This window comes from Monodelphis domestica, chromosome 1 (genome assembly GCF_027887165.1).
Source record: "Monodelphis domestica isolate mMonDom1 chromosome 1, mMonDom1.pri, whole genome shotgun sequence".
Taxonomy (NCBI): domain Eukaryota; kingdom Metazoa; phylum Chordata; class Mammalia; order Didelphimorphia; family Didelphidae; genus Monodelphis; species Monodelphis domestica.
Window position 1 is genome coordinate 106,110,710 of NC_077227.1, and position 67,796 is coordinate 106,178,505.

Below are 67,796 nucleotides of genomic sequence, written 5' to 3' on the forward strand. Positions count from 1 at the left end.
GGTCAGATCTCTTAATGTTCATTGTATAGAAGTTACAGTCCAAAGGGCAAGAGAATTCCTGAGTGGCCACATTCCTTTGCAAGGCATATGTCAGGTTAATCTCCACTTTTTTGATCTCATCATTGTCAATTCAACCAGTGTTAAAACCTATGCAATGTTAAGAATTCAGTGATCACTTCCCAATCAACATTCCTAAAACCTCCAATAAATACTGGGAGGAAAGTGCGAATCTCTCTTACTTCCCTGGATCTTCGGAGTGGTCTGTCCTATCTTTTCCTCCTGAACTCTGTTTCCTCGCAATGTTGTTGCCCCCATGCTTCCTATTAATCCTCTGGCACTCTTGTCCATAGGAGGCATTAAGGAGTTCTTACTCCCCACCTTTTTTTATTATTCCTCATATTTCCCATTAATTCTCTGGCACCCTTGTCAGTGGGAAATATTCACGGAGGTCGTGACTCCCCACATGTTTTAACTTGTTGTCTCTGAGTTTTTCTTATTCACCTATTTCCTTCAGTCTCCCTTCTCCTCAGGTTATCACCCACAGATAAAAAATATATAGGGACCACAGGCTGGTCCTTATACAACATATGGTAGGATTCTGGATTCTAATCCACTCTCTTATTTACATTTTATGGGTGAAGTCATCCCATTCACGTTCAAAATTAAGATTGTCACTTGTAGTTTTATATACTAGCATTTAATTCCTAGCATTTTTAGATCCTCTCCTAGTTCTGTCCTTTCTTCTTTTGCTATATCCTTTTAAACTTGTGGTTTACTTTTAATCAATCCCCCTAATCCCCTCCTTTGATATGCTTCCCTTTCTGGTCCCTATCTTTTTGTTCCCTTCTTGTTTTTTTTAGGGTCTGTTAAGTTCCCTCCCCCCTCTCCTTCCCTCCCTTTTTGTACTCCCCCCTACCCCCCTTAGTTTTCCCTTCTCACTTACCCTGTAGGATAAGATAGAATTTGAGATCCCAATGGATCTAGATGCTCTTCTCTCTCAGAATTGATTTCACTGAGGGTAAGGTTAAAGTATTACCTATTAGCACTCCCTTCCTCTCCTTCTTATAAGAGTATTCTTCCCTTCCCCTTCCCATACATATCTTTGTGTGACAAAGATTATCCTATTTATTTTATTTCCTTTAAGTATCTCTTGGTGCTATCTTCGATTCTCCCCCACCCTTTTTCTTTTTTTTGCACATCATCTTATAGCCCTTAATGCCAACAATCAATCTTATGATTCTTCTAATTAATATAATAATGAATACAATTTTTGAGTTACAAATAACATTTTCCCCATATGTTAATATATATATACACGTATATGTATATATAATTTGATCTAATTGTAGGCCTTAAAGAAGAGAGTTTGAATCCAAAAAAGAAAACATTTTTCCCCCTTTCCCTCTCATTCTTATTTACCTTTTCATGTTTCTCTTGATCTTTGTGCTTGGACACCAAAGTTTCCACTTAGTTCTGGTCTTTTCTTTACAAATACGGGGAAATCTTCTATTTTGTTGAATGCCCATACTTTCCCCTGGAAGTATATAGTCAGTTTTGATGGATAGGTGATTCTTGGTTGAAGATCCAGTTCTCTTGCTTTTCTGAATATCATGTTCCAGGCCTTGCGATCCTTTAGTATAAAAACTGCCAGGTCTTGTGTGATCCTGATTGGTGCTCCTTGGTATCTGAATTGTCTCCTTTTGGCTTTTGTAGAATTTTCTCCTTAGATTGAAAACTCTGGAATTTGACAATTCTATTTCTGGGAGTTGTTTTTTTTTTTTTTTGGATTTAGTGTAGAGGGTGCTATATGAACTCTTTCAATGTCTATTTTGCCCCCTTGTTCAAGGACTTCAGGGCAGTTTTCTTGGATGATTTCTTGTAGTGTGGTGTTAAGATTTCTGTTCATTTCTAGTTTTTCAGGTAGACCAATGATTCTCAAATTGTCTCTCCTTCCTCTGTTTTCCTGATCTGTCACCTTGTCAGTGAGATATTTTGTTATCTTCTATTTTATCAGTCTTTTGACTTTGCTTTATTAATTTTTGCTGTTTTGCAAGATCATTAGTTTCCAGTTGCTCAATTCTGGTCCTTAAGGCCTGGCTTTCTTCTTTAATCTTTTGATTTTCTGCTATAATTCTTTCGATTTTCTCTTTGAAGCATTTCCCACTTTTCTTGCCAGAAGTCTTCCATCTTTTTGAAAAGCTCCAATTTAAATTCTTACATAGCCTGTGGACAATTTCCATTTTCTAGAAGGTTTTGTCTTTGTTTGAATTTCCTCCTGTATTTTCTCTGTAGCCTGGGTTTTTCCTCTGCAAAAATTTTCGAGTGCCACTGCCTTTTTTTTTTCTTGGAGGGTTTTTGTTGGTCCTGTGCACAATTTGACATCACTGTGGAGGTTTTTCCTTCCCTTTGTAGTCAGAAATCTGAATGAGATGGGCAGGTTCTCCAAGTATGGAAGTAAGGAGCAAGGATTTTGCCTGAGGCAAGTTCTCGAATCTCTGCAGCCTCTACTGTTCGTGGCTCTTCTCTGTGCTACATTCTCAGGAGCACCCATGGTCTGTGCTCCCCCGCCTGCCGGGGTTTTAGGTGTAGCTTCTGTAAGGTGTAGGTCTTTGGTGGTCTTAGTCAGCTCCCAAGGACCTAGAGGTGGCATTTGCTTGCTCTAGAGGTGCTCCTCGCTCACTCGCATGCGCTGGCTCTGACTCTGGCTCCATAGGTGGGGTGGGGAGGCTAGATCAGCTCGAGTTTGTGTGAGAACTTTTTTACTCCCTTATAGTGTGGAAATGCCCAAATCTCATGTACCTTCAATGCTGCGCCCTACTGTAGAGTCCCTTCGTTTTTATGAAAATGGTTTATTTGGTCTTTTGAGGTAGTATATATCGGTGGGTGCTGAGGAGAGGAAGCATCCCACATCTAGACTGCCGCCATGCTTACCTAGAAGTCTTGTTTGCAATGTTTTTATGCTCCAAAATATGGTCAATCTTTGTGAATGTACCATGTGCTGCTGAAAATAAGGTGTATTCCTTTTTGTCCCTATTTATTTTTCTCCACATATCTACTAACTCTAATTATTCTAAGATTTCATTCACTTCTCTTACTTCTTTATTATTTAGTTTTTGGTTCAATTTATCTAGTTCTGATAGAGGAAAGTTTTCTTCTGCTTTATGGGTGAGTTCATCCCATTCACAGTTATGATTACTACCTCTGTATTCCCCAGCATTTTGATTTTCTCTCCTTGTCCTGCCTTTCCTCCTTTGCGGGGAGCCAACAAACCCCCTACTGTTAAGAAACAGTTAAGAGCAATTTTGGGAGCAACAGGGTTTTGTAGACAATGGATTCCTTGCTATGGGGAAATTACTAAACCCCTTATAGCACTAACAAGGGATTTGGTCCCTGAACCCCTCAAATTAGAACCAGAACACCTGTCAGCTCTATCAGATCTAAAAAAGGCTATCCTGTCTGCCCCTGCTCTAGGCATCCCAGGTTACAACAAGCCATTTACTTTGTATGTACTGTGATAATTAAAATGTTTTGGGAGAAAGGGAAATATATAACAATTATGACCGCTGAAATATGTTTTCTACTGTGTCTTGGGTTTATATAAATATAAGATGGTCGCCAGGGAATATATTCCCAATTTATGAATATGCCCAAGCCAACTGGGTTTTATAGAGAAATTTAATTTATAATACACTGATTAATCAATAGAAAAAGAGAAAGTAAGAAAGGAATAAGAATGAATAAATCAGTCAGTTGGTTTTATCACTCACCAAAATCTCTCTACCTAAGGCTTCTCATGCCAACCTCAGGCTCCACCTTCAAGAGAGCCTCCTTTCAAGAAATGTTTCCAGAGAATTCTCCTCCTTCAGAGCCAGCCTTCTCTCCTGGTCCTCCCACAGGGCAACCTCCTCAGTCCTCCTTCAGAGCCACCTCGCTCAGAGCAAAACCTCCTCCAACCACCCCTCAGTCCTCAGACCCCTCTATCTTTAAGGAAACCATCTCAGTTCCCTCCCCTCAGTTCTCACATCTACCAATCACTGTCCATGTCTTCCCTGTGCCAATGGTGGCTCTAGCTTAACCCAGGACCGCCCAGAGGTCTGCCCCTTTGCACATGTATGTTGAAGGTCATATTCTCAAATAATTAAATTTTGATCTATGCTGCAGCCCTTCCTAAATCCTGTTAGGACTGAGTAGGTTGGAGATTGTATTTTCCAAGACCTGGTTCTGTCATTCCAAGTATATCTATTGTATTAATTCTAAAATCAATCATGACTCAAAGAACTTCCTGTTCTATGCTTAAGCATAGGTCAAAGCCCTTTCCATTGTTCAGCAAAAGGTTTCTGTCCTAAAGTAATCTTAAGTAGGGAGGAGAAGGACCCTCCCATGCCAACGGGGTTCACATTCCAATAGACTATCAGTAAGAAATTTTTCAAGTATGAAATTTCCCAATGGTGAAATTTCCAACATTTATAAGTCTAAGAAATTTTAAGGTTTACAGTACATGAGCGAAGAGGGGTAGCTTCAGGTGTTTTAACTCAGACTTTGGGACCTTCTCAGTGCCCAATTGCCTATTATTCTGCCCAACTGGACCCAGTAGCATCAGGAGCCACCATCATGTCTTAGAGGAGTAGCTGCTAAAGCCTTACTAGTGACAAAAACTGTTGATCTAGTATTGGGATGCCCATTGACAATTATGTGCCCACATGAGGTAGAAGCATTGTTGTTAAGACATAGAACACAGGCATTTTCTGATCAGTGAATTACAAGGTATGAAATAACCTTGTTAAACAATGAAAACATTACCTTGAAGTGGTGTTCAACTCTTAACCCTGCACCTTGCTTCCAGATTTACCAACTTCAGGAGAACCATTACATAGTTGTGAAACACTAGTGTCCATGGCAGAAAAGCCTCGAGATGATCTCTTGGAAACTCCCTTAAACAACTCAGATCTGGCCTTATTTACTGATGGTTCTTCTTTTATGAGAGATGGCATACATTACACTGGAGCTGCTGTAGTCACAGAATTTGCCACTGAGTGGTCAGCTTCGCTGCCCTCTAATATTAGCGCTCAAGGAGCAGAACTCATAGCTCTGAAACATGCCTGTATAATTGCCAAGGGAAAAAAGGCAACAATTTATACAGATTCTAGATATGCTTTTGGCATTTGTCACTCAGTCGGGATGCTATGGCTCCAGAGAGGATTTTTAACCTCAGCTGGAAAATCCATAGCTAATGCAGAAATTATTAATGAAGTTCTTTCATCTCTCCAGCTTCCTGAAGCCCTAGCTGTAGTTCATTGCTCTGCCCATACAGGTGGCTTTGACCCTGTCTCTAGAGGAAATGACTGAGCAGATGCCGCTGCAAAGCTAGCAGCCATATAATGACCTGGATTAATTTTAACATTAACAACCACTGATGATTTAAATTTATCACTTACCTATTATGAAAAGGAAGTGGAAAAATGGAAACAAAAATTTAAAGCAAAACAGATTAGTGGAGTGTGGGTATCGTCTGAAGGGAAACCCCTGCTCCCTAGAAGTTTCTATCATCAAATTTTCCAATCTGTTCATAAAAATGGTCACTTTGGTACCCCGGGCATTGTGGACTCTGTTTAGAGAGTATGGATAGCCCCTGGTATAACTACCATAGCCCCTAAAGTGTGTTCAGCCTGCTCTACCTGCCAGGCATATAACCAACACACCTTTCGTGGCAAAGCTTTCGGTGGGCATCCTCTGGCTTACACACCTTTTGAGCACCTACAGATAGATTTCATAACAATGCCAAAGGCCGGATATTATAAATTTTGTCTAGTCATAGTAGATCAACTGACCAGATGGCCGGAAGAATTTCCTGCGACCCTAGCCACGGCGGCTTTTGTTGCTAAGGTGCTTTTAAAAGAAATTATGCCTTGTTTTGGCCTGCCAGCACGTATTGATTCCGATAGAGGAAGTCATTTTACTGATTCTGTCTTAAACCAAATATATTCTTGCATGGGGATAAATCCCAAATTCCATGTTCCATATCATCCCCAGAGCTCAGGCCAAGTTGAAAGGATGAATAAAGAACTTAAAACTATGATTGGCAAATTATGCACCGAGACCCATTTAAAATGGCCTGAAATTCTCCCTCTGGCCCTATTTTACCTTAGAAGCAGGCCTAAAGGAGACTTACATATTTCACCATTTGAGATGCTTTTTGGACATCCGCCTATACAGGCTAAGCCTTTCTCCCCGGCATATACATCACTATTAGGGGGAGATACTACTATTGCTTCCTATATATAGGAATTACAGCATAAACTGTGTGAACTTCATGAATCTGGAGCAGCAGTACAAGCCGGACCACTAGACTTTTCACTTCACGACCTGAACCCAGGAGACAAGGTGTATATTAAAAATGTCCAGCATACTGGAGCAACTCAGCCTTCGTGGGAAGGACCATTCCAAATATTGTTAACTACTCCAACATCTATAAAGGTTGGAGAAAAGAACTCTTGGATTCATTGCTCACATGTAAAGAGAGCATTTTCTGCTGAGACTGATTGACTGTATCCTATCACATGCATTGAAGATAATAATCCATTGACAAGTGGATGCTGTTTTTTCAAAAACACATTGAATTCCTGATTTTTTCTCTTTCCCTTTTTTTATTATTGCTTTTCTTTTGAATATTTGAATTTTTTCCCCTTTCTTCATTTCTTGTACAAAAGGTACATACAATTAATTTTTTTCTCTCTCTCTGCAGTAATATAAGTTTAAATATATATACACCCAAACAGCTTTAGACTGTGGGAACCTGCCATTTATTGATAAAATGTTATGGGACTATGATTAATGTTTGTGTCTGATTCCAGGAAATGGGATAAAAACAAGGAGCACAGACTTTACCTGAATAGTGTCAAAAGAGCACACAGGAAATACTAATGTGGACTTGAGGTTGTGATGCTTGACATACGTTAAGTCGTAGGACTTCCTTGTATCTACACTCTTTATGAAGTACTCATACAAGTACAAAAATTTGACTATCATGCTGGCTCCCTATATCCTTGAGAATGAAAAAAGTCAGACCAGGGAATGACTCTTCCCTATCAAAATAAAATTCTAGTTCCTTTCCTTCTTATGACAACTTCCTGTAAACTTGGCTGCAAATGGGTGAGTGAAATATTACTGCATTCTGTCCTACAGACTTGTGGGATAGAAATTACTGTAAATTGGACCTTTACAAGGGCCCATTATGAAGTTATTCTTGTTTACTCAACATTTTATACATAGATTTTGGTATTTTGATTCTGATTTTGAATTTTTTTCTTCCCTTTCTCCCAAAAGTTTAACTTTCTTCCATATTTTCCCCTTTATATATTTTTGTTTTTTTGTTTGTTTTGTTTTTATTGTTTTTGAATTCTTTTAATAATTGACTCATATACCCCCATAACTCAACAATGCATCCTGAGCTGAATTGGATTTTTTTAACACCCATTTCAGGGGGGATTGTATTTTAATAAAATTCCAAGATTTTGAGAAGTTTTTTTTTTTGTTTGAGAAATATCTTCAAGGAAGAAGCTTGCTAACTCCTAAAATCCAGAGAATGAACTGTTGCAGAAAGATGCCAGAAAAACTACATTACATCAAGATCAAGAATGAACCTTGGGGTGTGGTTGCTTGAACTGAAGGTTGATTGAATTTATTTTGAATGTACACTCTTCTGCCAAAGGGGACTGCCCCCTAATTGGCTTTTGTCAATGTGCCCAGCAAAACATTGGTTTTGCTGTCTTTCTCTATCTCTCCTATTTTTTCCTTCTCTCTAACTATTGTAATTTCATAGCTAGTATGTTTACAAGACCCATTGGAGAGGTTAGACTTCCTTGGGCCTCAGGGGGGATTGTGAATTTCAAAACTACTCAACCCTGTTCAAACCATTCTTTAGAGGATGGGATTTGGCTATTTCCTGATCAATAATAATAACAATCAATAACAATACTTGGAATGACAGAATCAGGCCTTGGAAACTAAAATCTCCACCCTACTCAAGGTAACAGGATTTAGGAAGGGCTGCAGCAAAGCTCAAGATTTAATTATTTGAGAATATGACCTTCAACATACATGTGCAAAGGGGACAGTCCTCTGGGTGGTCCTGAGTTAAGCTACAGCCACCATTGGCACAGGGGAGACACAGGAAGTGAGGTAGAGGACAGCTGAGGAGTCTGGGGACTTCCTGGGTTGAGGAAAGGAGGTTGTTGGCGCCTGGGTGCTTGGAGTGGAGGCGCTGAGACTGTTTCTCCATTTTGGTCACATGAATGATAGGGACTGATCTCTTTTCTTTGCCTCAGCGATCCAAGGCCTTGGGCCTTTGGCCCAGCTTAAGCAGAGGGTGTATTTAAGCCCTATTACCTTCTCTCCCCTTTCTCTCTCTCTCTCTCTCTCTCTCTCTCTCTCTCTCTCTCTCTCTCTCTCTCTCTCTCTCTCTCTCTCTCTCTCTCCCTCCCTCTAATACCTTTCTTCCTCCTGTTAGTAATTAAAAACTCCATAAAAAGTTGACTGCTGACTTGAGTTTTCATTTAGGAATTACATAGCTGAATTCCTTGGTGACCTTAAATTAATATATGTAAGTCTTTTAATGTGATTTCCATGTCACAAAACCTATATAATAACCAAACCACAGTACTATGGAAGAGCACTGTGTGTGATGCCTGTGTACATGGGTTTGAATACATAGTGTCTCTCATCTACAAAATTCAACCAGATAGTCAAACTTAGATGGAGAAAAATCCTAGGGCCCTCAGTGTCCACTGGATGGCTCTCCTTACTCTTTATTTCCTTCTACCACAGTGTTCTGTTTTAAATCAGTCCTCCTAGTCCCCACCCATATTTTACTTTCCTTTCTCCTATTCCTTCTTATTCCTCTCTTATTTTTCTTTTCGGGTCTTTTTAAGCTATCCCCTACATTCCCCCCTCCCCTTATATTAATTCCCTCCCCCCTTTCCCTTCCACCCCCCTCCCTTTTTTTTCCCCCTTTTATTTTTAGGGTCTATTAAATTCCCATCCCCATCTCTTTCCTTCCCCCCTTTTTAATTCCCCACCCCACTTCCCCCCTTAATTTTCCCCTCTCAATTTCCCTATAGAGTAAGATAGAATTTGATACCCCACTGGATCTAGATGCTCTTCCCTCTAAGAATTGATTCCACTGAGATTAAGGTTTGAGTATTACCTTTTAGCACTCTCTTCCTCTCCTTCTTATAGTTGTATTCTTCCCCTCCCACTCCCATGGGCCTTTTGTGTAATATAGATTGTCCTAATTTTCTTGTTGCCATCTTCTCTCCCCCCACTTTTTCTTTTTTTTTTAATATATGATTTTAAACCACTTAGTACCCCAATCTCTACCTATGGATAATTCTTCTAACTACTATAATAGTGAATACAATTTTTGACAGTTACAAATAACATTTTTCCATACTGGAATATAAACAATTTGGCCTTATTGAGGCCCTTAATGAAAAAATAATAAGAACCCTCTATTTCTTATTTACTGTTTCATGTTTCTCTTGGTTTTTGTATTTCGATGTCAAATTTTTTGTTTAGTTCTGATCTTTTCTTAAGAAATATTTGGAAGTCTTCTATTTTGTTGAATGCCCATACCTTCCCCTGGAAGTATATAGTCAATTTTTATGGGTAGGTGATCCTTGGTTTTAGACCCAATTCTCTTGCCTTTCCAAGGTTTTTTTAGTGTAGAGACTGACGGATCCTGTGTAATCCTGATTAGTGTTCCTTGATATCTGAATTGTGTCTTTCTGGCTTCTTGTAATATTTTCTCCGTAGCTTGGAAGCTCTTGAATTTGGAAATTACATTCCTAGGGGTTGTCTTTTGAGGATTTAATGTAGTGGGTGATCTATGAACTCTTTCAATGTTTATTTTGTCCTCTTGTTGCAGAACCTCAGGGCAGTTTTCTTGGATAATTTCTTGTAGCATGGTATCAAGGTTTGGTTTATTTCCAGGTTTTCAGGTAGGCCTATGATTCTCAAATTGTCTCTCCAAGATCTGTTTTCCAGGTCAACTACCCTCTCAATGAGATATTTTGTGTTGGATTCTAATCTGTCATTCTTTTGACTTTGCTTTATTAATTCTTGGTGTCTTGTGAGATCATTGGCTTCTACTTGCCCAATTCTAGTTTTCAATGACTGGTTTTCAGCTAAGATCTTTTGATTTTCCTTTTCGGTTTGATCTATCCTACTTTTCATTACTTCCAGCAGGTCATTTCTGATCTTCAATTTGCTTATTATTTCATTTGATTTCTGGGATTCAATTTCCAAGTGGGAGATTCTGTCTTCGGTTCTCTGTGTTTTGCTGTGAGCCACCCCCTTTCCCCAAGCTCTGGCACCCTATCTCCATGTTTCCTCAGTCTCCTGGGGTCCCTAGTCTAGCTGTTCTATTGGGCAGTTCCAGTCCCTTAGAACTTAATGATGGCCTGGAAAGAGTTCTCGGTGTGGAGTATAGGCAAGTCTCTGTATTGAGCACTGGAGAAGTTTTAGTATGAGGGCTTTTTTCAGTTCTCTGTGGTGTTCTGCTGTTGCCCCCTTTCCCCAAGCTCTGTAGCCCATCTCAATGTTTCCTCAGCTTCCCAGTATTCCTGGGCTAGTTTCTCTTAGGGGCAAGTCTGTGTTGATCTCAGCCAGCCTCCTTCTAGAACTTCTGTTTGTCCCATGCTTGCTTGAACTTTGGAAAGTTAGGTGAAGTGGTGGAGGGGCAATGAGCTTGCCCCTTGGTGGAAGAAATTTCACCCCCCTTTGCTGTGGAAATGCCGTAACTTTGCCTACCTTCTGTGCTGTGCTCTACTGTGGAACTCCTTTGCTTGTTTGATTTTGGTTTTGTCATTTTGAGGCACTCTTTCTTGATTGGTGGAGAGGAGAAAAAGAGCTCTGCTTCTACTCTAGAGCCATCTTGACCTGGAAGCAGGCTTGTTTTAATGCTATCAATTCTACACCTTGTGCACTTAGATTTGATGGAGGTGATATTGACTATAAAGTTTCAAATTCTGTTATCAGAGATGCTCCAGTATAAATGAAGAACCATCTGTAAACAAAATAAGACCTGTACGTTATAAAGGAGTATCTAGAAGATTTTCATGCAGTTTTTCTGCCATTGATAATACTGATTCGCAATTATGAATTGGTTCACTGGTGGTTATTACATTAGGAGACAATGTAGCCAGGTTGAGTGTTGTGAAGCATTTCAAAGTGATATTTTCATTGTTTCATTGCCTAGTACTTTGTTTCATATTGTATAAGCCTTTGGTCTGAGAATGCCTGTGTTCTATGTCTTAGTAGTAAAGCTTCAACCTCATGCGATTAAATTATCGTTAGTGGGCATCCCAACATTAAATCTGTGGTTTTTGTTACTAACAGAGCTTTAGCAGCAACTCCTCTCAGACATGGGGGTATGCCAAAGCTTTTGGGTCTAACTGAGCTGAATAATATGCAACTGGAAGCTGGACTGGTCCTAAAACTTGTGTTAATATGCCAGAAGCTACTCCTTTTCTTTCATGAACATGCAGAGTGATGTTTCTTATAATCCAGGATGCCTAAGGCTGGTGGTGATAAAATTGCTTGTTTTAATTTAGTAAGTGCTGCTGTTTTCAGGGGTTCTGTGATTATATCCTTTGTCAGGACTATAAGGGGTTTGGTGATTTTCCTATAGCAAGGAATCCATTGTCTAAAAAATCCAGTACTTCCCAAAATTGCTCATCTTTTTGTTGTTGGGACACTCACCTTTTAGATATCTTCAATACATTTTGGAGAAATGAAATGCACACCTTTCGCTAAAACAAATCCTAAATACTCCACTGAACTTTTGATTTTGAGATTTTATGTCCTCTTTTATATAATTCCAACAGAAGACATTTACTGTCTTCTTGGAATGTTTGTGCATTTGGTGAGGCCAAGAGCAAATCCACAAAATGTATCAAACAGTTCTCCTTAAATTCCATATTTGCTAGATCTTGTGCCAAAATTTTGGAAAATAAGATTAAGCTTTCTACATAACTTTGAGCCAACTGGCACCATGTGTATTCAAACTCTTCCTAGGTGAATGCAAAGTTTTTTGGGAATCTTCATGGATGAGTATTGAAAAAAAAGGCAAAACACAGATATACTACTGTAAAACCATTAGCATTGCTGGGAATCAATGAAATAATAGTTATTGGACTGGGAGCAACAGGATATCTTTTGATTACATGAATATTAATAGCTCTCAAATCTGGAACAAACTGATATACCAGTTTTCCATTTTCATCTAATTTTGGTTTTTAATAGGCAAGATACACATATTCTATTCTGATTTGCAGGAATTATCTTCTGTTTGACTAAAGAATTTATCACTGGGGTAATTCCTTTGATGGCTTCTTTTGATAATAGATATTACAAAAAAGACAGAGGTGGACCACCTCTCATTCTAATCTGGACTGGAACAGCTGATTTTAGAAGGGCTACATCAGTAGCCCAGAGAGCTTTGGGTATATGTCAGAATTTAAAAATTCTGAGTTTTATCCCTTTCTTATCTGAATACTGGGAACAAATTTAAAGAATCTTCTGGTAATTCCAATGTAATATCACCATCTTGGGTACATACTATCATGGCTCTTAATTTGCACAACTGATATCTCCATAATAATTTCATAGGGGAGTTAGGCATTAGCAGAAATGAATGCTCCACAGAAAAAGGTCCCACAGTCACCATTTGTGGTAAAAGCTTTTGGACTTCTAATGGAGTTTCTGAAACCCTGACAACACTAATTGAGCCAATTAAATTACAATTAGGATTAGGTGTACTCGTTAAAACAGATCTTGATGCCCCAGTATGTAAAAGAGAATCATATAATGCATTTTCTACTTTGAGAGTTACATGTGGTTCAGTGTTAACTGGGGGAGAATAGACTGGTATTAGTGGTGAAATTACATCTGTATTTGGAAATTTAAATGTTTCAATATTTGATTCCAGCATCCTTTCTCCCCTGTTAAACCTTCATAATGGATTGTGTGCACCTTTCTGAGATTCCTCTAGTTGAGGATTTACATTTTGGTTACTGTTGCATGGATTGCCCCATTTTTGATATATTGTAACAATTCATTCATTCCATTTTGGTTACTATTTTGGTTACTTTCCCCATCGTTTCCACAATTGCTATTTCTGAAATTTCCTGTTATTGTTATTATATCTAAAATTGTTGTACTTAAAGTTGTCACCATTATTCATAAAATTACTCAATATTTGATTTCAGCATCTGCATTTGATCACTGGATATCCCATTTTCCTGCCCAAATAACATGTTGGTCTTTGGTTTGTGTATTGTCTTTGATTTGTATATTCTCGTATAGCAGCTAACCCTAAACCAGTCTCTCATTTTTCAAATTTATCAATTTTTCCTTTTAGTGTTTTTATCTCCTTTCTTAATGTCTCCACAATTTCATTATCATCATTGTCATTTTTCTTTTCATTATGTTCATTATAAACATATATAGCTACTCTCCACAATTCATCTAAGTCCATGTTCATCCAATTTGGATAATTTGTTTTGAAATAGTTCTTTACTATGTGGCAACAATTCTTTACAAATTGTTGTCTCAGGTGTCTGACATCTCCCATGTCTAAATCTATGTATCAGTCTGTCCATAAATTTCGATGGATTCTCTATTTCCTGCTTCAACTTTTCAAATTCATTTGAAGTTCTGGTCTATCTGAACACCCTCTCTCTGCTGTAACAATTGCCTCTCTAGACTTGCATAATCTTTCGTAGTCATGAGGATAGTTCAAGTTCCAAAGAGGGTGAGTCTGAGGCCAGTGAATAGTGCCCCAAGCCTCATTAGTAATACAAATGATTTTCTCTTTTAGTTAATAATTTGTCCAATAAATATTCAGAATCAATCCAGGTTGGATTAAACTGCTTACAGATGGTTTTTTATCTTTTTATCACTCGTATGGGCTCCTCCTCAAAGGAAGGGGTACGTTGCTTAAATCCCTCCAAATGGTCTGTGGTGACTAATAGGTACTAATTCATTTTCAGGATTAAAAGTTGGCACTTCTTGTAGAGGGAATACATTGTTTTTTTTTTCCCTGTGTTTTCAGTTTAGTTGTCTTGGTGGAATCAGTAGTAGCAGTGGTTGTCTTGTTAGTAGTGGTAGAAGCAGTGGGAGAGTTAGGTTTGATAAATTTGGTTATAATCTCATTTTGTTTTGAGATAGTTTCAGTTAATTGTTCAATAAAGTCCTTGAGAAACACCAGTCTAGCTTTGGTTTAGTTATCCTTAAGTTAATGTCTTTTCTTAGTTAGAATTTGACCAACTATTAGGTATAGTTAGTGCCCCTGAAGCAACCCAGTCAAAATAAAAAATCCCAAGAATGGAAGTAGTTTTAAGATATCCAGAACTGTGAGTTGTAGTATCTCACTAAAGATTTTTGGTAATGGTAGCTGTTGGAGGTATGATGGAACTTCATTTTGCACTATCTGAACCATTGTTTTGAGCACTGTATAGAGGGAATTATCCCCTTTCCCTCCTGGATTACTGACCCAGTTCATCCCATTTTTTACATGCCAGCACTGCATCTATGAATGTAAATAAGTGTGGGTGGAACTCACCAGGGTCACTACTTCCCAGGTAGGCGAGATAGATTGGAGATCCTGCAGGAAGCGGCTACACATGGTCAGACTTAGAGTAAGAGACTTTAAATTTATGCTTATCTAACTTTTCTATTTCAAGTGATTATTAATAAACTTTATGGAAAATAATAACTTAAAGATATTAATTTTAATCTAACAGTGCCATGGTTACAGTTTCTGCTTTTCAAGAAGACTGTAGGTTATTTAAAATCCTTGTGGCTTGCCAAGCTGTTACAGTGTAAATATTATTGGTGGGGTTTGATGAAATTTGTGGACATCAGTTTGGTATACCAGCAACTCTGTCCAAAATTAAATTCTCTAACTTATCTAACTAATTGATGAATTTTTAAAATTTTATTTGGTCAATTTCAAACATTATTCTTTGGTTAAAAAATCATATTCGATTCCTCCCTCCCCTCACCCTTCCTGGAGCTGACACGCAATTCCATTGGGTATTACATGTGTCCTTGATCAGAACCTATTTCCATACTGGCCAAAGGCAACTCCAATTTTAAATGTGAATTTTTTGCAAAATCTTACAAAGGAGGAGAATGAATGGACATGAGCAATAGCTGTAATAAAGCTGAGAAAAGCAGGGAAGGGGAAAATCAGTTCAAAGAAAGCTTAGAAAGAGATTTAATAAGGAAGGTTTTATATATATGGCTAAATGTAAAATATGCATACGTATTGTCTAATAAGACAGCTCTATTGTGGCATGATGGATATGATCTATATGATTTGACCTGTATCTTTGAAGAATCAACAAGCCAACAAACATTTTTTAAAATAAATGTATTTGATTTAGAATATTTTCCCATGGTTACATGATGTATGTTCTGTCCTTCCCCTTTTGCCTCTCCCCTCTCAGAGTATTATTGCTCAAAACCTATTTCTGTATTATTCATATTTATAATAGTGATCTTTTAAAATCAAAGCCCCCAATCATATCCCGATAAAACCATGTGATAAGTCATGTGTTTTTCTTCTGTGTTTCTACTCCCCCGGTTCTTTCTCTTGATGTGCATAGCTTCTCATAAGTCCCCCAGGATTGTGTAAAGATTAAAAATGAGGGGAGACGGGGAGACTGAGGCAGGTAGAAATTAGTTTCTCTCTGCAAGGAGTATTATATTTTTAGAGGTTTATTAAAGGTTAAAGATTAAAGAATATACAAGTAAGAAACATGTGCCTAGGCCAGAGGCCTAGACAAAATAACCTCACATCACGCAAGAGACTGCCTGCTCCAAAACGGAAGTCCAAAAAGAGCCAAGAGAGAGAGAGAGCCTCAAAAGCCTTTGAATCAGCTTAAATACCTTCTCGATCTCGGCCCAGGTGAGATTACAAGGCATTCTGGGGAAGTGGAGAAAAGGCTCGTGGGGATTGTAGTCCTATATTCGAGTTTATTTTTTACATTCCCCGTGTGATCATTTTTGGAAAAATTAATTTTTCCCCAAAAGGATCATAAAAACATAATAAACTTAAAAGATTACAATAGTGTGAGGATAAGAGAAAAAAGAATAAAACCAATAATTGCTGAACACATTGACAAAAAGCTGTTAGAGGGCAGTCCCCTTTGGCATAAAAGTATACATACAAACAAATGTTCAATCAACCACACCCAAAGTTCAATTTTGTGCAACTTGTGGTCTGGAGGCTTCTTCATGGTGGCTTCTCCAACAGTTCAGTTCTAGATTCAGAGAGGTAGCATCTTGTTTACCTAAAATTCTTCTCAAAAGGAATTTAAACTTTGCAATTTAAATAATGATATTTTTTTACATTCCTCCATGTTGTGGGTGGTTGAAAGATTCAGAATCAGTTAGGGATGCATGGCTGAGGTATGAGGTATATGAATCAATTGGCAAGAGATATTAAAAAGACATCAGAAAATCCAAAAGAAAAGAAAAATTTCTGGATGAAAATATAGACTATCAAAATCTTATGTGTAAAAATTCCAAGTAGAAGAAAAATAAATCTATAACAGGTCCTTCAATCAGGGCCCAATCAAAATGATCTAAGTAATGATGCATTTACCCAGTCAGTGCCAGGACTACAGAAAGGTACCACACTATGAGAGGCAGAAAAGAAAGGGACCAGATTATAGAAGCCAAGGAGGAGCCAAGTTTGGGGATACTCGTCTGTGAGTATCTTCAGGGTGAGTGTGGATACAAGGAAAGCCTATGTCTTAACACATGTTAAACATAGTAACCTCGAGTCTTCACACTAGGTTCAAGACCTTTGTATTGGCCTAGAAGTGCATCAATCCATCCTAGATTGGCCTTTCTTTGGCCCTATGAAATGGCTCTTGTGTGTATCTCTTGTCCTGGAATCAGACAGAATCATTAAGCAAAGTCCCATAATTTATTTAAATAATTAGTGGCATCATTTTTATAGTCACAAGCCTTTTAGGGCATGTATTAGCAAATGTATCTTAAACTTAAAATCAAAAGGTTAAAGAAAATCTTAATACTGGTGACATGTGCTTCAAATATAAAAAGGAGAGAAAAATAATAAAAAAACTGAAAAAGTATATTGCACATGCAAGAAAAATACAATAATAAAAGAGCTTTAAATAATTCAAAAATATAGCTTATAACCATTGACACTCTGTGTCAGTTAAGAAAATATAAAATACAAGGCTTTCTCACCAAAAAATGAGATCCATTTCCTCTTTGTATCTGGCCATGATCACTGTGAGTAGAAAGCAAATGAATTGAACAAGGTTAACAATTTTTTCATCTTTAAAAATACAGTAGTACAAATATGTAGATATCAAAATCCCCAAAATTCTCAATAGCCCAATTAATTACAATAGCAAACAAACACACTTTCATATTTCACATAAGTTGATGTATGACATTTTTAAAACCTATGAATTGATGGACATTTGTCACAATTTTTACTAACATAGCAATCCTTCAACCTTGGTATTTAAACATATTTTTTAAAACAAAGTAAAACTTATCTTGAGTTTAGAACATAATCAAGAAATCTATATATCATTCTGGTGTAAGTAAAGTAGTGAGCTGAAGAGCATAAATAAAGGGGTGCTCCTTTTTCTTGGAGGCTTATAGGGATACAAATGCCCTGAGATTAACTGCCCAACTTCCATTCACATGTGGGAAGGTTGGGGTTTATAAAATACATTTCACTTCAGCTACTAGAATGGGCCTTACCTCGTGGTAGGGGCAGGCAAAAATAACCAGAGATTGTTAAAAAAAAAATTCCAAAAATCATATTTAAAAAACCCTTAAAATCAAATCATTTGAGGTATTTAGCACATTAAAATTCCAAAGGTTGTTAATACAATTATAACCAGTTCTGAAGTCCATCTATCCTCGGCAAAATAGAAAAAAGCTGTTTTTTCATATATGGGCTTATTCACAATAATATTTGTTCAACACAGTTATAGGGGAAAAACAACAGAATTTCAAAACTCAGTACATTCAAAATAAATTCAATCAACCTTCAGTTCACAGAATAATATTCAATCCAGTAATATATGAACTTAAAATCACAAAGTTATATCTTAAACAAAACAATGCAATAGAATACAGAGATTTTTTTATAAACCATTGGGGTCTGAAATGCCTTAGAATATAGCCTTTAGTCTCTTCAAAGTTCCTTGGGGTTTTTTTGTTTGTTTGCTTGTTTTTAATTATCCATTTAAATGTCTATTGTCCGAAGGTAGAGTAGTAAAGGCTAGGCTATGGGGTTCAAGGGATCCGTCCAGGGCCCCATAGCTGGGAAGCATCGGAGGCCAGATTTTAACTAGACCTCCCGTCTCTGGGCCTGGCTTCCAGGTCGCTGAGCCACCCATTTTCCTCCCCAAAGTTAAAGTTGAATCTTTGGGCTGAGTCTGCTCCCAGACAGGCGGGTAAAATCAATGAAATTGCCAGAAGAGTCCAAAATCCTTTTAAACCCATTGCTTTTTAGGTTTCTGTTTGAAAAGATCTGTTTCTTCTCTCTAGTCTTTTCTCTCTTTCCCCTCTCTGATACCCCTGTGGCCAATACCCCCATCCACTTGGAGGCTTAGCCTAAGGGAAAATTACCCCGTCTCCTTGCCCTCTCCTTTCTCCCCTCTGCTCATGTGGCCAATACTGTTACCAGCCTGTCACAATGAGTCCTGAGCGATCTGCTCCAAGGATCTGGGTGATGAGCGAACTGGGGTCATGCTGGTGGGTCTGGGGCACAGAAATAGGCAGGCAGCGGGCCGGTGAGAGGCCAGGAGCAGGAGCGGCTGCGGGGGTGGGCAAGGCCGGGACCAGGTACCAGGTGAGGACGATCAGGGCTGCAGGCTGCAGGCAGGAAGCAACGGGGCCAAGCCAGGTGGGGTGGGCAGCAAATGCAACAGGTCCGGAGCCTGTAGCAGCTTTGCAAGGGTAGAAAACCTTGGCCAGAGAGATATGGCTCAAAAAAAAAATTTCTAGGTACTAGATATTAAAGATTAAATCAGAAGATTCAGAGTTTTTTCTCCTTAAGCGGTTATGCCAACTGTAAAGATTAAAATTTAGGGGAGACGGGGAGACTGAGGCAGATAGAAATTAGTTTCTCTCTGCAAGGAGTATTATATTTTTTAGAGGTTTATTAAAGGTTAAAGATTAAAGAATATACAAATAAGAAACATGTGCCTAGGCCAGAGGCCTAGACAAAATAACCTCACATCACGCAAGAGACCGCCTGCTCCAAAACGGAAGTCCAAAAAGAGCCAAGAGAGAGAGAGAGCCTCAAAAGCCTTTGAATCAGCTTAAATACCTTCTTGATCTCAGCCCAGGTGAGATTACAAGGCATTCTGGGGAAGTGGAGCAAAGGTTCGTGGGGATTGTAGTCCTATATTCGAGTCTATTTTTTACAATTGTCCTGGATCATTGATGCTAAGAGTAGCAAAATCTATTACATTTGATTGTGCCACAATGTTTCAATCTCTGTATACAATGTTTTCCTGGTTCTACTCATTTCACTTTGCATCAGTTCATGGAGGTCTTTCCAGTTCACAAAGAAATCCTCCAGCTCATCATTTCTTACAGCACAATAGTATTCCATCACCATCATATATCACAATTTCCAACAAGCATTTTAAACATCATTATCCTGTCTTAGAAATGATAAGTTTTGGTTCTAAGTCAGAAGAATGTTTTGCCCAGAGTCACACAGCCAGGAAGTATCTGAGGCCACATTTGAACCCAGGACTTCATCTCTCCAGGCCTAGTGCTCTATCCACTGAGGCACCTAGTTGCCTGTCAGTAAGCATTTATAAAGTGCTTTCTATGTGCCAGGTAGGTTGTTAAGCACTGAGGATGCAAAGATGGCAAAAAACCCTCAACCAATCACTGCTCTCAAAGAGCTCACAGTCTAATGTGGGGAGACAACATGCAAACCGTTTAATTTCAGAGGATTATAGATGACTGGGAATTATTTCTTGTAGAAGGGGAGAACATTAGCTGCAACTGGATGGAGGTAAGACAAACCAGGAGGTAGAGATGAGAAAGGAGAGAGTTTCAGGCATGGGAAATATCTAGAGAAAATGCATATTTGAGAGGAGTGTTTTGTGAAAGGAATGGCAAGGAGGCCACTGATGCTGAATTGTATGGTACATGGAAGAAAGTAAGATATAAGAAATTGGAAAGGTAGGAAGGGTCTGAGAAATTAAAGCTAGGATTTTTTATTTTATCCTAAAGATTACAGGAAACCACTGAAGTTTATTAAGTGGGGTGGTGATATGGTTAGACTTGAAAATAAGTTTCATAGCTATATGGAGAATGAACCAGGGTAGGGAGAAACTACTGACAGGAGGACCAAAGAGCAGGCTGTTGCAATGGTTCAGGAATGAGGTGATTGAGGGTTTGTGTCAGTATGGTGGTAGTGTCAGGGGAGAGAAGGGGAAGTATGCAAGGGACATTGCAAAGGTAGAATTGGCAGAACTTGGCAACAGACTGGGTATGGTGTTGGGGAGAAGAGTTGAAGATGGCAACAAGGCTGTGAGGTTGTAACTAGGAATATGGTGATGTCTTGGACAGTCTTGAGGAAGTTAGGAAGAAGGAAGGGAGGGTTAGAGGTGAAAGATAACAAGTGCAACTTTAAACTTAAGTTTAAGATGTCTATGAGACATCTAGGTTACAATATCTGATAAGCAGTTAGATATGTGATACTGAGGTCAGGAGAGAGATTAGAGATGGACAAAGATCTGAAAATTATCAACATAGAAATTATACATTAAGTGAAACTTGATAACATCACCAAGCAAAATAGTATAGAGAGAAAAGAAAAAAAGGGCACAAGATAAGCATGAGCTAGCTGAGGGGAGGAGAAAAAGGATTCTGGGCCAGCTAAGGATAGACACTTTTTTCTTTAGTCTCCCATAGAGATTTTGCCTGGGAATAGATCTGCCACCACTCAAATATCTCTGAGGTAGGAGTAAAACATTTAAATAAAAGCCACTTTTCAGATCACTTTTTAAAAAAACTTTTACCTTCCATCTTAGAACGAATAAATACTGTGTATTGGTTCCAAGGCAAAGAAGGTTAAGTTCCTTCAAGGTTACATAGCTAGGAAGTATCTGTGGTCAGATGTGAACCCAGGACCTCCTGTCTCTAAGACCTTGCTTTCAATCCTCTGAGCCACCTACCTGACCCCTTTTCTGTTCACTTTTAAGGAGGGAGAGTCCTTAGCTTACATTCACCAGCTTAGCCCCTTTCCACCAAACACTGGTTACCTAAAAGACCATTAAAATCAGAAAATGGTAAGTAAAATTATTTATTGAAGTCCAACAGCAAACAGAAATTACAGAAGGCATAGAAATTAGATTATACCAAAGAATAATAGCTATATTTTTTATATGAATTTATGGTTTGTGAAGCACTTTACAAGTATCTCATTTTATCTTCATGGAAATGGGTGGGATAGATCCTATTTTTATTCCATTTTACAGATACAAAAATGGAAGCAGATAGAATTCAAGAGATTTGCTCTGAATCACACAACAACATGTTGTTGAATTAGATCTGAGCTCCAGCCTTTTTGATTTTAAGTCTAGTTTTCTAGGCTAGAGCTACGTAGCAAGAGTAAATGTGCTTTTTAATCTGAGTGAAATAAGATCTCAGCCCAATCAAGGAGACTGGAAACAATCTCATTCAGAAGAACATTATTCCTAGTATCTTTAGAATTTCAAATGGGCCCACAGCTATGATGTGGCCATCTTCCATGAATGTCTATCATTTCAAAGTCTTTCTTTTTACATCACATCTCTAGAGCTTCCTGAACCAACTCAAGTAAATCCCTTCTGGTAGGAATACATTATACTTAACATTCTCTGCTATTAGGAATCATATCTCTCTCAGTTTATGCATGCAGCATAGGGGGATTTAAGGACAAAAAAGGGGAGGACAATAAATGGAAGAAAAACAGAAAATATTGGTAAACAATATTATAATAAACTGTTTTGACCATCAAGGCCAATGGAATTACCAATGTGGCCTATATTGTCATAGTCTTAGATAAGCTTCTAAGACAGGCGGAAATGAAACCAAAGAGCAAAGATGAGGAAAGCAGGCAGAATGGACCAAGTATATATAAAGGAGATCCATGTTGGAGGCGATACATGAGAGGGATAAAGGATTGTTATAAAAAGACATATATTTTTTAAAAGATAAAGGAAATAAAAATGTGAAAAAGGAAAAGAGGGAAAGTGGGAAAACCCCTAAACCAGCATTGAAAAAGAGAAATATCTTCTGACTTCAACTTTGTATTCTGCCCAGCTTTAAATCATTAGGGTGATGAATGCAAAGAAAGAGATACTATCTTGCTGCTCCATTATAGAAATACTGATTTGGATTATAGAGGAAATGTTTGACAAAGAACAAAAGGACAGGGAAGGCAGTATAAAGAAAGAAGTCATAAACTATACTAGTTGTACAAGGACTCAAACTGGTTCATGCTTTTGAACACAAAAGGTGTCTTTTGCAGGGTTTGAAGCAATGTGACAAAAGAAGCAGGCAGTCTGGCTATCATTAACAGAATTATTCCAGTGCAGAGTTTAGATAAAAGCAGAGACAACATAAGGACTGAGCCAGGCCTGGCAGCCCACACTGTAATCACATGGTGATTACCTTGTTAGTCATATTTTGAGTGGTGCTCAAGGCCTATTCTCCTTGCAAGTTAAAAAAATTAAATAAAAAAAAACCTAATCACACAATGCCAAAACTTTAATTAACCAGAGAAAAACATTTGAGAATACGCAATTGTAGATTTTGGAAGATAGGGGAAAAAAAAAACAACCCAAACCCGTATTAGTCCAACCAAAGGAGATCTCTGAATGCCTATAATCTCTACCACTCACTTGAATCTTAACACTTATAAATAATCATATGAAGTTTCATGATTTAAGTAGGAGGTTTGTCAAGATGGACTGCCTTATCTAGATGGATATTGTATGTCCATATCTAGATACAAAGGAAATCATATCTAGATACAAAGGAAATCAAAAGTCATCCTCTAAAAAGGCTACAAAATACAATAGTATTATAAGCATGACAAAATACTGTATCTTATAGTAATCATATAGTAGATCATATAGCTTTTCATGTTAATATAACAAACATGACAAGGCACTATATCTTGATAGTAACATGAAAGGCTATATGATCTCACTAATGGAGGGCCCATCAGGAAACAGCATAGACATGGAAGCTATAAGTGTGTTGTAGTCAGCTTGAACTGGCATCTATGAACCATTTAAAAAAACAAAAAACAAACCCTTACCTTCTGCCTTCTGTATTGGTTCCAAGGCAGAAGAGTGGTAAGGACTAGGCAATGGGGGTTAAGTAACTTGTCCAGGGTCACACAGCTAAGACATGTCTGAAGGCAGATTTGAACCTAGGATCTCCTATCTCTAGGCTTGACTCTCATTAAGCTACCCAGCTGCCCCCTTCCAACCATTTTTCAGTGTGAGCATTTGCATCTTAGAAATTAGCAAATATTGCAAATCAGGTCACATGACATTGTTTCCTTAATTGTCTAGACTTAAGAAATTGATTGAGAAAATATTAATGTAGATTAAACTTAAGTCATATATACATTTTTTTGGAGAGCCAGCTGCTTATTTAACAGTACACTCCTGCATGGGAAGAATATTCAAATGTGGGTTGAAACTGCAGGGAGACAAAGAGGAATGAAGATGTAAAAAAAGGGTAGGTGGCAGTTTGTGTTCAGGGAAAGGATAGAAGCTGGGTGGAAAAGATGGTCTATGTAGGCTGTTCTGCCTATCTTTTGTTTGAAAAAAACCACTTATAAGAGTATTACTTTCGTTCATTCTTTAAAGTGGAAGAAAATAAACAAAATGCTGTTTGCACCCATCATGAAAAAAGCAGAAGCTCAGGGAAATTACATTATAGGTTTTCCATTGTATTTCCAGTTACAAGAATACAAAATGAAAAGCAGCTTCTGCTTTTTGAGCAAGGATGTTTCATTGAAACTTGACTCATCCTGGGCAGTTTATTCTGTTTTTTTCCCCCTTTTCCTTGTGAAGATGAAGGAGTTAGGTGAGTAATGCACTGCAGTCAGAGAAAAATAGATTCCTTTCCATTATGCTAAAGTCCAGCATTTCCAGCTGCTGTGGACATCACTTCTTAGTGAAAGCTAAAGAAAATTTGGTTTCATCTCTCCAAATCTATTTGTGCATTCTGAAAATGCAACAATTAGAATTGGAAAATGATAACAAATAGTTTCAAATCTTCCTACAGTGCTTGCAGGTTCTTGTTATCAGAGGGAATAGGCTTGGGTAGTCCAAGGATTAACAGTTCCCAAGGCACACACAGAAGAAAACAGTGATGAATTTCTGCTCAGCATCTACCTGCCTCTCTCAAGGGATAAAAAAATGCCTCCTTTTTCCAGGTTCAGTCTCTTTAGTTAAATCTGGGTGTTTGAACAATAAGCAAAGAGGTTCTAAAAAAATTTCCACCTATCTAGAACTTATCTGAAAGACAACAGAAATAACCAGTCTTTAATATAAATATCCTATTATTATTAAATGCCATGAGTAAATGTGGTTGTGGTAGATGGCAGTTGTCAGGGTTAGAACCTTTTAATAGGAAGGCAAAAACAATTTCAGTAAAGGCAAAGAAATAACTTTTTACAGCTTGTTTTTTTCCCCTTCTAGCAATTTCTCAGAGAACTCAGATCCATCAAAACATTTAGAAGAAACTTCCTATATATCACCTAAATTTTCACCTAACAGGTTAGGATCTTAATACCCTACCACCCAGTTGGAATCCTCCTGGGGGAGGGCAGGATATGTCAGTATCAATGGCATTTTCTTATTTAGTTAATTGAATTTAAAAAAAAAACACAAAAACTACCATAATGCTTAAATATCCAACAGCCTAATTACTAGCAGCTTTTTATTTGGACTATCATTAACTTCACAGCTGCTTTGCAAGTAATGCCACAGAAATGCCAGCAGTTAAGTTTTTCAAAAAGGGAAGTACCAAAAATGGACCAATTCTTAAGAATAAAAGCGGGCTTCAGAATAGCTCTTCCAATAGAAGAAATTGTATTTAGACTTTTAGAACTGGAAGATACCTTAAGAGTCAATCCAGACTAATCTCAATTTCTAGAGAAGAAAACTGAGACCCAGAGATAGGATGGTTTGCCTAGGATTATAGCTAATAAATGGGAAAGCTGAGACTAGAACCCAGGCCCCCTGATTTCCAGTCCTATTAATTTTCTTCTACATAATACTGTTCTTGATAGTCAGATAGCATGACTTATTACAATGAATCATGCTCCTCTCTCAGTGTCCTGTGTATCATCAAGAAATATTCCATTGTTCACACTTAAATACTGCAGTGTTTTGCTGGCAAGTCTCCTTTTCTTCCTTTCATAATTCTTGTGCCTTTCTCTGGAATATTTCAAGAATGTTCCAGAATGAAGTAAGATAAAATTGTTTATAATATCACCCTGCTTACCTTCTTGTTTAAATAGACAAGGACACATTGTGATTTGAAGAAGAGTCTACAATTTTCAGAATCTGTTTTCAGTTATTGCTCAAATCTCTCCACTTTCACTCTCTTGCTTCAATCACTTAGGTCTGCTCATATCCTAAGGTCAATTTGCACGAACTTTTCAGGATGTCCCAAAAGTCTTTGTGTAGTTTTAAGCTATTAAAGCTTTATTTATTATATCATATTACAATACACTACTTACTCTCAAAACTTTAATGGCTGCCAACTGTACTAAGAGTTTCTGAAACACCTTTATATAAGAATCCTTGCCTCACATACTGGCTATTTTAGTATTAAACACTTATCTTGATGCAAGACATAACATCTTTGTCTACCAGTTTCCATGAATCCCTGAACTCTATTGCTTAAACTGCTGGGCTTTACTTTTTGCCTGACTGGACTAGATGCATTTATCTTCTTTTTCCAGACTTAACTTCTTTCCTGGTAAATTTAGGATAGCTGCCAGGCCCCCTCCTACTTTACCAATTTCCTAGTTCTGGTCTCCTTGGTCTATTTCTGCCTAAGAAATCATATGCCACCTGTTATTTAGGTGATAACCAGGACTACCTTGGCAAAGTTTTGCCTTAATTTACTGTGATTTACTTTAGCATAAAACTGGCTAGCTGACTTCAGCTTCCTGAGTACAGGCTATTCTTTAATATTTACTAAAGAAAAAGATGTTACATTATATATTGTGAAAGAATTTATTTTAAAAAATCTAACATTTACTCCTGCACCTATACATAAGTATATACCTAAAATAGCTTTGGAAAATGTGGCCATTCCAATTGTAAAGATTGGATAGTGATATAATGGAAAAAGCAAGGGTTCTGGTATCAGAGAACTGGGTTCAAATCTTGCTTCTGATTTAATTAGGCTTACTGCCTGTATATGATTTTGAGCAAGTCACTGAAACTTTTAGGGCCTGTTTCCTTTGAGTTTGTAAATGAAGGGGTTGGACTCTGTCCACTTCTAACTCCAAGTCTATGGTCCTACAATTTCCATGAAAGCTTATTCTCAAATTCTTCAATCTACTGCTTCGTATACTTGTAAACATAAAGAAAAATGCTTCAGTTTTCTTTCTTCTATTGCTGGATAATTAATTCAACTTCTTTTCTACTTCAAAATCTAAACCACAAGAAACCCTGTGTCCAGTTGGTCAATGGATTCTGCTTAACCTAAGAATATTAGGGGCCTAAAGGATTTTTAATCAAGGCAACTACAGAGCCTTTTATGAACTGCATCAGGGACCACATTTGTAAATACTGATTAGTTGCCTTTATCTGTATACTCTTTGTTCTTTAGGTGAGGAGGGCTGACCCAACAGGTCAGCTTGTGGTGAAGTGATGAATCTGGATTTAGAGGATCTGGGTTTAAATCCTACCTCTACTTTTTACTACTTATGTGATCTTGGGCAAGTCAACTTCTCTGGACTTTAATTTCCTCATCTGTAAAAGGAAGGGATTTTTAACTAGATCATGGTGTAAACTCAGGTAGAAACAGAGGCCACTAAACTTCTACATAAGGATTTCTACAAGTTGCATATTGATTTACAAAACCACAATATATATGTTCTATTATATTTTATTTTGTTAAATACTTCCCAATTACACCTTACTCTAGTTTGAATCCCATTTGGGAGTATTGCCTCCACTGACAATACCTCTCTCTCTACTATGTGACCTCTCTAAGGTCCTCTTCAAATCTAAATTTATGATCACATAATCTTAATTCACTTGTCCTATTGCCCTGTAATCAACTCAAATTCTTTCCTCTCTACTTTGAAATCTCTCTATCCTTTTTCTCAGAGGACCTAACTCTCCATGAATAATCTTCTTGTCTTTTTATTGTACCCAGAAAGTTCTAACTAAAGAGCTAAGTACTAGGGAATACATTCATGGCTTGACCATGAACTAGCATAATCATTTTGTGCCTCACTGCTTTGTCCGAGTATTCTAATAGAACCATAGTCCTATTTTGTTTTGCCCAATTTCTTTTTCTAGAGTTCACAGAAGATAATCACTCTCTTACAGGACTGCCTGTTATGATTCTTATTTGAAAGGTAAAAAGTGTATTATGCATTCATGATTGTGGGCAAGCAAATTAAATTAGCACAGTAAGGTGTGTTCATAAATGAACTCTGATCTCAGGATTAAAACCCTGAACTTTCTTTTTAACAAAGTGAGAACTCATCTCATTGTTAACACAAGCAGAGCACTCAAAGCCTAAAAGAAGCAACACTCCTTCAGAAAGCATATCCCAAGTCATGCATCACAAACTGAAAACTCATTTAGAGCCTGCCATCCTTCTTTCTGCCTCCTGCCAAACTCTCAACACAAGGGAAATTCTTTTGGATTTCTTTCACTGGAAAACTCAGGCAGAAGCAACAGCAAAAAATACTGAGGTCAGAAAATTATATGTCAAGAGCACTGACTAATAGTAGCATGTAAAAAAATCAATATGTGTTTGCATATTTATATGTAGGAGGTAAATCCATCAAAGTAAACTGCAGGACATTTATTTTACCCTGAATGAGTAATACAGCATTTGATGACTCACTTTGTGTTATCAGCAAACCCCCCAAAAGCCTTATGCTTTTTAGTTACCAAACTAAAGGAGACTCTATTATATATCTTCCACTAATTGAATCTTCCCATGTAATCTGATTGTCAGCCAATTTACAAACTGAGATCAGAGCTTCCTCCATATTCCAGTTTGTTTGTTTTTACTCTCCTCTTAATCATTTCTATAGTTAGGCTGGATCTGATAGTATTTGTAGTTCACTTTTAGGAGGAATTGAATTTTTTTTTTAATTAGAAGATTGTTTTCTATTTTCTACAGGCTTGGCAAGGTAGGGGCTTTTCCACTTGCTGTATCTGATTTTAAAATTTAAAGTCCCAACCATAGGTTCTTAAAACCCTCTTTGTGCCTAAAGTGGAAGTGTGGTCTCATGGCTTCAACAGTTGGCAAAATTCTGATATTTGGCTTTAAGTTCCCGTGGGTTGAGGACAAGTCATGAAAACTCTCTGTACCCTCAGTTTTTATAGCTGGAGATTCTACAATCTTAAAAGATAGGAAATTTCCCCCCAGTATCACACAGAATAAATGAAAGCAAAAAGAAATCAGTATAACCCTTGCAAAAAGGGGTCTATGTTGTACTTTTGTATGCCCCTTCCCTTAGGAATGTCTTTTTCTTTACTCCCTACCAAATCTTGCCCATATTTCAAAGGGCCAGTTTAAAGTTTACCTCCTTCATGAATCAATCTATCAAGAAGCATTAATTGCACACGTAGAATATGCTTGTAAAGACTGAAGTGAACGCAGGGATGATGGAGGGAGAGAGAGAAAGAGTTGAGAAGGTGAGATTGTTCTTCCCCTCTCATTCTTTTGGGGGAAGGTAACCAAGTCTTGTCTCCCTGAGAGAGGGAGTATGTCTCCTCAGAGAAGGGTTCTGGGAGAAGGATAAGAACTAGAGGGAAAAGCTTTGAAGTTTTGGTAAGATTACACCCTGCCCCGTTTTGGTCACAGCTATTCTTGACAGGATGAACTCTTCTGCCTCTAGATACCTCAGAGCCACCAACTGCCACTCCGCCCCCTGTCCCCCCTCTCCCCCCAATCTTTGGTTACTCTACAGCCCAGGAGAGATGTGGTTGCTCCTTGGGTCTGGTAGTTTGGATCACTGGGATCCTGGGCTAACTCCCCTTTTTGGGGAGAAGTGTGACCCTCCCCAAATCTTTAGTCCCCTCTCCTAATACCAGAAACTAGCCAGACCTAACTCTAAAGTAGTAGATAATTTATTTGGGTTCAAACAAGGAAGGATAGGTAAAAGTATCAGGTAGGAAGAAGGGTAAACAGGAAGCCCTATTGACTCGTCCCCTCTGGCAGACTGCGCCCCCCCCCCCCCCCCCAGGTCTCCTTGGTCCCTCTTCCAGCCAGCTGCTGGTTGACCCCTACTCCTAAGCTAACTAGCTTGAATACTGGAGTCCTGGAACAAGTTAGGGAGAGAGATGGAGAATGAGATCTTTGAAAAGGGGATCTCAGTGGACAGCTTTCTTCAAGACCCAGTCCACAATATTCACTGATAGCTCTGTGCTGTTGAGAGCTGAGTGAGAGGTATCCAGGGGTTTACAGGGAAACAATTGATCTCCAGAGAGACCCAAGGCTTCCTAGTCTGAGAGACCTGCCTCTTCTCTCTGGCTCCCAGCTGGAAGTGAGGTGAAGTCTCCAACTGGAGTTCTCCAAGTTTCAGGTTCCCTCCTGGAACTTTTAGTTTTTTTTTTCTTCTTGCACCTCCCCCAGCTCCTGCAGCTGATTTCTGCCAGATTACTCCTTGCACAAATTTGAATAACTCCTCTCTTACAGCTAGAATGCTGGGAATACAGGCAGAAATGAAATAGTTTCTGCTTTTTGGGAGCTTAAAACATGTGTAACATGTACATACTTAAGTATATATAAAATAAATATAAAATAAGTATGTAATGTATTGTACCCTTTTCATATGAAGCAGTTTAATACTGAAAAAGGCAGAAAAAAAGTACTTTTGTGTAAAGAAAGAAAAATATTTAAGTCAAATGGCAAAGGATGTAAGCTATTACTGAATTATATGAACATTTAATGCTTTAAAGGAATATAAAAAGAACTTTGGATTAATAGGAAGTGCTAAAAAAATATTTCCAGACTGACTTGGGTATTTTATTTTGGATTTTTTCCTTGGCGACCAATTAATTTAGATTTTAAGTCACAACCCTAAAATTATCTTTATAATGTTGGTTTAAAGAATCACAGAAACCAATCAGTAGGGGCTCAAGCATTAAGGTGGTGAGTAGTAGTATGGTCCCATAGGAACCAGAGAGAATGTGGAAAGGCTAATGATCCTTCTCTGGAAACCTAGACCTGCAAGGGTGAGAAAAGGGGGAATAAGCATGTATGTATTACTATATCGCATGTAGTAAATGTACAGTAGGTGAAAGATATGAAATGCTATAGAAAACACTAGCCATCTCAACTAGTCCTCATAAATACAAGGTAATTTTGAGGGGAGGGCAGTGGGAAATTTGGAAGGGTTTCATGTAGAAAATAGCACCTAAGTTGAAAGAAACTAAGGAACTGAAGGGATGAAAGTAAAAAAGAGAGTCTATTCCAGGAATGAAGTAAAGTCTATGCAAAAGGCATGGTGCCAGGAAATGAAGTAGATGTGAGGAGCACCAAGTAAACCAGTTTGGGAAGATCAGGCACATGAAAAAGATGCATGAAAGGGAGTAATGAAGAAGAGAGATTGAAACCAGATCATGTAAGGCTCTGAATGCCAAACAAAGAAGTCTGATTTTTAGCCTAAAGAAAATAGAGAGCCAATGGAATTTATTGAATTAGGAGTGACCTGGTCAAATGTATGTTTAAAAAACCATTTTAAAAACAGCATAGATGAAAGACTGGAGCTTGGGGAGATGAGTAAGGGAATCCAATTAAAAGTCTACTTAGGGGCAGTTAAGTAGCTCAGTAGATAAAATACTAGGCCTGAAGATGGGAGGATTCAGATCTGGCTTTAGACACTAGTTGTGTGACCCTAGGCAAGTCACTTAACCTCGAATGCCTAGCCCTCACTGTTCTTTTTGCCTTGGAATTGATCAATTTTAAGAAGGAAGATTAAGGGTTTAAATTTAAAATTCATTGCAATTGTTCTGATGATAAGGACTTAAAGGAGGGTGGTGGCTGTGTAAGTGCAGAAAAAGAGACTATTAGGGATTAGCCTTGTCCTGGTATCCTATTAGTTCAGGTTTGATGCTGGGATGAAATGAGGTACTTGCAGATCATTGAATAGTTTAAAAAAGGCTTATATAACCCTAACACAGCAAAGATATGCAACAGGGATATAGTAGCACTTAGCTGCTCAATTTCCCATAGGAAATGTGCCTATTAGCAAAGCAGGGTATAGTGACTTCCACCTAGTCTAAAAAGAGCACCAATCCCACATGAGTAGAATCTTTTATGCACCTCAGTGGTCTAAAAGCCACATCAGCATACCAAAAGGCCACCTGAAAAACTGCATCAAGAGAAGCACAACTTGAGTTCTGAACTATCCTTGGGTCGATGTTTTGTTTCTTATGGAGAAAGAAATGAGAAGTTTTGGTTACTGATACGTGAGATACATGAGAGACAGATGATGATGAATCCAACATTGTGATTCAAAATAACCAGATGGAAAGTGTTTCCCCTAGCAGGGAAAAAAGGAACATACTTGGAGGAGGAAGGTAAAGAGTTTTGTTTTGGCAGTGTTGAATTTGAAATGCCTACTGGACTCTGCTGGAGATGTCCATTGGGTAGTTGATGTGGAACCATAACTCAGGAGATTTAAGATGGATATATATATATATACACACACATAAATATATCTATTAAGCTTTTAAGAGCTGATAAAAAGCCCTGAGAGAAGACAAAGGAAAAAGAAAATAGTAGTTAGAAACTTGGGGTACATTTACAATTAGGGAAACTGGATATGGATGATAATGGTGCAAAGGAATATTGGATCATAGGAGACAGGCAGAACCACCAAAAGAGTTCAATTTCATGAAAACACAGCAAAAAAAAAAAATAGAGTATTCTGGAAGACAGAGTAGCCAATGGCAGCCTATGCTACAGAGAAGTCAAAGGGGATGAAAACTGAGAAAAAAATTATTGGTCTCAGTAATTAAGAAATCATTTTAAATTTTAAGATTTTCTTAAGTTTGTAATTCAGTTGGGCAATCATACATGAAATACTTAAATATAAACATAAGATGGTATGCATTTGTGGTGTCCCTAAGTGAGCAATACAGACAATAGGTACTCCAGCAGTTCCTAGGAGGGAAAATTCACTGTGGACTGAAGTATTCACTGTTACCATTTCCAATTGTATCATCCCAATCAATCTCAGCCCATCTTTTATGTTCCAGTCTAGTTCTGCCTATGTCTTCCATTTTAATCATTAAAATCTTATTCTTTAATATTTTGAAAAATTTCCCTTTTAGATGTGTTCCTCTTATGTTCCTTTAGTCTTTGGGACTCATGGAGTCCTAGTTCTCTCCAGAAGTCAATGCATTCTGTCCATCCTTTCTAGTACTTGTAGTACCTTCTTTCATGCATACTCCACAAATTGGTCTTAGAAAGCTAGTGTGCTCCTTGCTCCCCAATCCCCCTCTAGAATCTCTCAGCAGGGTCTATTCTTTGAAGTTCATTCTATGCAATTATACATCACATGGTCTATGTCCTGATTTTATAATGGATTTCAGGACATTCTCCCTCATTTTTAAGGAGATTGTACTTGGCTCATAGTTCTCTTCATCTTAAGCCCTGCGTTATATTGAGGAACTTCAACATGTACATTGAGGTTCTCTCCAAACCCATGTCCTTACAGTTCTTTGGTCTTCTCAACTCCTGTAGCCTTCTCCTTCATTCGAATTCAATCACACTAAAGGATGGTAGGTCATCAAACCCTTTAAAGTTGTCACAGTTGTACATACATCCTCATTTGAGCCTCATAATAACAGTGAGATGGATACTAGGTTTATTATCATTCTATTTTATAGATGAAGAAAATAAAACTTCAAGGAGCAAAGTGATTTTGCTCATGGACACAGTGTCAGAAATAGGATTTGTACAGAGTTCTCTTCTGACTCTTTCTTTTCTTTTTCTTTTTTTAAAACCCTTACCTTCCATCTTAGAATCAGTACTTTGTATTGGGTTCCAAGGCAGAAGAGTGGCAAGGGGTAGGCAATGGTGGTTAAGTGACTTGCCCAGGGTCACACAACTGGAAAGTATCCGAGTTCAGATTTGAACCTAGGACCACCCGTCTCTAGGCTCTTCTGATTCTTTCTATTATACTATGTTGTCTTTCTTAAAATTCTTTACCTTCTGTCTTAGAATAGATATCAGTTCCAAGGCAGAAGAATAGTAAGGGCTAGGCAACTGGGATTAAATGACTTGCCCAGGGTCACACAACTAGGAAGTGCCTAGGTCCACATTTGAACCCAGATTCCCTTGACTCCAGGATTGGTGCTCTATCTATTGTGCTACCTAGCTGCTCATGTTGTCTTCCTCTAAATAAGGAACAGAACTAGGATTATTTCACCTAAAGAAAAGGCTAATTAGAAAACTTAACAATGTTTTGAATATATAAAAGCTAATTTTACAGATGGCAGTGAGATATAAAGGACTTATTCATTCAATAATACTGAGCAATTAATAGGGATAAAGGCACTGTAGGAAATAGAAATTTTGATTCATCAAGGAACTTAATTTAGTCAGGAAATATGAGACGGGCAAATAACTATAAAATTGGATATTAAAAGTTCAATGAGAAAAATATGAGGTCAAAAGGGAATTTAGAGGAATAATTACTTCTGATGTAGGCTAAGTCAATAGAATCAGGTAAAGCTAAATAGAGGAAATGGTACTTTGAGCTGGGCCTTGAAGGTTCTAAAGGAAGAAACTAAAGTTTAAATTTAGTATTAAACTAAAAAAAAGAAAATCAATAAGCAGTCACCTAACCTAGATTTTGGCATTAACTTGAGACCTTTCACTACTCCAGCCCTAATTACACAGCTAGGAAAACCCAACTTCAAAGACTTGACCAAGGGCTTCCAGTTAATTGGAAGTCTAGACTAGAATCAGTTCTTTTGACTCTTTCATATTCATTATAACACACCATCCAGATCTTGTGTTCCTTTTTCTCAATTCAACAAGCATTTGAAGGATCACTACCTGCTGGGGTAGAAATGCTAGGGACACAAACACTGAAATAGCCTCTATTTTCAAGGTGCTTACATTCTACTAGGAGAATACAACATGCACACAGATAAGTATATACAAAATTTATAAAAACTACTTGCAAAGGTAAAATCAGATTACTTCCCTACTCAATAAACACCAAGAGCTCCCTATTTTGCTTCCAGGATCAAATATAAAATCCTCTCTTTGACACTTAATAATTCTTTATAAAGTCCTTTATAATCTAGGACTCTTCTACTTTTAAAATTTAAACCTTACTCCCCACTATAGACTCAATTCAATAACATGGCTATTTCATCAACAAAATACTCTATCTAGGATCCAGGCATTTTCTCTGGTTGTCTCTCATGTCTGAAACATTCTCTCTTCTTGAATCTGTCTGACTTCCTGGTTTCCTTTTAAGTCCCAACCAAAATCCTATCTTTTACAGGAAGCCTTTTCCAACCCCTCTTATAGTCTTCCCTTTGTTATTTCCCATTTATCCTGATTGCAACTTGTTTGTATATATTTGTTTTTGTGTTGTCCCACTGTGAGCTTCTTGAGGACAGATTCTATCTTTTGCTTCATTTTGTATCTCCAGTACTTAGCACAGTGCCTGGCATATAGTAGGTACTTAAAAAATTGTTTGTTGATTTACTGAATTTTAGGAAGAGCATTAATAATAGTAAAGATCAGGAAAGACTTCCCATTAGAAGTAGAAGCTGAGCAGTGATTTGAAGCTAGATATTCCATAAGGTGGCAGTGGGGAAAAAGAACATTCTAGAAATGGAGGGCAATCAAAAGAAAGGAGATGAAAAATAGAATGTTATATATGAAGAGTAGCAAGCAGGTCACTTTGATGGGAACGGAGAATGTATGAAGGAAAGTCAACATCACTTATTTATATGATACTTTAAGCTTTACAATGCTTTTTACAAATATTTCATTTTATCCTCACAATCCAGGGAAGTAGGTTCTATTATAACCTCTATTTTACAAAGGAGGAAACTGAGATAGAAATTGACTCATTCAGAGTTCCACAGATAATAGGTATCTATGGCAGAACCTGGCTTTAGATCTTTCATAGAAAGAAAAAGGATTATGAAGGGCTTTAAAAAGCAAATAGAAGGGCTTTATTTTATCCTAGAGGCAATAGGAAATCAATGAAGTTTCTTGAACAAGGGAGTGACCTATGCTTTAGGAATATTAAATTTGTAGCTATGTGCAGAATGAATTGATGGGAGACTGATAAGGAGAGACCATCTGGGAAGCTAATGCAATAGTCTGGGCTAACGATGATGAAAACCTGAACTAGGACAGAAAGAAGGACAAGAAATTAAGCCCACATAAATATCAGCATTTCTATGTATTGCCTACAAAGTCCAGCAGCAAAGAGATAAGGAAGAGAAATTCCACTTAAAATAACTCTAGACAATATAAAATCCTTGGGAATCTATTTGTCAAGACAAACAGGAATTACATGAATATAGTTACAAAGCACTTTTCACTTAAAGTTAAAACTAAACAACTGAGAAAAATTAACTGCTCATAGGCAGGCTGAGCCAATATAAAAATGTCAATTCTAAGTTAATTTACTTATTTCAGTTCCATACTATTAAACTACCAAATAACTATTGCATAAAACTAGAAAAAAATAACAAAATTCATCTGGAAGAACAAAAGATCAAGAATTATCAAGAGAATTAATGAAAAAAAGTGAAGGATAGTGGTATAGCAGTACTAGATCTCAAACTGTACTATAAAGCAGTAATCATCAAAACAATCTGGTACTGGATAAGAAATAGAAGGGTGAATCTATAGATTTGGAATAAATGACCATAGCAATCTAGTGTTTGATAAATCCAAAGATCCCAGCTTTTAGGATAAGAACTATTTGACAAAATCTGCTGGGAAAATTGGAAAACAGTATGGCAGAAACTAGGTATAGATCAGTATCTCATATCCTATAGGCCAAAATAGACATATGACAGACATAAAAGGTGAACACAGAATAGTTTACTTGTCAGATCTATGGAGAAGGAAAGAATTTATGACCAAACAAGAGATAGAGAATATTACAAGATGTAAAATGAATAATTTTGACTATATTAAATTTTAAAACTTTTGTACAAACAAAACCAATGTAACCAAGATTAAAAGGGAAACTGGGAAAAATTTATATCAAATTTCTCTGATAAAGGCCCCATTTCTCAAACATAATAGAGAACTAAATAAAATTTATAAGAATATAAGTCATTCCCCAATTGACAAATGGTCAAAAGATATGAATAAGCAATTTTCAGATGAAGAAAAGCTGTCAACAATCATATAAAATGTTTAAATCATTCTTGATTAGAGAAATGAAAATTAAAACAACTCTGAGGTACTACTTCACACCTAACGGTCAATATAACACTAAAAGAAAAGTGATCAATGTTGGAGGGGATGTAGCAAAATTGGGATACTAATGCATTACTGGTGGAATTGTGAACTGATCCAACCATTCTGGAGGCAATTTGGAATGATGCTCAAAGGGCTATAAAAGCATGCATACCTTTTGATTCAGTAATACCACTAATAGGTGTGTCCCAAAGAGATTTTAAAAAAAGGAGAAAAGGGCCTATTTGTACCAAAATATTTATAGCTGCTCTTTTTGTGGTGATAAAGAATTAGAAACTGAAGGGATGTCCATCAATTGGGGAATGGCTGAAAAAATTATGATATATGATAGTGATGGAATACTATTGTGCTATAAAGAATGATGAACAGGATGACTTCAGAAAGTGCTAGAAAGACCTACATGAATTGGTGCAGAGAAAAATAAGCAGAAACAAGAAAACATTGTACACAGTAACAGCAGTACTATGGAATGATCAACTGTGATAGTCTTAGCTACTTTCAGCAATACAATGATTCAGGACAATTCTGAGGGACTTATGACAAAGAATACTATCCACTTCCAGAGAAAGAACTGTTGGAGTCAGAATGCAGATCAAAGCATAAGATTTTTCCCCTTAGAGTTTTCATTTTGGGGTTTTGGTTTTATCTGATTATTGTCTTGCAAAAATGAACAATATGGTAATATGTTTTACATGGTAACACACGTATAACCCAGATTGAATTGCTTGCCAGCTTAGGGAAGGCAGACAATTTGGATCATCAACTTCAGAAAACTTATGTGGAAATTTATTACATGTAATTGATAAAATATTTTATAATTAAAGAAGGCAAAGAATGAGAGAAACATCATGGAAGCAGAATTTGGCAAATTATTGTGCATATGAAATGAAGGAGACTGAAAGGTGAAGAAGACTCCAAAGTAGATTTATGGAGAAAGATGAGTTGTGATATAGACATGTGGAGTTTGAGATGCCTATGGAACATGCAGGTAGAAATATGTTGTAGTTGGTATGGGACAATCAGGTACAATATGGTAGAAAAATTTCAAAACTTTGGCTAAATTCTGCCTTATTTATTTTTTAAATTTACTTACATTGTATTTACTGACCATAGTCTAACTCAATGCAAAGGCACTTCTTCTTAGGTAAGACACATCCTGTTTGACCTCACTCATGCTAAAAAAATTGTAAAGTGCAAATTCTGAACAGCTTATTGAATTGGTTTTTCAGATATCAACAGCCACTGACTATCTTTTCTTAAGGTTCCCAAACTGTCTCCTAACAAGAGAGATGGGATTCACCTAGAGTGGGGGCAGTGGAGAGAACAATCAGTCTAGAGAGACAGGTAGAACTAAGGTCAAATATGGTCTCTGACACTTAGTAGTTTAGTAGCTATGGGACTCTGGGTAAGTCATGTATACCAAGAAAAAAGTCAAGTGTCCTTAAAGCCACTTCTTTCTCTAGACTTAAGGCTTGCCAACTTCCTATTCCTGATTTTTGCTGTATCAATATACCACAGTGTTCACTACCTTTTTAGAATCCATTTCTTCTTAAATAGGAGTATATCTTTTCCATACTCCCACATTCCAGAAACTGCTCTTCAAAATACACTTTGAACTAAATTGTAATTTTTTGCATTGCCAGTAGAAATGTGAAGAGGGTCTAAGAGAGACTGGGGATGACTCAAAAGTGGAAAAAGAACAGAAATCCTGAGATGAAAGATAAGTTCCAGGAGAGCAAACCTTCTCAAAATCAAAGGGAAAGTGTCTCAAAAAAAGAGCCAGCAAGAATCAAAAGTCAGAGAGAAGTCAAGGTGACAGCAGAGAAAAGGTCATTCAATGAACAATTAGGCTATTAGGAACCTTACCTGGAGTTGTTTCAGTTGAGTAGTGGGATCTGAAGCTAGATTACTAGGGGATGAGGAGTAGTGGTAAAGATGTGGAGGCAATGAATAGTTACATAGAGCTTTTTCTAGGAGTTTGACTATGAAAAAAAAGGAGAGATATAGCTCTATAATCCGAGGGGGCAACAAGATCAAATGAAAGTTTTATAAGGATGGTAAAGACATGGCAATGTTTATAGGCACTAGTCAATAAAAATTATAAAGTAGGGGATGACTGAAGGGGTGACCTCATGGAAGCAGTGAAAGGAAATGGTATCAAGGGCACTAGAAGCTGAGTAGGCTTTACTCCTACAATGGAGCTCCCCTGGAGCATTAGTTATATCTTCAGTTACCCACTATAAAATGATTCACTTTTGCCCCTTGCCATCTCACTGATAGGCTCCATGCTGATGAGTTCCAAAACTAACCCCAAATAGCTTAACATTTTTATACCTGGAACTTCTACCCTTGGGGTCTCTGAGTAGTGGTAGCTGCATTACCTACTATAGTAAGGCCTGGTTTCATATAAGCTTTTTATTTCACTTCCTGCATATAGATAGAGATATGCCTCCTGACAATCCTTTCCTTCCTGATTTCTACTTATGGAACCATAAACAAATTAGTTGTCATTGGTTCTGCAAAGAATACCTGAATTTTTGTCTTATGCTTCCTTTCGTCATCCCTGCAAATTTCCAGATCAAAATATTCCTCTCTGACCCCTACTCTCCTAGATTTGTTTCCATCTGTTAGAATGTAAACTCCTTGAGGGTGGTCTTGCTTTTGTCTTTGTATCCCCAATTCATTTGGCACAAAATAATTATTTAACAAACACTTCTCATTCATTTGTGAAAGATGACTATTTTTCTTGAGACAGGAAAACTATTTACATGAACTAGTGTACAGATTTGGTGGTATTAATAGAACACCTGATGTGAAAGTGCTACAAAAACAATAAACTCTCAGTTCCTGTAACACTCCTGTAAGGAAGTTGGCATCACTTACACAGGTGTTATAGATGCTTTGTCACTTGGTACTAGTACCAAAAGCTTCTGATATATTACTTTTCCTAGCCAAATGAAATCCTCGTCACTAAAATTTGTCTATTCTCTGAGACAGAGTATTGATATTACATCATTAACAACAGAAGCAGCAAAAACAAAGGATAAAAAAATGAAAATGTCTTCATAAGATAGCAGATCATGTATTTAGAACTTGTGAGAAGATGATTCTCACGAAACTTCACTTTTCTATTGCTGATTATTTTTATAATTCATCCCAATGCCTTATGCCTTTTCTGTGCTTATACAATTTCTGGCAGTGCCAACAAGAGTTTGGAACATTGCATTAAGTTGCATGTATACTCTGAGACTATTTTAACTATTAACTGAACTATTAAATACATATCAGATGCCAATTTGAAAAGAGCATGACATAAAGAGATGTTTTTCTCTAAATGTAAAGATAGTCTTTCCATTAGCTTTTGATCTAAGAAATATAATAAAGGAGGCACTAATTCATAATTTGGGTAGGAGTAAAATACTGGCTGTTTTCTTTTTAAAGTTCTGATTCTGAAGAGGCAGGCAGATGAGTAGTAGTAATAGGGATGTCAAAAGACACAAAAGTGTCCTATAAATCACAAAAAGTCACTTGCTTAACCCTAATAGTTGTATGGACATGGCAATGAAATAAAAACATTTTCCACATAGTCTTGTGTTGAGTCAGACAGACTCAGCCTTCTGGGAACTTGCAATTTGGAATGAATAATATAGACTTCAAGAAACAACAAATATAAAGAATATGACAAGGACTTGATTATTATAATCAAAGAACTACTGTAAACAGAACCTTTGATATGTACAGTACAAGCTATGTATGCAATACATTTAAGGTTTTTGTTTCCAATGTACGGTACAAGCTATGTACGTAATACATTTAAGTTTTTTGTTTCCAATCAATGACTTAAAACCAAGTTATTTATTTATTGATGTCATTAAGGAAAACTTTGCAATACAGAAATCTAACCAGGATCGTTCTCCAAAGAACCAGGTAACACCAAGAAATTTTATGCATTTTCACTGCCATCTAATGGAAATTTTGAGCATTGAGAGTACATAACAATATATAAATAGTGCAATAGTTAAAATTATCTCTTTTCGCTTTTTTACCTATTAGGTTCTATAAGAGCAGGTTGATAAATGGCTAAATATGACTGCCAAGAAATCCCTAAGGATGCCAATGTTGATGGTTTTTATCTTCTGAAAAAGCAAACATCCCTTCCTTTTCTCCTCTATATAGGAAAGTTAAAGAGGTCTTAGAAAGTAAGATTGCTAAGTAAACACTGTACAAGAAAAGTGATGCGCCTTCTTTCATACTCTATGCTTTCAGTAAGCTCTAAAACAAGCTTTGAGGGAGAGGAAAACTACTTTTAAAGAATATGGAGTTTCCTGAATTCATGTGATCAATTCTATTTAGACCACCTTTCTAAAATAGAACCTGATGGCTATACTCACTTATCTCAAAGGTCAAATTTATCTCAAGATCAAATATTTGTAAAGCCTTTAAAACTGCCTCACACAAAATAGGTATAATATAAATGCTAATTTACCCTTCCATTCTTCCCACATCCAGAAGAGTAAATTTGCATGACAAATGGTCACATAAAAATGGCAGAGTGCTTATTCTCACACAGGAAGAAAAGGCATAGTAGATTCAATCAATTTCTTTCATGCATATAGTGAAGTCATTCATTTTTCTGCTCATAATCTAAGCCATCCTTCTTGATCTCCAAAAAGCTGCATGTTACTACATCAGTCTCCAGCTCTACCTACATCTTTCCTGCCATCCTTGGTTAGTCCCAGTATTTCTCCTGGGTGTTTTTTTTTTTTTTAGGTTTTAGATTTGTGATTTTATAATCTCCCAACACATCACTTCCTAAACTTGTCAAGCAATCTCTGTAATATTAACACCTCCCCCCATCAATTTTGCAGTGTATATTCTTCTTTCTCTAGCTGAACCCCTTAGTAAAAGTTTAACTCTACATTAGAATCATCACCACTGAATATGCCTTGCCAAACTCCATCTGCTTTCCAAAGTCTTTGCTATTTATATACAGCTGAATGGAGATGGAGAAAATCATGAAACCATGTTTATTGAGTCTACTACAAATCTGTTATATAATCTTATTCAGCAAGGCAATTTTTTAATATCTCCAGCATTGCTATTTTTTCATCTCTTCAGATTTTTCATGGTACCCTCTCCCTCTGAGGACTTTTTCTTAAACTTTACTGAAAAAAAATTGAAGCCATTCAGGGGGTAGCTGCTTCCTTAATCTCACTCCCCATTAGTTATTATTTCTCCTCTCAAGTAAAGGTTGCCTTTTCCTTTGCCAAGGCAAACCCCTTTACACACTTATCTCATTCCATTTTCTTTAGTAGTAGATTTTTCCTATTATTCTCATTCTCAGTAATCTTCAGTCTCTCCCTATCGATTGGCTCCTTACCCTACCATCTACAAATGTGCCCACATTTCCCCAATCTTTAAAAATTCTTTAAATACTCTTCTCTCTTATGACATTGCTACCATTTAGGTGCAACCTTACATCTTGACTACTGCAACAGCAACATCCTTCTGATTTCCCTGCCTCTTCATTCCAGTCTATCTTCCACCCAGCTGCCAAAGTGATTTCTTAAAGCATGGTCTGTTCATGCTATCCTAATTCAATAAACTCCTGTGGTTTCTCATTGTCTCCAGGATCAAATTTAAATTCTGATTTTTAAAGTCTATAAAAACAACTATAAAAAACAAACTATGAACAAATCTGTACACTGCTGTCTGGGGTGGAGGCTGCAGCGCTGGCTATGATGGCCCTGTCACACCTTGCACAGGCCCATCACTGCCACCACTATACCAGGCAGCAGTATACAGTGCGTAATCCCCTCCCCAAGATCATCAATCACCATGCTAACGTCTTCCATTGTACAGCCACATAATCCTTTGAGAGGTGCCTCATTCTTGTTCAGTTACTCTCAGAACAAGGCACCATGCAAAGGATTATGTCACTGAAAGTAGTACTGTACATGAGTGATGCCGAGCTTTGGGGGGCTGTGACATACAGTGCTCCTCTCACTGACCACCAATGAAAGAGGTGCCCCTTCTGGAAGTGCAGTGGAGGGGTAAATGGCCACATGTGGGCTGCGGGCGGTAGTTTGGGGACCCCTGGCTTACATTATACCTCAAATCTCTATGGTCCTTTATTGCACAGTGATGTGTAAATCAAAAGCAACATACTTGAATTTTCAAAAAAGTACAATCTGTTACACACAACTTAAATAAATGGATAGATAGCATTGTATGTGCATAGGGCTGCTTTTTGCATTAACAGTATTTTGATCTTTCTTTATCCACATTCTTTTCCAATTTGCTACTTCTATATGAGATTGTTTCTGGTAATTATTTTTTTAAAAAACCTCTTACATAGTTTAGTATACTTAATTGTGGCCACAGTTCTTTGCACATAGATTTCTAGAACTGGAGTATGATCTGAGTTAAAAATGGACTCAAATATTATTAGCTGTGTGACCTTGGGGAAATCAATCATTTGTTGACCTCAGAATCCTCATCTGTAAAATGGAATAGCAATTACCTTCCAGAATTGTTGTGAAGAGACAACATTTTGCAAAGTTTGAAATTGCTATACTAATGCAAACTCTTTATGAAACCAGTTTGCACTGGGGCAGATTTCCATTTCAAACACGGGGCAACTAGACAGCACAGTGGATAGAATGTCTGTCTCATACATACATACATACATACATTACATACATACTGGTACTATACTATACTATATGGATACAGTAATGTGATCCTGAGCAAATAACCTAACCTATGCCTCAGTTTTCTCATCTATAAAAATGGAGATAATAGCATTGACTTTATACAGTTGTGAGGATCAAATGAAGTAATATGTAAGGTATCTTGTAAAACTTAAAATACTACATAAAAATGATTATTATTTTTAAAATCCTTACTTTCCATCTTAGTATCAATGCTGTGTATTGATTTCAAGGCAGAAGAGTAGTTATGGGCTAGGCAATAGGGGTTAAGTCACTTGCCCAGGGTCACACAGATAGGCAGTATCTAAGGTCAAATTTGAACACAGGACCTCCTGTCTCTAGGCCTGGTTCTCAATACACTAAGCCACCTAATTGTCTCCTATAAATGCTATTGGTTAGTCCTCATCCCACCAAAAAAAAAATCACATGAACAAAAAGTAAAGCATAAAATGTTCTGATCTGTACAATATATGAGTCAGGAAAAAAACCATCAGTAAGCTCTAGACTGAACTCACCATTGTCCTTAAGTCAGAGGCAGCATAAAAATGAGGCAAGTAGCTTCAAATCAGAGTATTAGCCAAAAGCATTTGAGTGTCTACAGAGCAAAGATTTAAAAGTACTTCATATATTTCCTTACAATTATCTTTGTAAGTTGAGGCAGCTCTAGGTATTAGCCATCTTCTACTGACATGGGAACTGAGGCACAAAGAGGTTAAATGATTTCCCCAAAGTTTACATTATACAATGTAATTTTTTTCCAGACACAGGATTCAAATCAGGTTCCAGTCACTCTAAACCCAGGTCTTTTTCAAATACATCACATTGTTTCTCTACTTTTAGAAGAAAATACTACTATACAAAATCAGGATTCTTTAATTTACCTCACTTGACATGTTTTAATACAGTAAATATAGACTTTAAAGAAACACTTTATCATTACTATTCTTAGAAATAGCTGAGGAAATCAAAATATAAATGTCAAAACAGAAACTTAATATTGATATTAAACATTAAGTGCTTTCGCCACTTTAATATATTTGATTCATGCATTATTTCAGTTTTGTCTAAACTTAACTTTAGAATTCAGATATATTGCACTATATGGTTTGGTATTTTTAATGTCTATAGTGCAAAGATGGAAATGTTAGTAAGTCGTCCTAATAAAATTGGAGTCCAAATAAGACCTTCAAAACTTCTCTAAAGATTGCTCTGCCACTGAGATCAGACAGAATTACCAAATGCAGTCCATCCCCAATTTGAAAATTCTTGTAAAAAGAATACAAAGTTCTTATTGGGAAAACTTATTGGGTAAAGCTTTTCATGTTACCAACTCTGCATTCATTCAGGGGATTTCTCAACTTCGACCCTTTTTTTTTTTCAAACTAAAATAAAAATAGCAAAGGGCACCAAAATTTCTCAAAAACATTCTATCTTTGGTCAGCGTCTACACGCCAGGAATGATTTACATATATATAAATTGCTGCCCCCTGCTGTTAGGGGTCTGAAATAGTTTCTCAACTTTCAGTTACAAGCTGCCAATCCAACATTTACAGGAGCCTTGTTCTTGGACCCAAAGAATATACAAATATGTATAAGACACAATCCCTGACCTCAAATTCTCTGTTCCTCTCCCATCAGTTTCAAAACATACATTAAATTTGACCCACTGGCATCCATTCATTTAACAAACACTAGGCCACTACTGTGGTACAGACTCTTGAGACAAGAATATCCTGCCCCCGAATAACAAAAGGCATGTAATTTAGGCTGTGACAACGGTGGGAAGGACAGTAAGGGAATCAAGAGGGTACTACCCATTTCGCCAACCATAAAGGACAGGTAACAAAACGTTCCCAAGCCTCTAGCCAGCAATGACCGCCAGGTGAGGCTTTTAATTCGCTATAAGGGTTTCTCCAATTTTCCCTAACCGTTTCTAAGCAATTTTTAAAAATTGTAATGAATTAACATCCATAACCAGCATGGCCATCTAAACTCAGAATAACAATACCCGACCTCCAAGAATCAGAATCCCGGCTCGTTTTTACAGGGAAGGATGTTGCCCTGCAACTGTTGAATGACAATACAGGAACAGCACTCGATTCCCAAGCCAGGGTTTTTTCTCCCCACAATGGCTTCGCGGCCTCTGGTCATACATACTCCTGGACCCAAGTCGCCCCACCTCACTTTTTGGTCCTTACATTCCATCCCTTCCTCTCCAAATCTGTTCCCCATGACAGGAAACCCATCAGATCACTAGTGAGGACATAGCCCAGGACAGGGGATTACTGATTTTCGCTTTTCCACTGCCGACACTGGTTTAAGCTACTTCCTCTCCCTCTGGGCCCCAATGCTCTAATCCATACAATCTACGTCACAGGGCGGCCTAGAGGACAAAACAGAATCGGTGAAACAGGAGACGGCGAGACTAGACTCTCGCCCTCACCACCCCCGAACTACCAACCGCCCAACCTTCCAACCGCCGCCAACTCAATATCGGAAGTGACGCAGACACATCTTACTGCCCCTCGCCAACCGTAACTTTCTTTCTACGTAACTTCCTTAAACCTTGCTGTCTCCTAAGGCCCAAGACAGAGACGAGATTCACTAGCGGAAATCACGCGAATAGTCTGTCGCCTCGCGAGGCGTAGGGAATATCGCGAGATTTATTTCACGTCTTCGTCTCTCTCTTCCTCTCTTCCTCTGCCCGCTCTGCTCTTCCCCTCCCCCTCCATACCGACCGACAGCCTCATCCTCTCAGCGCCGGGTTGAGTCGTCGCCGCCGCCGCCGCCGCCGCCGCTGAAGAAGAGAGCCTGTAGCTGCTGCTGTGTTCACCGTCTGACCTCGCTGCCTCACCTTTTGCTGCCGCCGCCGCCTCGGCTTCGGCCCCGGCTCCGGCCCCGGCCTTATACAAGGTAAAGTTCGGGGTAGGCGGTGGCCCGGCGGGAAGAGGCCTAGTTAGGCCAACTCTGTGGGCCGGCCGGAAACTGAGGCCTGAACTGGAGGCCTTAGAGGCCTGGTCCGAGGCGGAGCGAACGCGGCCCCTAGTCAGTCTTTTGTCATTTTGCAAGGCAAGGAAACTAAGGCCTGGCCGGCCTGGCCCAAGCCCGGAGCTTGGGCTCGGGGAGGCCTTGTGATGGTGCTGGTTGTCCAGGGAAACCGGGGTCCGCGGGCTCGGCACTGGGGGCTGAGGAAGCCGGAGGGTGAAGGAAGAGGTGGGGGGGGGCAACCGAGGACCCAACGGAGGGGAAGAGAAGGGGCAGACTACGACCTAAAGGGAAGGGAGCCCGGGGCCCAAGGCCCCGACCCCCCGTGGCGAGAGGAGCCGCCTCCAGTTCGCCTAGCCTGTTGTCTGGTGTCCTGTTGATCTTCTAGAAAGAGTACTTAAGTCTCCCCACCCCTGTTCTCCATTGGTACTCAGTGATTAAAAGTGAATTAGGCGTGCTTGACGTCCGGGAAATTTAGTATTGGGAAGAGGTCCAGCTTCTGGACCTGTGTCTTTTTAGCTATTAATTCGTACCACTTTGTATTCTAGTTATTTATGTGTATCTACCTTTTTAGGGTGTAAGTTTCTAGAGGCTGTAGGGATTATTTGTTATTTCTTAACTGTATCATTCCCAGCATCTAGGTTTTTTGTTTTGTACATGCCATGAACCTCTTTGGAACACGATACTTTACTACATGTAAAGCCCTGGTTGCTATAGTACAAAGAAGGATGTGATAAATACTCAGATAAAGGCAAACACATACAGGAGATAAGCACCGAGTTCCCATCCCTTTTTTGGAGAAGGAATGGGTTCCAGAAAGGCTTTATGGAAGAGATGGCATTTTGAATCTAGCCTGGAGGAGTTGAGTTGTAGAAATACTAGGGGAGATGAAATTAATAACAAATTCCCCAAAGATCTGCTGTTAAGCACATATGAACAAGTTTGTTAAGATCTATTTAAGTTTAAGCCCATACCCTTTTTGGGTATTTTCACTATGCTTTGGATACCTAATTGTTAATGTAAGCTCAGGGCTATAATAAGTCAATTCAAACATTTATTAGAAACTTAGCTGTGTTCAAGGCATTGTGCTAGATTGCAGTGCTGTAAACATAAAATTCCATCCACAAGGACTTATTTCTTTTCCCTTTCAGGGGGAAATATATGTGTGTGTATTTATAATATATTTAACAGCAAAATTTAATATATGTCAGACTATATTGGGGCAAAGGAGAAATTCAGACAGTGCTTATAAGGGCTTTAATTGTTGTCAGAAGAGATGTTTCTGAATATTGCCCTAATGTGTGCCACATGACCATGCAAGTCTTTTAACTTCCTTGAGTGGCAGTTTTTCCATTTGTGTCATGAAATTAGTATCTTGAAATGTGAGGATTCTTACTTCTTAGAAAGGATGAAAGTAATGCATTCCAGGTATGAGGAATGGCCTATGTAAATGCAGTAAAGTGGAAGATAAATATTTCCTTTTTGAAGTCAGGGAACAACAACTAGTAGGCCACTTTGATTGGAATGTAGTATATGGATAAAGGGGACTAATATGAAATGAAACTGGAAAGATAGAGCAAGATTGTGGAGTTTGTATTATATCTCAGAGGTCTAAGAATTTTCAGCAGTTAGTGATAAGATCAAAACTGGACAAATATTTTAGATGAATGATGTCTTCTTTGGAGTACAGGTGTTAGGTAAAGATTTAAATACAAACCATAGTCCCTCAGAATTGGAAGAGAACAAAGAGAGGGATCCAGTCTTATTTTACAGATGAAGAAACAGATTCAGAGGGACTATTTGCCTAAAGTATTTGTTTTGTAGTGATTAACTAGGATCAGAAGCAGTTAGGACTAGAAGTAGGTTGCCCATCTTCTAATCTATTTCTTTTTTCAGTATTGTCTGAATTTCTTAGATATATAGTTAGATGATAATAGAGGAATAACCTCCAAATCATTTGTTTTTTTTTGTTTTGAAAGCATCTTTTGAATTTAACTAACCTAGGAGTCAGTTTTTGTCTTATTAAAACAATGAAGTAACAACGTGAAGATATGCCCCCAGATTCTGACAACTGGGCTATTTTCTCTATTTCATCTTTTTCTGTCTCAAACTGAAGAACTCTTAATTTAAAGATGAGGATAATTTCAAAAAGATATTAAGAAATTAAGACTAAGGGACTAAATAAGATTTTTCAGGATTGAGTGGCAAAATACTACTTTAAGATAATGTGAAAATTATTTCACAGGAAATACTTTTTAAAAGCTGATTGTGGCTTTTTGTTTAATATTTCCATTTTCATATTCTTTTCTTCTTTCTTGAAGATGTCTGAAGATCTAGCAAAGCAGCTGGCTAGCTACAAGGCTCAGCTTCAACAAGTTGAGGCAGCATTATCTGGAAATGGAGAAAATGAAGACTTGCTAAAATTGAAAAAAGATTTGCAGGTGAGTACAGGAGACACCAGAAAATAATACTTGAAAAACTGTACTCCTGATTCTAATTTCTGCATAGTTAATTACACTTTTAACTGGAGGCACAGACACATCAAAAGACCTCAATAGAAAACAAATTGTTCTTGAAGAATGTTTGCATTAATTAAGGTTACTATACAGTTTTGATGGAATTGCATAAAATCAAAATGAGGAAATCTTCCAAGAGTTGATAAGTGGTTTAATTCCTATTAGTCATCATTTTTTAAAAAAAAGGAATCAAGATCTGACAGAAAAGTTGTGGATTTTAAATTTTTAGGAAGAGACACATTTTTAAAAATAGCAACATTTGGGTTTGTTCTTCAAGAAGTAATATTGAATTAACTAGTATATACCTAGAAATGAAATCTAAAAGGATTGTCAGAAAGGCTGAACTAATTGCACTTTGGAAACGTTAAAATTAGATTTCTTATTAAAGAATAAAGAAAAAAATTAAGATAAGCTTTAGTTTTAAACCCTATAGAATAGCTTTTTTTTCCTCTCAAAGCTTCTGCCTTTTTTGTTACTTTACTGAAAGTGAATTGTAGCAATGTATCTTTTCAGTTTTTTTCTGCATAAGAAATGTTACACTTTTGAACTTTAAATTAGAGTTTGCAGTGTACATACATTTGCCATATACAGATTACAAATGCCCTGTTGTTGGCAGTGGGAATTTTTTTGAATTGTTACTAAATTGAAGGCCTGGTGTATTTCAACTTGTAGTTCAGGTGGCTTTTTGTACATTTTTGTTAAATCCCTAACTCTGGACTTTTCAAGTAATGCCTTAATGATAAATAAACATAGATTGTATTTCAATCCATCAAGTTATCACCTATGCCTTTTAGGGAGATGTTTTTATAAGTTGTACTTCAAGATAGCTAAGAAAATAGTTTACTGCTTTAAGTAGAAATATACTTAAAATATCAATTGCAGTTATGAATTTTAGCATTCATTTTAAAGAGTAATCTTATTTAAAAGGGTGAGTTTTCACATTTCAAGAAGTTGTCATCTTTGAGTTTTATAGTGTATTTAGAAGTATGTTTAGATTGAGATTATTTCCTTACTGAATCACATATAAAGTTTTAAATAGGGTTAAGCTTAGTTTTTAATAGACTTAGGTTTCTAACTAATGCCATCAATTTCAACCCTCCAGTAAAACCAATTCATATAAATCCTATAGACTATTTATTGGTAGTAACCTTAACATTGATGTAAAAATTAAACTATGAATTCTTAAAGAATTCATCTAAGATGCTATATTCCTTCATAATAAATTCTAAATATTTGTAAATGAAATTTTAAGGTAAAAGTAATCTGTCTTTACAGAAAAAAATTTACATAGTTTGACTTAATTTATTCAAAAGTAAGATTTGTGCATTTTTGGGGGGAAGAAGAAATATACAAAGGCTGGAGATGACAGAAGCAAATTCTTCTACTTCCCCTCTAATTTTCTACCTATCTTTATCTGTGATATATAACATATGGGCTTTGGGGCAGATAGGTAGCACAGTGGATAGATTCAAGAGAACCGAGGTTCAAATCTGGCCTGAGATGCTTCCTATCTGTGTTTCCCCGGGCTAAATCACTTAATTTCATTTGTCTAGCCCTTGCCACTATGTCTTAGAAGTGAATCTAAGATAGAAGGTGACAGTTTAAAAAACAAGCCAAAGAAATGTGTTAAAGATGAAAATGATATACTGACTGACCCAAGTATTTAACCTGTGAAATCTATTCAATTAAAGTATTATCAGTAATTCATAGTTTCCTTTTCCCCAATGTATAATTTTGTCAAAAACAATATTCTTTTTTTTATTTTTGAAAATAAGGAAGTTGATAGTGTGACATTAAAATCAGTGTATCTAAAATCAGTGCCTACTATTGAGTAATGAATAACCATTTAAAAGTGTCCCTGTTAGACTTTGAAGAAGATAAAATGTGGTAAGATTGGCTTTACTATAATGCTTCCTTAAAAGTCCATGCTATGGGATATTGTTGAAGTTAAGAGGCTTCCTTTTATAATCATATTCTTCCTATTCTGCCATGAAAAACAGAACCAAGGCCAGACTGCCTTATGCCAGTGTCATTTGTAACTAATTTTAGATACCCAGCAGCCCAACTTTGTAATCTTTTTATTAGAATATAAACACTACCACCATTAATTTTAAATTTTAAATTACTCTAATAAGAGACTTTTAAGTTAACTTCTAGGTCCTCATCAACCATGTTATATAAATTCTTTTCTTCTCAAAATCAGGGCAGTATGATCTTTTCCTTTTTTTTCCTGCTTTGTAATATGTAAAAATTGCCACATTACTTCAAAATGCAGGCCCATTGTTAACGAAACAGTTGTCGAAAGATGAATTTTATCTTTTAAGACAAAAAGTTCTGAGAAATATATGGATATGTTCCTCTCTATGAAACTACAACATTAGAGTTTATATTGCAATCTTTAGTATTTCATTATGACCTTAACAGTTGGTCTGAAGAAATCTGTTTAAATTCAGTTCCTTTTCATTGAGTTTTTTGGCCTTCTCATTTTTTACATTTATGTATTCAAGTCATTTCATAGCTTCCACTTTTTTTTCTTTTATCAAGCTCAACCTGGTTTTTAATTTTCTGCCATCCATCCATTTGACGCTTTGTCACAAGATGCCCTTTTCTACATTTGTTTTAATGTCTTGGCTTTCTTCTTGCCATTGGATTTTCTCTACTTGTCCTTTAAGTGCTGTCTTTTATGGCCAGTAAAATTAGTCAGCAGACAGCAAATTAATCTTTTGTAAATCATATTTTGTATTCTCTTTTCCCTTCAAATAAAGTGGGTATAGTAACTTCTAGATTTGCTGCCCAGTAAGTCTATGGATATTCACAGAAATAGTCTATATATTAAGCTGTTTTGCTAAATAAACTGGTTCTAAAGGAGGCAGGGGTCAAGTCACCTGTCTCATATATTACAGTGGCTCTCTGCATCCCCGAAACGCCTTCCTTCAGTAAGCACAGTGCTTGGGTGCACCCCCTTTGACCTGCTGATATGTATATCACAACTCCTGATGCTTCCTGGAATTGCCGATTACTGTAACTGCTGCCCATCTGTCAATGAAGGAGCAGTTTCAGAACTCAGACTTGGGGGAGGAAAAAGTTAATTAATGGTATGTACCTTCAAGAACTCCCTCATATGTAAAATACTTTCTATTTCTAATACCTTGGTCCACATGCACAATTGGGGAAAACTTTCATAAGTGTGTGTGAAGTAAGGATTCAAATATTGGCAAACTTAAAAAGGCACTAGGTAAATCTTTTTTGGGGGGAAAACAACCTTCATGAAGAGTTTTGATTACTTCAGAGCTGTGCTCTGTGAATTTTTATTTCTTTAACAGTGACAGCTTTTCAGGGCCTCTTTATTGAAAATATCTATCTTTCAAATAACCAAAAGATTATTCTAACATGAGGTCACTATATACGTACTTTATAAATGTGGGACATTTAGATTGAGGATTTACTTTTTTGCTTTTGAGACAACCCACAAGAGCCTGATAACAGTGTGGTTCATTGATTAGGGGATTAAAAAGCATCACAATCAGGTTTCCTGGGTTCTATTCCTAGTACTTAAGTGACTGGCTATGAAGACCAAGCTAGTTCACTTAACATTCCCCTAAATCAGGTACATAACAAATTTGTTTTTAAACTACTCTCCACAGAAAACTATATCATTTTAAAAAGCTATATGTATAGCTATTTGGCAACAAAGAATTTCATTAGTATAACTACACTGGATTTCTAGCTTTTGTTTTTCTTTTAGTGAAGGCATCTAATTCTTTGCTTTTATGCTCAAGATTTTTACCTTTCCCCAAAGTTTGATGTTACTTTTGTGTAGACTCAAATATGAGTGTCAGGAGTAGCCAGGAAGATTTAGAAACTTGAGGTGTGCAAAGTAATGTTTAGGCTTTTTCGCTATTCAGTAAAATCCATTATATTCAACTATAATAGGAGCCAGGAGAAACTCAGTACTGTTGTAACTTTCCTTATTTCTCACCCCAGGCCCTCAAGATTACATTTAAAAATCGTGTTTATATTGCATTGGAACAAATTATTAATATACACCTTTGCTAGAGCTATTTGTGTTCTGATGCTTTATAGTTAAGCAATGTTTTAAAAATTAGAAATTAGGTAAGTTGATGCATAGTAGTTTTGTTCATCTGGGAAATCCAGCCACTAGTTAAAAAAATGCATCTGTCCACAGTATTTTTGTATACTGCAAGTTTATTTAATACCAGTATCTAATCACCTGCAGTAAGCAGAGCAACTATTAACAAATGATGGCTCATCTGTTACCCAATTGCTATAAAACCTCACCTAATACCTTTTTATGTATCTATGCTAAATTGCATGGCTATTATGGTACTGAAATGCCTCGTTTTGAAAAATGTAATTTGCTTACTTTTCCTGGGCATGTAGGAGAGATTGCTGATTTTATCTGCTATTGATGTAACTTCATGGATACCCTGGTAAAAAATTAGTATGTGTTGATATATTTTTGATATTAATAAGGCTGCTTCAAAATGCTCTTTGGCCTTTTTGTTTTTTGGTAGTTGGGGATGGGGGGGAAGTGAAGAAAGAATGGCTGTCAAGCTCCAACTCACCCAGTATTATTACCTGATAACCTCTTTTAAATAGGACAGTCACATTGAAAGACATGCCAATTATGTTTCCATTTTGAATGGTTGGCCCTGTTTCTGTTCTTTAGAAAACTGATCTGCTAAAACAGCCACTTCTAATTTACTATATGAAATATGCTATTTTATATAGATATAAGCTTAAACATAGCCCATTTCCATTAATATTTGTAGTTAATGGGGTTTTCAAAGTTCAGTGTGGCTTTTGTGTTGCTTTTGCTTGAAAATAGTTGATAGTATTCATCAAAAAAGTAATAATGTGCTATCACTTTTGCTTTTCCCTTTAGGAAGTTATAGAACTAACCAAAGATCTTCTTTCAACCCAACCTTCGGAAACACTTGCAAGTTCAGACAGTTTTGCTTCTGCTCAGCCCACTCACTCCTGGAAAGTAGGAGACAAATGTATGGCAGTCTGGAGTGAAGATGGACAGTAAGTGTAGAAACAAACTTCTCTAACTGTAACATGAATTATTACAATACAATGGTAAGAGATTTTCATTCAGTTTGAGCTACCCCACTTGAATCCCTCTCTCTGGCTAATTTTATTCTTAGTAGATAAGTGTAAATGAATGTTTTCAATTTTATATTTTCTTTCAAGGAGAGGAGTGGTTCATCTTAACTGGGTTACTAAGATAGCTTTAGCCTCTTTTCCCCTGAGATTGTAGTTTTAACCTTTTAATTTATAACCATTATTTGAGGGGGACTAAATAGATCATCCCCTATTGCTCTGAGATATATCTATTTGTATGTGCTACTTGGTTATGGAAATTTTATTTTAACTTCCTATATAATAACTGAGAGACTGCAGTATAGATCTTATAAGGTTGAGTACCAAACCTTTACTCACCTGCTTACAGCCATGATATCTTTACAGGTGTTATGAAGCAGAGATTGAGGAGATAGATGAAGAAAACGGAACTGCTGCCATCACATTTGCTGGTTATGGTAATGCTGAAGTCACACCTCTACTCAATTTGAAGCCGGTGGAAGAAGGAAGGAAGGCAAAAGAGGACAGTGGAAATAAGCCCATGTCAAAGTAAGTAACCTTGTAATATAAATTTGTGGCAGATGAATATAGGTCACAGATTAACATAAAGCAAAGTGTGTAATTTGAATACAAATCACTGTCATTTTGATTCCTACCTATAAATGAGAATTTTTTTTATTATGATTTACCAATGCCAAAATTGAATTTCATAGAATTAAATTTTCGAATTGGAATGTTCTTCTGAGGTCATCTATTTCAACCTCTACCTGAGTCATGATTTCTTATAGATCCTTGAGGGCAGAGGTTTTTGTTTTTTGAGAGTTGGGGGGGAGATGGAATGAGTATCTCACTAGTGCCTAACATATAGTAGGCATTTAGTTAATGTTTGAATTTAATCTTTGACAGGTGAGTAATTTAGATTTTATCTGAAGAACTCTAATGCCAGGGGGCTACTCCACTTCCTACACTTATTTTTCTTTTAGACAGCTATAATTTTTAGGAAATTAGTCCACATGTCAAAATAAGTTCTTCTCTAGGAAAAGAATATTTCAAAATTTAACTGAGAATAAGCTGCTACCTCAAAAGACTTTTGGAGCATTGTACCTTGTAGCCATTTTAAGTAAATTTTGATGAAGAGCATCATAGCCGATATTACCAGATACCTGATTTGTCATTCATCTCGGCATTGTAATAACCATGCTTTATCCTGGTTATATTCCTGTTGTTAATGCTTATTCCGCCCCTTCTTAAGCTATGAGATTCAGGCTATAGTTGTTCCCTTATTCATTGCCTCGCTTCCTTCATTTCATGAAAAGTGTGATATCTAACAATTATAAAAACTGTTGGCAGTTTTAACCCTATTCAAGCAAAAAAAATTGCATCATAGTTGTTGGTGACATTTATAAATTCAAATTTAAATTGATTTGTAAATTTAAATTAGTGACTTAAAATTATTAAAGAGGTTTGGTTTTTGTTATATCTGCTAATATAAATGGAGACGTTTTATTGTCTCCTTTTTCTCCATTTATTTTTGGAGTTCTGGTGCTAATATTTCTTGCCAACTACTACTCCACTTCTGTTTGGAAAACGGAAGTCTTGCTCCCCCCAAATTAATACTTTTTTAAAGTATAATAGCAAGAGTTGTGTGATCAAATAAAACATTCATAATTAGACTCAGTAATTATTAGGTAACCGAGATTATATTTGTCTTTGAGGGTTTCTTTAAACACTATTTAGCTAAGGAAAGGTTTTTAAATCTTGCTTTTGATTGGCTTTGGGTTTTGGTGAATTAGTGGCTTTTATTTATATAGACAGGTGGAGTTTTTTCCCCCCATAATCACTAATTTCAGAGTTGACATCTTATCAATTTTATTTATTTTTAAACAGAAAAGAAATGATTGCCCAGCAACGAGAATATAAAAAGAAGAAAGCATTGAAAAAAGCTCAGAGAATAAAAGAACTTGAACAGGAAAGAGAAGATCAGAAGGTGAAATGGCAACAGTTCAACAATAGAGCTTATTCTAAAAACAAAAAAGGCCAGGTGAGTATGTCCTTTCATTGTACTTTGTTTTGAAAAAAAGTTGTGAAAGATATATAAAAATGATGGTTTTCTTCCTATTTAAATTTAGTAAGATGAACTGGAAGATAAATTCCTCTTGAAAACCTCTGATTTCTTACAGGACTTTGGGTTAATGCTGAATTTTCTATAGGTGTTAACACATCAGTCCAAGACATTTTTCTTCCCTAAAATGTGAAACTTGAAAAATATGTTTTGCACAGGGGAGATTTGCTGTACTATGCAACATATGATTAAGCAATGCTGTCATTTACTTCTCCTAAGAATCTCTTGTCTTTCCCAGGTTATAATTATGTCTTCACACTAATGCTTAGTTAATATCTTTTACTCATACTCAGAACATTCTTGGGAAATATTTTACTAGAGTAGATGGAGAAGCAGCTATGGTGTAATGAAAGGCAGTGGAATACTAGATTTAGAGTCAAGAGATCTGGATTTATGTTCTAGCTATGGGAATGTAAACAAATCAGTTTGCCCTGTGAAAAGAGCTTACCCCTTGAAATCAGAGAATCTGTTTTCATATTTTGCCTCTGATGCTTTCTATCTGTGTATCTCTAAGAAGTCACTTAACCTACTGGGGTCAAGTCTCCTTAACTGGAAAATGAGGGATTTGGCCTTGAAGGCTTCTGATGTTCCTTTTTTAGTTCTAAACTAAGTTTAAAATTTGAATTGAATAATTGAATAATAAATTTCCTTATGAAGAATGAAATGTTTATTCTATTCCTATAGCGTATTTAATATTTTTATTCCTTCATGCCTTCTGCCTGGAAACTTCTTTCCCTAGCTTTAACATTAGTGCTTGTTTAGAGTAATTGGTAACATTTTTAAAATATATATTTTTTTAGCTTAAATGTATGTAGTATTTTAAATTTAAGAATTAAATGTTACCCAAGGCTAATAAGGAATGTGTTTTTTTGTTTGTTTTTTGTTTTTTATTTCTTTAGGTGAAAAGGAGTATTTTTGCCTCACCTGAGAGTGTAACTGGCAAAGTTGGAGTAGGAACTTGTGGAATTGCTGATAAACCCATGACACAGTATCAAGATACCTCTAAATACAATGTCAGGCATTTGATGCCTCAGTAATCAGAGAAACTGGTGGATTTCATCTCTGCAGGGCTTTACATTTACCTTTTTATCCTTATATTTTTCTAAAGGTAAATTATTTGTTAGATAGTAAGGAAGAGACTCATTGTCATCATCTGACTTCAAACAATAGAATGAGACTTGAAGAAATTGCATTTGATAACTGCTTTTCAGTTGACTTTCTTCATTACTACCATTTTCCCCAGAATTTATCCTGTAATGCAACTTTTGTAGACAGACGCTGCCTAAATACAGCACTTAGATGAAGTGTTTATCTTCCAGATATCAGACTTTGCCACATACCTAAGAGTTTTATCCTTTCCAAGTCATAACTTGCAAGATGCTTTGAATTTGCCACGTATTCCAGCAGCCTTTGGAGCTTCATGGTAAATCACCATCCTGCTGAGCAGATTTCCAACTTGTTCTAACTTCAGTTTATACCCAAATTGTTGTCATCAAATTATGCCTAGATACAGGTCCATTTGTGGATGGCAAAGTTTGTTGTGAAGTTTTTCTCCCCAATAACTTCTTGAGTCTCTAGCCTTTTTCTGGAATGACTTCAATCCTCTTACACTTTTCATTGAGACTTTATTTTGTGTGAGAAACCATGTTGAAGACCAGCTACCTTTTATAAGTTTTGTACCTGTTTGTTTTTCTCCTCTGTTGATTTTTGCTTCTGGTAGTGGTGCCACCTTTGGATGTGTAATGTTTATATGAGAAAAAAAAAAGCTAATGTATAGCCCTGTATACAATGTAGATATTATTTTTGTAAAGACTAAGGCTGAATTAATGAACAAGAGTACTCTGAATGTTTTCACCATTAAATTCTACTGTATTTCTTGTGCATTAATCTGACCATAATTTCCTTGTATATTATGTTCATGTAGCTGAGTTTGTAATTTTTGTTAACTAGATCAGGTTGTCAGCATTCATTGATGCAAGTGACCATCACAATTACCTGAGTTGCATTCAGTTCAAGCTAATATATGCAACTGATAGTTTAGAATGACATGCATAGAAAAAGGTACTTCCTATTAATGGAAGATGGTGATTTTTATGACAAATGTGTTAATTTCAGTTTTGTATGTTTAACTTTTATTAAATAAAGTGTTTTTAAAATCTCTAGCATGTGTGTAGAAAAGAAGTAGTCATGGGCTCTTATACTCATTCTAGTAATTAAGACTGAATTTTTAAAAATTGGCTACGGAGAGAATTTGGTGATGTGAGGATAGTGATTTTTTTTTAAAACAAATCCCCCTTAAAAATTCTATTTCTTAGAGAGAAACAGTGGGGTTTTAGAGGGAGAGACTATGCTTTTTGAGAAGAAAAGACATGATTTAATGAAGTTTTGTTGGGGATTCATGGGGCAGGAGAAGAATAGGAGGAAAAATGGCAAGAGTATATTTAAATTTTATAAACCTTGTTCTATTGACAGATGGCAACTGCTCCCCTGAATGAGTCAAAAGATAGAACTTCTCTCCTACTACCAACCCTAGAAGAGAGAACTTTATGTTACCATGGGCTAGTCAGGCAGAACAGATGGACTAGAAAGTTAAGATGGAAAATTCCAAATATGCTTAAACAGAGAAGGCTCAAACCCAGCTAGAGAAGGAATGAATTAGCAAGAAAGCCTTTGTTTTCCAAACAAACTACTGTAGTTGCTATTTCTTATCTTTCCCTTTTGCCATATAAATAATGATATATGATTATGACTAAATCCTTTTTAAAACCATAGGATTTAAGGAAAAGTTGAACAGTTTTGCCTAATCAAAATGGTTTTTAAGTAGTATATTTACTTTGGAAATAGCTTATCCCAATGTGTTTCTGTAGCTGTATTATTTCAGTTGAAGCTTCCAGAGACTCCTGGGGTCCTTTCATTTTTCCTATCATTCTGAATCCTTTCTTGCTCTGTACTCGGTCAAATATATATAAAGTGTCAAGGAAGGGCAAAAACTTAAAATGAAAACTTAGATTATTATCTCAAAAGCACATGTAATCAGACTAATTCACCTTCCTTTATATACATGTATGTGACCTTTGGAAGAGATCTTGTGGTATGGTCCCTTTAATATCTGTTAACAACAGCATTGACTTTTTCATCTTTTGAGGAGATGATTTTTAACTGTTAGATCTGGGTTAATAGTCACTGTATCTGTATTCCTAGGACACACAAAGCCCAAGATCCTTACATTGTAAAGCCAGTTCTGAAAAAGGCTTGGTGGAAAGAAATGGTAACAAAAGCCACTCTTAGAGATGGGAAATTTTGTTATCAGATTGATTGTTAGTAGTTGTTTGCTAAAGCAACAAATACAGGTAACCAGGGATACTCAAAGAGTAATCTTCTAAGGAAGATGAGTTAAATGTAACCTTGGGCAGCAGCCCCAGCCTTAAAAGGGGTTTGAATGCTTCTTCATTTAGTACTATGTTGTTAGTGAATTTTTCTTAAGTTCTGTAGAAAGGAGCCAACTGTTCTACAGATTCTTATAGTGCCTTTCACAAAGCAAGTCAAATTCTATGATTAAAAATAGTAGGATAACCCAGGACTTAATCTGCATTTTTGTTTGTGTCAGTCCTTTGAAGAGAGCTACATGCAGTTACAAAGCAGCTAGGTGGCATAGTTAGCAGGGCACTGGGATCCATAAAGGACCTGAATTCAGGAGGACCTAAGCTCAAATTTAGCCTCAGGCATTCACTAGCTGTGTGACTTGGTAAGTCACTTAACTGCTATTTGCCTCAGTTTCCTCAATTGTAAAATGAGTATACTCATGGCATTTGTCACAAGATTGTCATGTGGATCAAATGAGGTAATATTTGTAAAGCAGTGCATAAACCCATGCTTAGTCCCTTCTCTTTCCCTGCTGACATGAAATCTAGGGTATGCATTCTATGGCATATGGCATCCATTTTAGTCTGTTACTATCAGTTCTAGGGACCTGGTTGTAGGCCAGATCATAAATGGTAGACCTGGAAGTAACCTCAGGCTGAAACAAGCTTGGAAAAGTAAAAGTGATTTGCCTAAGGTCCTACTGTATTCAGAGATGAGATTTGAATACAAGTCCTGACTTCACAGCTACACTGGATAAACTGAGTTCAAGGCCATTGATGGGAGCAGCAGTGCCAGCAGCAGGCTATTTCACTTAATCTGGCCGAATTTTTGCCAGTGTTAACCCTGAGTGGGCAGCTGCCCTCCCCTCTGAACTGCAGGGACCAAAACTTAGTAAAAGTTGGAGACAGAAACTCTCACAGATGTGTTTCCCTGATGTCTGCTCATAAGCATGCCTGGGCCTTTTCTCCACGTCTCCTTCCAACTCCTTCCTCATCTTTGATTTTTGACCCTCTTTAGGTCATTCCAACCAGATTTCTAATCGCTACTGTCCTATTCCTTGTTCCCTTTTTTTTAATCCATTCCCAACAAATTTGCTTTTATCTTGAGTCTTTCCCATTCCCTTCTATCTAGCTCTAATGCTTCCCTGGTCTCCCTTTCCAGTACTGTCTGCATTTGCACCCATTCCCCTCAGCTCACTTGACTTACAAGGGAGAGATGGAATACTTTTTGCTCCCTATTGCCATGTCTAAGTCCTCCCCCATCACCATCGTTAAGTAACCTCTCCTTTGAGGTCTACTCAATCTGTGTCTGTTGGAGCTGGGTGGCACAGCAGATGGAGGACCAGGAGTGGGGTCAGGAAGACCCAACTTCTTGAGTCCAAATGTCAGATACTTAACTAGCTATGTGACCCTGGGGAAAGAGATGGAAAACTTTCAGCATTTGCTCAGAAAACCCCAAATGGGGTCATAGTTGGATATGACAGAAAAACAGCTGAACAACAATACCAACCAATCAAAATCTTGGTAGCTATTATCTACTGACCCTTTCCTCAGGTTCAGTGCCTGGTTCACAATCTTTTCTAACTCCTGCCCCTATTCTAGGGAACTTTCAACATACATATTGATACGTCCTCAAACATCCTAACCTTAAATTCCTCAACTTATTCATTTCCCAATGCCTGTTCCATCCTTCAGCCACATTCAGTGTTTGTGAACTCAGTCACTGATCAGAATATAGGCATTCTACTTCTCTGCTTTCTAAAACCAAGCCCTTTCCTTCATCTGTATTGTGACATGACTTCAGGGAAAGAACTCTCACCCTGCACTAGCTTCATTCTTTCTCTATCGACTCCTTGGGGAATTTTACTCTACACTATCCTTTTGAGTCCCCTCTCCCTTGTATTGCCAATCCTTCCCTGCCAAGCTTCAGCCTTCTAGCATTCCTACACATGTATTATTGAATGAAGTTATGTCACATAACCTTGACTGGGTCTTCACTGCTGGGCAATCCTGCTACACCTCTAATTAACGCAGTATCCCAGTCACCATAGCAGCCCTTCTACTCCCTCACGTTTTCTGTGGTTCCTGCTTCCCACCACTGTTTCAGCTGAGAACCTTCCTCATATTTTCCTGAAAAAATTGAGGCCATTTGCTGACAGCATCGTCTTCCTTTCTCCTTGACTCACATCACCCAGATGCTTTCTTCCATTCTCCTTTATTCCTGTCTCCCAGAATGAGGTAGTTCTCCTTTCCAAGGATAACCCTCGACCTGTAGAAGTAATTCCATTTCACCCTGTCTTCTCCAGAAGATTGCCACCTCTATCACCTCCACTTTCACTTATCTCCAATGTTTCTGTCCACTGGATGCATTCCTACTGTTTTGTAAACATGCCTTTTTCCCCTCCTCAAAAAATTCACTTGCTCCATCTATCCCTGCTATTGGCCAACATCTCTTGCTTTTTGTGGCAAAAGTCATCTACAATTGTCTCCACTCCTTTCCTCTCAATTCTAGACTAGCGTCCAACCTCATTCAACTAAAACTGTTCTATCCCAAGTCAACTGACTTCTCCAACTCATCACTTCTCCAACTGCCTGTTGAACATCTTGAACTGTATATCCTATAGACATCTTAAACTCAACTTATCCAAACCTGAACTTATCTTTCCCCTCCAAACCCCCTTTTCTCTAACTTCCATATTATCATTATAGGTACCAGTATCTTACCAGCCCTAGTCACAACCTAGATACATCATCCTGGATTCTTTACTCTCACCCTTCATATCCATCCTGACAGCACCTGTCAGTCTTCATAACATCTCTCCCATATGCCTCCTTTCCTTGGGTATTGCCACCACCCTTGTGTAGCCCTCATCACCTCATACTTGGACAATCGAATTAGCTTGATGTTTGATCTGCCTGCCACCAGTCCCCCTCCCCTCTTCAGTCCATTCTCCATTTAGCTGTAAAAGTGATCACCTTCAGAATCAAATATTAAACTTTGTTTGGCATTTAAAGCTTTTCATAACCTGCTCTCCAAACCCTTTCCAGTCTTTACACATTGCACACCAACATATATTCTGCAGTCCAGTGACACTATCCTTGCTGTTCCTTGAACAAAACATAACATCTGACCCTAGGCACTTGATGGCTGTCCCCAATGCATGGAATGTTCTCCTTCATCTCCACTTCCTGGCTTCCTTGGCTTCCCTCAAGTTCCATCTTCTATGGGATTCTTTTCCCATGCCCTCTTGATTTTAGTGCCTTCCCTCCGATGATTATTTCATATTCTGTGTATAGCTTGTACATAATTATTTGCATGTTGTCTCCTCCATTCAACTGTGAGCTCCTATAAGACAGAGCCTATCTTTTGCCATTCATTGTATCCCAAGCAGTTTCAAGGTGCTTAGCACATAAATGTTTGACATGAATATGAACTGACTTTTTCACCCTTTTCTCAGTCCCTCACCAACCTTCATTACTTTCTCTGTTTACTTGGTTTATAATTTTTCCTGCCTATATCCTTAATAGGTGTCTGATGAGTATGATTAGAATTAAATATTAAATAATTTAAATATCCAATCCCATCTGAAAATTTTAAAACATGCCTTTTTATGATGTACTATTGATTTTTGGTTCAGAAAGGGTGCTTTCTTTGTCCTTAAGGAAGTTAGAGAGTAAAAAAATCCATGAATCCAGAAGGGAGGTAATCTTTTGATGCTCATTTCTGTATTTTTAGCTGTTATCAGACTAATGTTGATCCTAGAAAGAGCAAGATTATTCTTCCCTTAAATTCTGTACCAGCTTTGGGTGAATTTCCACAACTAATTGTTCATATCCATCTTCTTTAACTGGGAAGGAAAGCTCCTATGATTCTTAGTCCCTTTATTCATATTCAAAGATTTGCTCTTTTAAAATTTTTGCTAAATGGAAACTTTTATTCAATAAAACTTTCAGAGAAACATGGGAAGACTTCTATGAACTGAGGCGGATAGAAGTAAGCAGAACCAAGAAAACAATATGTATGGTTGGAATAATGAAAATGGATACTAAGACATGCCAAAAGTTATATAATTTTAATGACTTGGCAGTAGAAAAGAGAGAAAATGCAATTCCCTCTTCTCTAAGGAGAGGGTAATGGAAATAGGACATTGTATGTGCCATTAGAGGCAGTTGCTGTGTCATTTTGCTAACCTGCTTTTCTTTATTAAAAAGAATTCAGTGGTAATGGTTGGGATCAGCATATCTGAAAATGATGGAAAAACAGAGGTTGGAGAACCAATCCCTTAAGTGAACCAAGAAAATCATAGGGCTAAAAGTATATTAAAAGTTAGATTAACTGAAATTCATTCCAGAAAAAAAAAAGTCTTAATGTAAGCAGGAAGGCCGTGGATTCTAATGTGATCCTGGACAATCCCATCTGCAAAATGAGAGGTTGTATAGATGATTTCGAAGATCCCCTTCAGCTCCAAATCTATGATCCCGAGACTAGACTCAATATTCAGTGACAGTAACATACAAATGCAAAGTTCAAAGGATGGGCATACAAAACTGGCCAGTCATAATTCCTTCTCTCATTGTGAGGTGCAAGTATAAAGGAGATGTCAATGTGGGGTATAATTTTAAAAGTAGATGATTCATATTCTTTGTAATCTGAGGTGGGGGAAAAAATCACATGCCTCTGGGAGAACAGTGAGGGCCTCCGTTTATCTTGGGATGAAGAGGCTTCAGAAGTTGGATGTGTGGAAGAAGTATATCACAGCCATGACAAACGGCTTGCAGGTGAGGTGTTATTTCACACAACACCAGGAAAGTGCTCAAATTGCACGAGGAAGGCTTGAGTTTTGATATTTTAATTAGCAATTTTAATATCACTGATGGTAGCTGATTAAATCACTGAGCTTGTTTTGTTCACTTCTCCATTTTGTTTTTCATATAACTTGAATACATACATTAACTGGACTAGTTACAATGTTTTTCTTCCTTTAATGTTCAGATCAGGAAAAATATTCTGATTCTTCTCTAATTGCCTGGGCACTGACATGTATTGAAGTTTGTATATTGAAAATGAGAAAATACTGAATGGTGTGTCTGATTGTCTTTTTAAAAAATGTTCTATTAAAAATATCCTTCAAAAATGCAGAATAATGTTCAAACAGCGAGCTAATTTACATAGTATTTTAAGGACGACACCACTTTTCATATCTCATTTGATATTTACAGATCTCATTTGCTCCTCACAGTAAACCAGTGAGATACAGGTATTATTAACCCCATTTTATAGATATTGTTGCATACAAGTGTCTAAGAGTCACAAAGCTGTATCTAAGACAGGATTTGAACTCAGGGTTTCCTGACTCCAAGCCTAGAACACTCTCCATTGTCACCTAAGTGTTTCTAGGGCAGAGGATCCCAGATTCCACCTAAAACCCTCCCATTTGGGCTTTTTGTTGTTTAGTTGTTTCACGGTGTCCAATTCTTTGTAATGCCTTTTGCAGTTTCCTTGGTGAAGACACTGATATAGTCTGCCATTTCCTTCTCCAGCTCATTTTATAGATGAGGAAACTGAGGCAAACAGGGTGAAGTGACTTACTTAGGGTCACACAGTAAGTGCTTGAGGCCAGATTTGAACGTGGGGAGATCCATCTTCCCGATTCCAGACTCAGCACTATATCCACTGTACCACCTAGCTGCCCTCCACTGGGGGCTCAGAGACGCACGATTCTGCCAGGTCATGGGAAGTATCTTGCCCAGAGTCCCCCCACCCAACCCAGGAATCTTCAGTCTTTCAGAGATGGAATATAAAGGATAAGCCAGGACAGGTTGAGAATCATCCAAAGCAAGGGCAGAGCACAGGCCGTTTCTTCCGGAGCCTTCAGAGAAGCCTTCGGGTGACTAGAGGATACCATTCTCTCTCCGTTATACTTAGTTGCCAGGGCTGTTTGTCCTTCATTTAGGACCAATGATATCACAGCGTGATGCCTTGACTTGCATGTGAATTGCTCAGCTCTGCCTTCCTAAATCCATTTCACACCATGGTTGAGTAAAAGAAGCCTGAAAGATTAGTGTCAGATTAGGAAGGCATAAAACATCAGGCCACGTTTTCTATTTTATCCTGCAGGTAGTAGAGAGCTTTTGAAAGTTTTCAGGTAGGGAAGCAGTAACATAGAAGCTTTGCATTAGATTATTTTGGCAGCTGGGGGAAGGAACCTGGAGGCAGACCAATTAAGAGGCTTTTTGGGCAGTTATCCAGTTGAGAAATTATAAGGGTTTGAATTAAGGACACAGTAGCCTAAGTGGAGGGGTGGATAGGAGAGAGAATGGATGGAAGAGATATTGTGGAGGTAGACAGGATTTCCCAACCATTTGGATGTGCAAGAAGAAAAGAATCCAAGATGTTTCACGTTTTTAATTTGGGCAACTGGAAAGAGAGCGAGTGTTTTCTTCAACAAAAATAGGAAAACTGGACATAAAAAGTTCAATTTAGTACCGGTGAAATTGAGGTGTTGGGGAGACTGTCAGGTGATATCAAGGAGGCAGTTGGAAATGCAAATCTGGGGTTTGAGAAATCAGGATTGGATACATAGATTTCAGAGTCTGCATCGATTGTAAACTTTAAGGTAGAGATTGGATTTATAGTGCTTTAGCACAGTGCCTGGCACACAGTCGTGTATAGTGTGCATTGCATGACAAAATAATTGAAATTTAAGGAGAATTCCCTCTCTTTACCTGTTAAATTCCTTACTTATCCTTTAAATCTTTATTGAAATGCCATCCTTTCCCATATCTCTTTATTTGTTAATAGCCACCCCTCCAGGCCATAGCAAGTTTGTTACTGTGTGTTATATATCATAAGCACTTAATAAATGTTTATTGAATTTAAATTATACACAATTAGTGTGTATTTTAGTTATCGGGATAGGCTTTATTGAATAATTGAGCATCAACATGGAAAAGAACTCTAAAAGAGCAAAACTGTTTCATTCCTTCTACCCCTGTAAGCTCTATGAGGGCAAAATTTGTGTCTAGAAATTTTCTCTATTTTCCAGTGTCCAGTACACTATTTTTCATATAGTAGGTGCTTAATAAGTGTGTCAAATTTAAGTAAGTTCAATAGAGCATGTAGGGAGAGAAATAACCCAGTGTTGGAAGATACCAGGCTTTTATAGGGCAGATGAGAGAAGAACCTGCAATGGAAAATGAAGAACAGTTAGGTAAGAGAAGAACCAAGATGGGGGACTCACTAAAACCAAAGGAGGGGATAACAAAACCAAAGGGACAACATGTTAAATGCTGCAAGCAAGGTCAAGAAAGACAAACACTGAGAAGCCCTTGATCCTCTAGGGCCTTTTCTAGCTCTCTGTCATTCTAGGTATCTATACATCTGCATCATTATAATTACAAGCTGCTATTATGTCTGATTTTTAATCATTCCAAGTTACAGGAATGCTAAACTCATGCTTAAGAGTATAGTCTTAGTTTCAAGAAATTGTTTTATAACAGTTGTCAAAGGACTAGAGTATCCCATCACAGGTTAACAGTAAATTTTCATTATATTGAGATTTTTAGAGTTCTAGTGTGGGATTTTGCAATAGGACACAAATAGCTGACTTAAAGTTATGGAAAAATTTACATGGATTTGTGAGCCAGTTAATTTGATTAAAATCAAAATAGTATCTCAAGCTTTAGTCTATACTATTTTTATTTGGAGTGGAACAAAACCTCAACCACTTATTAGTGGTAATACTCATAGCTAAGCAGTACAAACAGATTCCATGGCTTGACTATTGTAGCATTCTCTTGTCAAAAATGCTGGGCTAATTTCACTGAGATTGCCATTTTTACTGAACGCATCTTCTATTAATGCTATTCTCCAGTGACTCATATCCCCTTGTGGCAAGGAGGTGACCCTGGACTACTAAAGGTTATGCCAGCAAAACAGGCTCTTATCAGTGAAAATTCGAAAGCTTTTTGCATCTAGGCCCAGTGATGCTCTCTAGTCAGCCATCATTAGACTAACCATACCTGAAGATATGTATCACTAGAGTGGTGTTAACTGCATTCCGTTGAAGCCCCAGGGCCACTTAGAAAATACCTAGGATTATTTTTAAAAATACTCAATTTACAGTCTTTAAAAAAAAAAGCAACAAACCCTTACATTCTATTTTAGTATTAAATTTAAGACAGAAGAACGCAAGGGCTAAACACCTGGGCTCAAGTG

General features: G+C 37.2%; 1 protein-coding gene across 3 annotated transcripts; it reads left to right on the top strand.

Moving 5' to 3' along the window:
• The first annotated feature begins 44,859 nt into the window (after positions 1-44,859).
• SMNDC1 (survival motor neuron domain containing 1) lies at positions 44,860-58,378 on the top strand. 3 transcript variants are annotated; one of them, XM_001368550.5, is made up of 6 exons: positions 44,860-46,400; positions 48,794-48,913; positions 53,895-54,037; positions 54,482-54,643; positions 55,982-56,135; positions 57,116-58,378. In XM_001368550.5, exons 2-6 carry the CDS (start codon positions 48,794-48,796, stop codon positions 57,251-57,253), a joined length of 717 nt encoding a protein of 238 aa, XP_001368587.1. In that variant the 5' UTR covers positions 44,860-46,400; the 3' UTR covers positions 57,254-58,378. The 3 variants fall into 3 exon arrangements, with proteins under 3 accessions (XP_001368587.1, XP_056660047.1, XP_007479094.1); XM_056804069.1 differs by lacking the exon at positions 44,860-46,400 and adding an exon at positions 46,845-46,865; XM_007479032.2 differs by lacking the exon at positions 44,860-46,400 and adding an exon at positions 51,892-52,083.
• The last annotated feature ends 9,418 nt before the right edge of the window (positions 58,379-67,796 follow it).

What these genes read in the sequence shown, in the direction of transcription:
- SMNDC1 (XM_001368550.5), top strand. Translation starts at nt 48,794, where the DNA reads ATGTCTGAAGATCTAGCAAAGCAGCTGGCTAGCTACAAGGCTCAGCTT. An exon ending in GGAAATAAGCCCATGTCAAA is followed by an intron (nt 54,644 to 55,981) that starts GTAAGTAACCTT and finishes ATTTTTAAACAG; the next exon opens with AAAAGAAATGATTGCCCAGC. An exon ending in CTAAAAACAAAAAAGGCCAG is followed by an intron (nt 56,136 to 57,115) that starts GTGAGTATGTCC and finishes TTATTTCTTTAG; the next exon opens with GTGAAAAGGAGTATTTTTGC.